Source organism: Macaca mulatta, chromosome 20, assembly GCF_049350105.2.
Source record: "Macaca mulatta isolate MMU2019108-1 chromosome 20, T2T-MMU8v2.0, whole genome shotgun sequence".
Lineage (NCBI taxonomy): Eukaryota > Metazoa > Chordata > Mammalia > Primates > Cercopithecidae > Macaca > Macaca mulatta.
The window spans coordinates 10883078-10944025 of NC_133425.1; the positions used below are offsets into that span (position 1 = coordinate 10883078).

Consider the following 60948-nt stretch of genomic DNA (forward strand, 5'->3'; position numbering starts at 1 on the left):
ATATGTTGTTCAATTCTCCGTGTGGTCACCTGTTGAAATGGTCCATCATAGCCACCAAAGCAGCAGTAGGCATGAGATCCTGGCTGGTCCCTGAATGGTGGCAATCTTACTGCAGTTGCAGCCTCCCACGTTGGCTCCACTCCCGTTGGCTGAGATTTGCTTCTGGATGAGTGTCTCCCATGATGAGACTGGAGATGTTGATGCTCAGTGTTCAGAAACCCAGTTATCTCTTTGCAGTGAGGGAAGGAAAAAGAGTAACTAATAAACACTGAGGAAACAGAAAAAAAAAAAAAAAAGCCATATTCACTGCCCTCAAAGAGCCTAAAGTTTACAAGGAGACAGGTATGGGAATGAATAAAATAACAATAAACAAACACTTATGGCGCATTCATGTGTCAGGCACTGCTCCAAGTGTGTTAGATAATTTAATACATTTAAACCTCACAACAATTCCAAGAGGAAGATACACTATTATTATTAATATCTCAAATTTTACAGATGAGAAAACTGAGGCTAATTTGTCCAAGATCACAGGGGTAATAAATGGTAGAATCGGAATGCTGAACTTCCAGAATTTGTGTTCTCAAAGCTTGTCTCAGATGATGACAGTGTAGTGTAGGCTTAATAGAGGAAGAGTTTTTAAAAGATTGTTCATGGACGAAAGTGTCCTACGCAACACAATTATAGGTGCAGAGGTGCCAAAGAAACAGTACCCACAGGGAACAAAAAAAAATAACTCACTACAGTTGAAGCATGACAAAGAATGGAAGAAACGAGGAGGTATAGAAACAAGGAAGCATCGTCATTAGAAAGGTGGGGAAGAGACATGTGGTGGCTCACGCCTGTAATTCCAACAGTTCAAGAGGCTGAAGTGAGATTGCTTGTGGTTAGAAATTCGAGACCAACCTGGACAACATAGTGAGACCCCATCTCAAAATAAATTAAAATTAATTATATTATTATTATTTTTTGAGACAGAGTCTCACTCAGTCACCAGGCTGGAGTGTAATCTCCGCCTCCCGGGTTCAAGTCATTCTCCTGCCTCAGCCCCCCGAGTAAGTGGGATTACAGGTGTGTGCCACCATGCCCAGCTAATTTTTATATTTTTAGTAGAGACAGGTTTTCCCCATGTTGGCCAGGATGGTCTCAATCTCCTGACCTCATGATCCGCCTACCTTGGCTTCCCCAAAACCCTGGGATTACAGGTGTGAGCCACCGTGCCCAGCCTTAAAAAATTTTTAAAACAACAGGTGGGTTCTGGATGGGCTGGAAGTAGCCCAGAAGCCAACTTGAAAACCTTGGACTCTGAACTATAAAATGAGGACCCACTGACATTTACAAAGAGTGACATCAGTAGCTTAAATTGAGAATACCCTAGCAGGAGCTGAGAAGGGGTATAAAAGGGACACTGGAGGCTGGGCATGGTAGATCACCTGAGGTCAGGAGTTCTAAACCAGCCTGGCCAACATGGAAAAACCCTGTCTCTACTAAAAATACAAAGATTAGCCGGGCATGGTGGCAGGCACCTGTAGTCTCAGCTACTTGGGAGGCTGAAGCAGGTGAATCACTCGAACTCGGGAGGTGGAGGTTGCAGTGAGCCAAGATTGTGCCACTGCATTCCAGCCTGGGCAACAAAGCGAGACTCCCCACCCCCCAAAAAAAGAGGGAGACTACAGGAGAAAGGAAGGATGAAGGAGGCTGTACTGGGTGGCAGGGGAGAGTCACCATCTCCTCTGTCTCCTGCTTTTGGAGGGAAATGGGCCATTAAGCATCCTCTCAATTGAATCCATTGACCTGTCCCTGTGTCTTGGCAGTAGCATGCTACTATGTCACCAACATCTGCTTATAACTTGCATTGTAAGTCTTCCAAGGAATATGATTTGGCCAATGACACCATCGACAGAGCCAGTGTGTCCTTCCAAGTCTGAAAAGTCTAATGACATAGTCCATTTTCTGGACACGTGAAAAAGATAGGGACCCATTCATAGTTGAAAAGAACCGTGCAGGGCATCTGCCTACCTTGTAGAAACTGTTCATCCTCCACAGACAGTGAACCTGATAGCACCTGCTGTCCCACCTCCCTGCAGCTGCAAGGGTGACCTGGATACAGCCAGTCGTAGAACTGCATTTTCCCAGCTGTAATTGGCCAAGGGGGTAGAGTGTGCAGGTGAGTGGGAGCAATGAAGAATTCTCTTATGAAATTTGACATATGGAGCCTAAGGCTGAGAAGGGCACTGCTTGTAGCCAGAATTCTTGAAATGTAGAGAATGTGTACAAAAAACCTGAAGCAACATAAAGGAAAACAGGACCAGAGACGGGGAATGACAGATTCTTGTTTATGCAATTGATCCTCTGGATATAGCTGAACCTAAGGTCAATCAGATCTATTCACAACTTAGACACTTCTCCAACATTTAGGAAAAAGTGGAACTGATTCTCACTGGCTTACTCCCGAGTCAATCACTGAGGTCATGAAGATAGAATATGGTAATTGGCCAGGTCTGAATTACAGGGTCCCTCTTGGTGCCTAGGGCTGGGGTGTAGGTTGGGGGACAACATCAGAATTACATGGACTTTAAGTTGGAGTGGGTGTCTTCCCAGGCAAAATCAATGTCCTATTACCAGAAGAAAGAAAAACGGTTGCCAGGCAGGCAGAAAATAATACATGTGCTCTACAACCTTTTGCAATACAAATGTTAATATTACTACATCAATCTTTTGAAACTCATTAGTCCTTGAGCTGGGTTATTTAGGGCATAATTCCAGCAAAGTGAGAGCTCTTGGGATAAAAGGTACATGGTAAGTGACTCTCTTCATTTCAATCTGTTTCTAACTCCATGTCCTGGTCTCTCTGCCCCTCCAGGAGCCATTGGGTCAGCTAAAACACAACGTTTGTCTCTATAAGCCTGAAGCCTCTGCTTCTAACTTCTCACAACTCTCCCCTCACATTAGCATTCCTGAACTCAAACTGTCAGAGAGTCTCAGATAATTAGAGGCGATAAACAAATGCTAATTAGCACTCTGGCTGTACCCAGAGGATGCCACAAGCATAGACCTAAGCCCAGTGTTTGTGTTTCCAGGATTCCTTGAATTCCCACATCTAAGAACCCTTTATGAAGCTTCTTTATGAAAGAAAGAGAACAGAGACAGTGTAGCATTTGGTTAAAGGCAAGGCCCTTTCACTTTCGCAGACTTGGGGGCTCAACCCCAGCTCTGCCACTTAGCAGTGCTGTGACTCTAGGGAAGTTACTTAACTTGTCTGAACCTCAGTTTTTTCATCCATAAAATGGGAACAATAATAACCTCTACCTTAATATGTTTTTACTATGTGAATCAAATGATGAATGCAATGTGTACAGCACTTGGGACATGATAAATGTTTAATAAATGAGTTTCCTATGAATTTGTGTTATAGGGAAGGGGGAATAATAGCAGGTCAAACATGAAAGACTGGAGTATAGGTTCCTTTCTGTTTTATTCATTCCCATCACTGCTACTGGGCATAATGGCCGGAGCAGGAGGAGGACAGAGGGGGAGAGAGAGAGTGGGGAGGGGCTACACACTTTTAAACAACCAGATCTTGGGTGAGCAATTACGCACTATCACTATCACGAGAGCAGCAGCCAGGAGGAAATCTGCCCCCATGATCCAATTGCTTCCCACAAGCCCCCAATATAGGGGATTACAATTCGACATGAGATTTGGGGGCGGGGGGACACAGATCCAAACCGTATCATCATCCTTATATCCGTAATAGCACTGATCATCTAGCAGATGGTTAGCATTTAAAAACAAAATATTAGAAAGCCTAAGTTGAAAAAAATATAACAGTTCCAATATGCCAAAAGAAGATACAGGCCGGGCACGGTGGCTCACACCTGTAGTCTCAGCACTTTGGGAGGCTGAAGTGGGGGGAATCAGTTGAGGTCAGGAGTTCGAGACCAGCCTAGCCAACATGGTGAAACCCCGTCTCTACTAAAAATACAAAAATCAGCTGGGCATGGTGGCGTGCACCTGTGGTCCCAACTACTCAGGAGGCTGAGGCAGGAGAGTCGCTTGAACCTGGGAAGCAGAGGTTGCAGTGAGCTGAAATCATGCCACTGCATTCCAGCCTAGGAGACAGAGGGAGACTCCATCTCAAAAAGTAAAATAAAATAAGATAAAAATTTTAAAAGAAGATATAATCCCTATAATGGAGGAGAAAAAAATTTCATCTACTCTTAACTATGTCCCGTCACCTGCTAGTACATCTCATATTTCTGCCATTAGCATGATCCATTAGGGTCATTAGGGCACTTACTGTGTGCCAAGCGTTTTCTATCAGGGATGATTTTGTCTCTCTTCCGGGAGATATTTGCCAATATCTGGAGACATTTTTGGTTGTCACAGCTGTAGTAGGAGAGGGAATGCTACTGGCATCTAGGGGTAAAGGTCAGGGATGCTTCTAAACATCCTACGGTGCACAGGACTGTTCCCCTCCCAGGGCCAGTGGTGCTGAGGCGGAGAAGCTGTGTTGTGTGTACACCTTGGGCCGATCACCTTATAAACTTGAAACTGTGCATTTGTAACAGCCTATGGCACTGGACTGCCTCGACTGGAAAGAGATTTGCCAATGTACCCTTTACTTGTTTAGCCTGCTACCACTATCACTGTTCAATTCAACCAGGCTTTGCTAGATTCATGGTGGACATTATGTTTGAAGCAACACATAGGATCAGAGGTGGACCCAATCCTTAAAGAACTCTTTTAGAAATATTTCATAGCGGGCAGGGCCTGGAGAATGGGATAGAAGACTGATAAGTTTGGAAGGAAGAAATAATAACAACAGACAATAATGATAAACTGTTTTCTGGGTACCCAGCTGCACAAACATCAATTTGTGGGGTTTAATCCTTAGAATAGCCCTTGGAAGGGCTGGAAATGAGAATTCCCTTCTATAATAGATCAGAAAGGATTTCCATTGCTCCTGCACTGGATGGGTCCTGGTAGGTGGTATTATCAGGGCTCAAATAATGGGGGAGCAAGAGGACAGAGAAAATGACAGCATTCAAGTTTTCTAGGAGCTGGTTCTGTTACTAATCCTGACTCTGTCACCACTAGCTGTGTGACTGTCAGAAACTTGCTTGACTTCCCTGTGCCCAAGAGTCCTTGGCTGTAAGAGTGGACTTATGAGTACTTCTCCCAAGGGGAGAGGAACACCGTAGGTCCTCAGCATCATTGTTTCCCCTTTTCCTTCCTTTTCTCAAAGTGAGAAGAGCAGCAGCAGAAGCACAGACAGTGAACAGGATCCCCGCTAAAACTTAAGAAAATTATGAATGAATGGAAAATGACTTTTAAAATTCACCTTTAAGCCAATGTTCAAGTAATGTTTAAGTCGTTTTCTGGGCCAACCAATAGCACTGATTAGAATTGGGAATGGAAGGCAGAAAGTTTTATGAAACACAAACTATTTAACTCTATTAAAAACTCCTATGTGCATTTTTTTAATGCAGAGAAATTAAGTCCAACAGTTGGACGTTAATATATGATCAAAGCTGGGCTCCAGCAACTTGGGGTATTGGAATCGAAAACTTTGCAAACTGCAGAAAGTTCACACCGCAGCAAAGGCATTCTTCTCGCCTCTAGCAACACACAAGTATGTGTGCATGATTGTTTGGGGACTTGGCAGCAAGAAGCAGTGGAAATAATTCTTTGGAAATGATGAGAATCAGCAAAACATGAGGGGAAAAAAAAACAGACAAAAGAAGAGAGCAAACAGAACAAGAGAAAGACGATCGGGGATGGGCCGATTTTCTCTGCCTCACGCGGTTTTGGTGGCTTGCAGTAAATGAGTTTCTAATGATGTTTTTAAAGAGCCGTTTTTATTTAGTGAGGCTGACGCAGCTCCTGCTGCTTCTTGGGCTGTGTCCTGGGGAACCAGATGAAAGCAGGAGGGAGAAGTCTTGAAGCTGAGGTTGCTGATCTCCTTGTCCTTTTGGGAAGGACCCCCGCCATTAACTCTTCCCTTTGCCACTCCCTGCATCGAGCATTCAATGAGTCCTACTACACGCCCACAACTCTGACCTTTGAGTATCACAGTATTATGTGGGAGAGAAACACAGAAAGTGATAACTCTGTGATAATATTGATATAGGAGCTAGAAAGAAATTATTTAGGCAATAGTGAGGGTAAAGGAGTCCTCAGTAAGGCTTCCCTTTTAACAAAATGCAGCCCCCAAATGATTTCTTTTTAACAAAGAGCAGCCTGAAAAATCAAGCTGCAAACATGCAAGCTAGAAGCCGGCACAGGTGAATGCTGGCAGCTGGACCAGTAGGAAAGGGCTACCTGGGAGCCAGGCATATTCAATATGGAGGATCCATCTTCCCTTTTCTTTGTCACTATGTGTACAGTAAAAAAGCAGGTGACATGGCACTGGCCAGGTAGAGAACTCATCTGCATAATAAAAGATAAGGGTGAGTGGCCAGCTTCTTCACACACTATGCAAATGGCACACCCAGTCTTAACCAGTTCTTCGCATGCTATGCAAATTGCACACCTGGTCCGACCAATCTTTTGTGCCCCATGTAAATCAGACACCGCCTTCTCAAGCTCATCTATAAAACCTCCTGCACTTCACCATGGGCCAGAGGACCCGCTCGGGACCCGTCTCTGCAGGAGAGAGCTTTTATCTTTCTTTCACCTATTAACCTCCATTCTTCACCTCACTCCTTGTGTGTCCGCATTCTTGATTTCCTTGGCATGGGAAATCTTTGTGCTTCTTTGAGTGTGAACTGTGTGCTGGGCATAATACATTTTGAGTGAATGAATGAATGAATTTATGAACCGCAGGCGCTCTGTGGTCTCAGAGACAGAACGTCCCCACCTTTGAGGGGAGAAGGGAAGAGAAGGCTTCTTGGAGGAGGTGATGCCTATACTGAGTCTTGAAGAATGAGCAGGAGAACTCAGGAAAAGGCACAACAGGGCTTTGAGGCTTTGGAGCCTCAAAAGGCCTTTGAAGGGAAGGTGTGAGCAGAGAACTGCCAGAAAGCACATTTTAGTCCAGAGACGTTCAAGTCATTGGATTTAAGCGGAGGATTTCAGAGGCAAGCGATGGAAGATGATAATGACAACCCTGTTGAGAGCACTTACTGTGTGCCAAGGGTTTTCTATCGGGGTGATTTTGTCTCTCTTCCAGGACATATTTGCCAATATCTGGAGACATTTTTGGTTGTCACAGCTGTGGTAGGAGAGGGAATGCTACTGGCATCTAGGGGTAAAGGTCAGGGATGCTTCTAAACATCCTATGGTGCACAGGACTGTTCCCCTCCCAGGGCCAGTGGTGCTGAGCTGGAGAAGCTCTGCTGTGTGTACCCCTTAGGCCGATCACCTTATAAACTTGAAACCGCTTTATCCTCATTATAACTCTGTGAGATAGTGGTTTCAGCCCTTGTCTCAGACAAGGAAAATGAGGCTCTGAGAGGCTAAGCCACTTAAGATCAAAGAGCTAGCAAGAGACAGGGTGGATTTGAACTCAGCCAGCCGATCTCCAGCTCTCTGACACTAATGACGGCAGGAGGCAAATCCATTGTCCACGTGATAAAGGTTTTTAGATGCTAAGTTACAAAGTTGGGTCTTATACATGTTGTGCAACAGCAACACCCGAATATCTTTAATCTGCAGATTTTTCATTTCTTCATTTGCTGGGCACATTCACCCAAAGAACCAAATATCGGAGTCAAATTAAATTTCTGTCTGTAAGCAGAAAGACTAAGTGAAGGATTTTCCAATGCACTCATCATATCATCCCCGTCTTTCCATGTCGGGCAAGCTCTGGCCTACTATTAAATACAATTGCAAGAACAACTGCCCTTTTTTATTCAGAAACTGCCTTATAATATAATGAAGTCCCCTCATATGGCTTCTGATTTTCTCTCCTCTGCAGTAGGAATGCTGAACCCTAGCGTGGCCTATTCTTACGTGACTTCCTTGAAACTCTAATCATGTGCACAGCAATTCCTCTGCAGTTCCGTATGGAGGTGCAGTATTCTCAAGGCATACTTGTCAGTTCAGTTTTCCTCCCAAAGAAGGCACAGAGGCCGGCTTCCCAGAACTTCATTGGCTGCTGCAGCGCAGAGAAGAGGAAGCTGGCCCCGGCCTCACAGCAGCAGAGTGGAGCTATGTGTTTGCAAGCAGACTTCAGAAAACCGGAGCTTAAGAAAGTGATCACCTCTGGCTGCAGCCCTTAACTGGGTGCAGACGACAGACTACAGAGCAGGACCAGCACACGCTGACACATCCCCAGGTTTCCCCACAGCCAGTGAGGCAGGAAATAACCAACCCATTGTACAGAGGAGAGGAGGAAAACAAAGCTCAAAGAACCGGAGTCGTAAACTGCAGAGCAGAAATTCAAACCCAGATACTTAGCACAATGTGTAATGAAATAATAAACTTGTTTGTTTGTTTGTTTTGAGATGGAGTTTCGCTCTGTCGCCCGGGCTGGAGTGTAGTGATACGATCTTGGCTCGCTGCAACCTCCGCCTCCCAGGTTCAAGCAATTCTTGTGCTGCAGCCTCCCAAGTAGCTGGGATTACTGGCTCCCGGCACCACGCCCAGCTAATTTTTGTATTTTCAGTAGAGACAGGGTTTCACCATGTTGGCCAGGCTGTTCTCAAACTCCTGACCGCAAGGGATCCTCCCACCTTGGCCTCCCAAAGTGCTGGGATTACAGGCATGAGCCACTGTGCCCGGCCCGTATATTTATTTCTTTAATGGCTTTAGGGAAGAAGCTCCTTCTGGTTTCGTTCATTGTTGTGCCCCATACTTCCCACGGTGCCCTTGCTCAATAAAGATTAACTCAGCCATGCAAAACACACATATTGCAGACAAATAATCCCCCCACAGGGAAGTTCTTGCTAGGATTTTGTTATTTTCTCTAAATTACTCTAATAGGGTGATAGCTTACAGTGGGGGCCCTCCATTTGCAACTCATTAAGAAGAACAGAAGCTCTAGAGAGGGTGAGATTTGGGTTTGAATCTCAGCTCTGCCTCTCATTGGCTGAGGAACCTAGGGCAAGTGGTGCACCTCTCTGAGTCTTTGTTCTGTCCCTAGTAATGTTGAGAAAGTAACACCCACTTCACAAAGTTGCTGTGAGATTGCATGAGTAAAGAGCAAAGGAAATTCTTGTATTGAACGCTTAGTACACTTAAGAGGTGATCACTGCATTCACTAATCATGTTTTTAAAATACTCTTCCTCATTTCAACACTAAAGTTAGATAAGTTAGGCTTAGAGAGGTTAAGCAACTTGCTTGGAGTCACACAGATAGAGAAGGCACATCTGGGATTTGACTGCAGAACAGTAAAACTCCAAGTTTGTCTCTTTCTGATATACCTCATTGCTTTTTAGCAGGGGATGAAAATCTGGAATGTTGCTTTACAATTTAGGGTTGTTTTTTTTGTTTTGTTTTTTTTGTTTTTTTTGGCTGGGGCGCAGGGGAGAAGGAGGAAGAGGAAAATGTTTAAAATGTATGGGAAGTAAAGAGGAGAAACCTTTCTTTTGAAAGTGAGCACTGATGGGTCTAGGGTTTTACTCTCTTGAGGCAGTCACTGTGTCACACTGATTTCCTTCTCTGATGGGAAAGGATTAGGCAACAACAACAAAAAAAAGGACAGACAAGGTGAAAAGGAGGGTATGAATCTACAGGAACGAAACACTGGTAAAGCAACCCAGAGGCAAAGTTGAGGCTGAGGGTTTAAATGGTCAGTCTATCGGAATGTGTACCCAGTATTTGAGGAATTCTTACAGATGAAGAAGAAGAAGACACATAACCTGATTTAGAAATTGGCAAAGGATTTAAAGAGGCATTTCTCCAAAGACAACATACCGATGACCAATAAGCACATGAAAAGATGCTTAACATCATTAGCTAGCAGGGAAATGCAAATCAAAACCACAGCGAGATACCACTTCATACCCATGAGGGTGGCCAGAATGAAAAAAACAGACAATAACAAGTGTTGGGGAGGATGTGGAGAAATTAGAACCCACACACATTGCTGGTGGGGGTATAAAATGACATAGCCACTTTGAGAAATAGTTTGGAAGTTTTTCAAGATATTAAACATGGCACCACCACAGGACCCAGAAACATCACTCCTAGATATATACCCAGGAGAACTGAAAACATATGTCCAAGCAAAAACTCATATAGGAATGTTCATAGCAGCATTATTCATAACAACCAAAAAGTGGAAATGACCTAAATGTTTATCAACTGATGATCAGATAAACAAAATGTGGTACATCAATATAATGGAATATTATTCAGCCATGAAAAAGAATGAAGTATTGATACATGCTACAACATGGATGAACCTCAAAATAATATGCAAAGAGAAAAAAGTTGGGCACAGAAAGACCACAATTGTATCATTCTACTTATATTAATTTTCCAGAAAAGACAAATTTATCGAAACAAAAAATAGATTAGTGATTGCTTAAGGGATGGTCTAGGGTGGGGAGATGGGAAGTGACTGCAAATGGGGATAAGGTTTCCTTTGGGGTTTGAGACAGGAATCATACAGGGTGATCTCAGGAGAAGAGGAAATTTCAGGCAGCAGCTTCACATGACTAGTAAAAGGAAACTATTGAAACAGTTGCAGAAGCTAGAGACTGTTAAGATCCTGAAAAACCAGGGTGTGAATCAAGCTGGCTAAGACTGACTGGACGCAACATGGCACAGGATTTGACCTAGGTTTTATGTAGGACCTCATTATATGCTCATTAACATACTAAATCAAACAATCACTGGAATGACAGTTCCAGGAACACCCATATTTCTTTTAAAAATGGGCAACACCACAGTTCTGGAAAATCTCCAGATTTTTCCAGGAATCTTCATGAATATTCCACCCCTTGGTTAAAGAGACCCATAAAGATAGAAACCCCAAATCCAAACCCACAGTGTGACTCTTTTTTCTTGAGTGTGTACTTCTTGGTTTACAATACATCTCTGTACTTTCACTGTTTTCTGGCTTATCTTTGAACTCTTTCTCATATACCGTCAAGAGCCTAGACACTGGCTGGGGTTGAGGTCCCAACAGTATCTGGGGAACTCCCCCAGACCCCAGAATCAGGGTGAGAAACATATTCTAAAATTAGGTTTGGTGATGTTTACACAATTCTGTAAACAGACTGAATGTCATTGAATAAATAGTGAATTGTATGGCATGTAAGTTGTATCTTCATAAAGCTTTAAAAGGTGAGTGGTCTCTTGTCCCATTTAGTGAATGATAACCACTGGACTCCAAGGAGTCTGACCCCAGACCCCACTTTTTTATCCACTACACAGCACAGCCATACTTTAGCATGAACATAAACCCCAAACTTCCTACTTTACTTTTATTTTCTCAAAGGCCCCAGGAACCCTCCTTGGGAAAAGCCAGGAATGACCAGTCCCCAGCTTTGGTGCTAGTAGAGGCAGCTCCTGCAATCGCTCTCAGAGCAGCTCCAGCCATCAGCCATCCCAGAGGCAAGGGCGGGGGGACTCAAATCCAGCAACGTCTCAAATGTGATTAAGTCAGCAGTATGTCCAACATGTTCACTAGATTTGCATCATGGCTCCAGAGCCTAGCCAGGCATTCATCTGGAACAAACTCTGCAGAACTCGGCAGCCAACTAATTAATTGTTGTATCAATAAAACCAGGGTTTGACTATCTCATGATGAATTACATTGTTTAAAAGAACTTAACAGCTACATTAAATAAAGAAAACAACGGAGATCGATACTAGAAAATTTCTTTAGCCAAAGAGTCAGCATTTCTCATTGACTAGAGATCAGTGGTGAGGAGAGAGCTTATTCGCAGAGCAGAGATGATGTTTCTCTCTGACAAGGCTATACTTAGTTAATATGCAGGATTTTAAAACAGGAAAAGCAGAATACTGGAACCCCGGAAACGGTTAGGATGTAGTTGGCACAAAACTCAAAACTTTGGAGTTGGTGAGGCTTGTGTTCAAACACCAGGTACTTCACTTTCTAGCCATGGGTCTGGGCAAGTCACATAACCTGGGGCCCAGTTTCCCTCATCTGTAAAAAAGGGGTGTAATAAACCAACAGTAAAATTCTAAACCCTCCAAATGACTAAATGGACCTCCTCTCAGCCAATGGTGCCTGAAAAACTAATTCTGGCCATGCCAGGAAGGAGAAGTCAGACATGCCTCATCATCTCCTCCTCCCTTTGGTGTTCAGGTACACAACTGATCAGCATTAACATTAAAATAGAAATCCTAAGACTGACAGAACAGATTCTTTGTAGCAATAAGATATCAAATTCCAACCCGACTCTAGTATAGCATCACATGACAGCAGGGCTTTGAAAGAAACCGAAGTATTTTACCCCATACTATATTTCTTTGACATATTTTGAAATGGCACTGCAAAGCTGTCTCTTGTGGGAGAAATCTGCATTCTACAGCAAATCCCCTTTGCTTTCTAGGTCTGTTTCTGATCCTGAAGATATTGGTTGAGAGTCTAGTGCCTTTTAAGGGTCTGAGTCAGAGACATTTGCCATATATCACCTCTAGGGATGATCACCTATGAGATTTCATCTACATAATAAAAACCATGGTCTCCTCAACTCTTTGTCTTAACCCAGATAGTCCTTTCTATTGATTCCAGGTCTTTTTTTTTTTTTTTTTTTTTTTTTTTTTTTTGTGATGGAGTTTTGCTCCTGTCACCCAAGCTGGAGTGCAATGGCACAATCTCAGCTCACTGCAACCCTCCTGGGTTCAGGCCATTCTCATGCCTCAGCCACAGGAGTAGCTGGGATTACAGGTGCCCGCCACCGTGCCCAGCTAATTTTTGTATTTTTAGTAGAGATAGGGTTTCACCATGTTACCCAGGCTGGTCTCAAGCTCTTGGCCTCAGGTGATCCACCTGCCTTGGCCTCTCAAAGTGCTGAGATTACAAGTCTGAGCCACTACATATGGCCTCATTCCAGGTCTTTAGATAATAACTCTTTCAACCATTTGCCAATCATAAAATCTTTGAAACCACCCATGACCTCCAAGCCTCACCACCCCTTCAAGCTGTCCCACCTTTCTGGACCAAACCAATGTATGCCTGACATGTATTGATTGATGTTTCGTCTCTCCCTAAAACATAGAAAACCAAGCTATAGCCCAACTACCCTGAGCACATGTTCTCAGGACTTCCTGAGGCTGTGTCACAGGTCAAGACCCAACACTTTAGCCAAAAAAAAAAAAAAAAAAATCTAAATTGATTAAAAATTTTAGAAAAATTAGAAACAGGAAGTATCTGTCTCAGATACTTTTTGGCTTACAGGGGATAATAACAAAATGACTCTCCTAGTGTTGTTAGGAGGATTAAATTGGATAAAATGGAGTAATATTGCAGAGCTTACTAAATCAGTGCCCAATAAATATTTGCTCTTAATCACATAACATTTTTCTCTTGTTAAGACGTTTTCAGAATCAGGAGCATCATTTCCATCCTCCTCCATAGAAGGTGACATCATCAGGGTTAAAAAAAATTTTAAATTAACATATGCTAAAATGGACTTTTTTGATACACAGTTCTATGAATTTTAACACATGTATAAATTTGTATAACTAACACTATAATCAGTATACAGAACAATTCCATCACTTGCCCAAAATTCTCTCATGCTACCCATTTACAGTCACAGCCCACCCTCTCTCTACCTCTAACTCCTGGCAGCCACAGAACTGTTCTCATCCCTATAGCTTTGTAGTTTAGAGAATGTCATATAAATGGAATCATAGAGTATGTATTAATAACATTGTGAAACTGGCTTATTGCATGTACTGGTGGTTTGCTTCTTTTCACTGCTGAGTAGTATCCCAGTGTGTGGATGTACCACACATTTTATCTGTTCACTCACTGAAGGACATTTGTGGTTGTTCAGCTTTTGGAGATTATTAAACTACTATAAATGTACATGTACAGGTTTTCATGTGAGCATAATTTTTCATTTTCCCAGGGTAACTACCCAGGAGTGGGAATGCTTGGTTATGTACTAAGCATATGTTTAATTCATTAAAAACTGCCAAATTGTTTTCCAGAATGGCTGTATCATTCTCATTTGCAACAGCAAAGTATGACAGTTCTAATTAGTCTGTCTGCATCCCTTACTTACTTAGGTATTGGCAGTATTTTCTACTTTAGCCATCTGAATAGATGTTTAGTAGTACCTCATCATGGTTTTAAGTTGAATTTCCCTAATAGCTAATGGCATTAAACATCTTTTAATGTTCTTATTTGCCTTCCATCTACCCTCCATGGCAAAGTGTCTATTGAAGTTTGTTTTTGGCCCATTTTGTAACTTCATTGTCTTCTGACAGTTGAGTTTGAGAGTTTCTTTATATGTACTCTGGATACAAGTCCTTGGTTGGATATGTGATTTGCAAACATTTTCACCCAGTCTACTGTTTGTCTTTTCACTTTTTTAAACAGCATTTTTCTTTTTTTCTTTTTTCTTCTTCTTTTTTTTTGAGACGGAGTCTCACTCTTATTGCCCAGGCTGGAGTACAGTGGCACGATCTCGGCTCACCGCAACCTCCACCTCCTGGGTTGAAGCAATTCTCCTGCCTCAGCCTCCCGAGTGGCTGGGATTACAGGCATGCACCACCATGCCCTGCTAATTTTGTATTTTTAGTAGAGATGGGGTTTCTCCATGTTGGTCAGGCTGGTCTCGAACCCCCGACCTCAAGTGATCCGCCTGCTTCCGCCTCCCAAAGTGCGGGGATTACAGGCATGAGCCACCGCGCCTGGCCCAACAGTATCTTTCATAGAAAAAAAAGTTTTATGTTTTGGTAAAGTTCAATTTATCCATTTGTTTCTTGTAGAGTATGCTTTTAGTGTCACATCACATAACTCTTTGCCCTACCCAAGTCACACACATTTTCTCTTATATTTTCCTCTAAAAGTTTTGTAGTTTTGCTTTTTACATCTAGATCTATAGTCTACGTTGACTTCATTTTTGCATTAAGTGTGAGGTGTTGATCAAGGACCTATTTGTTTTTGTTTTTTGCATGTGAATGTCCAATTCTTTCAACATTATTTGTTGAAAAGAATATCTTTCTCCCGTGAATTGCCTTTGCACCTTTCCAAAAATCAATTGAACACATTTATCTGGGTCTTATGTCTGGACTCTCTATTCTCCTTCATTTATCTACTTCTATCAATTCCTTCGGCAACCCCATACTGTACTGATTATTGTGATTTTTATAGTTAAATTTTAAAACTAATTGGTATGACTCCTCTAATTTTATTGTTTTCATATTATTTTGGCCATTCTATGTCTCTTGACTTTCCACACAAAGTTTGGTTGAGAATTTTGGTTGAGAGATTATTTCTGGACGGCTTTAAAGTATTAATTCAATGTATTTTATAAATCTAAGTCTACTGGGGCTATCTATTTCATCTTGATGAATTTGGTACTTTCAATGAATTGGTTTGTTTCATCTAAGTATATTTATAGAATTGTTTGTAGAGTTTCTTCATTAGTCCATTAATATCTGCAGGGTCTGTAGTATTATCTTTTATTCATTCCTAACATTGGTGATTTATTTCTTCTCAGTTTTCTTTACCAGTTTTGCCAGAGGCTGATCAAATGCATTGGTCTTTTCAAAGAACCAGTATATTTTGGTTTCATTGATTTTTTTCATATTGCTTTTCTGGCCTCAAGTCAATTTACTAGTACTCTTCTCTTAATCATTTCCTTGTTAAAAACAAATATAATAACATTGTTCTATTTTGGGGGGATTTTTGCTCATTATTTTTAGATTTCTTAAGGGAGAAGCTTAAAGTGTTGACTTAAAGCTTTCTTCTTTTTGAATGGAAGTAATTAATTCTAATGTAAGTAAATTAATTATAAATTTACCACTAAGCACTACTTTATTTCTATTTCACCAATTTTGATATGCTGTATTTTATTTTCATTCAGTTTATTTTCTAATTTTCCTCAAAATTTCCTTTTTGATTAATGGATTATTAAAGAATGTGCTGTTTAATTGCCAAGTTGTAAAATATTTTTCTGTTGTCTTTCTGCTATTCATTTATAATCAAATTATATTGTGATTAGATGCATAGTTTGTCTAGGTTCAATTTTTTAAAACTGGTGAAGGTTTGTTTTATAACCCAAGATATAGTTTATCTTGGTAAATATGTCATGTGCACTTGGGTAAGTGTGCTATTCTTGGGTGGACTATTCTATAAAGATCCATTTGATTCGGGTTTTTTAAATGATATTGTTCATTTCTTCCATGTCCTTGTCGATCGATCAGCAAGTTCTATCTATGGTTGAGAGAAGCGTTGAAATATTTAACTACGATTATGGATTTGTCTATTTCCCCTTTCAGTTCTGTCAGCATGTGTTTGATATATTTTGAAGCTCTGTTGGATGCATACGCATTTAGTATTGTTATATCACCTTGGTGAATTTACTTTTTATCATTAAATAATATTTGTCTTTATTCATGACAATTTTCTTTGCTATGTAGTCTACTTTGCTTGATATTAATATAGCCACCCAGCTTTTCTTTTTTTGTTTACAAGTTAAAGCTTTTTTGTTCCTTTTAACCTACCTATATCATTATATTTGAAGTTAGTTTCTTGTAGACAACATATAAGATCATGACGTTTAATGCATTTTCACAATCACTGCTTTTAATTGGCGTGTTAGAGCATTTACACTAGTTGCAATTATTGGCATATTTGGAAACAGATGATGTACCACTTTATTATTTGTTTGTTCCTGCTGTTTTTTGACCCTTTGTGTCCTTTTGTCTGCCTTCTTTTCTGTGATGTGAACCTTTTTCTAATATCCCATTTTAACTCATATATAGGGATTTCACTATATCTCTTTGTACAGCTTTTTTTTGTAGTGGTTGCTCTAAAAATACTTAGTTTTTCAGTCTATAATATACCACTTCAAGTAGAATATGAAACTATTGCCCTCATAGGTCTTTTTTCCCTCCCTCTTTGTGTTAGTGTTGTCTTATAATTCTATATAAATGTATTTAAAATTTCATTGGACAATTGTATTATATTTGCTATTGCTATTATATTTGTTGAAGCTATTCTAAAATCTCAAGAGAAGAAGAATAGTCTATGATACTTACCCAGATATTTATAATTTCTGTTGCTCTCCCTTCATCATCAATGTTCCAAATTACTTTCTGGCACTGTTTTGCTTTTGTCTAAAGAATTTCCTTTAGCAATTCCTTTTTTTTTTTTTTTTGAGACGGAGTTTCACTCCTGTTGCCCAAGCTGGAGTGCAACAGTGCAATCTCAGCTCACCGCAACCTCCGCCTTCCAGGTTCAAGCGATTCTCCTGCCTTAGCCTCCTGAATAGCTGGGATTAACGGCATGCGCCACCACACCCAGCTAATTTTTTGTAGTTTTACTAGAGGTGGGGCTTCTCCATGTTGGCCAGGCTGGTCTCGAACTCCCGACCTCAGGTGATCCACCTGCCTCAGCCTCCCAAAGTGCTAGGATTACAGGCACGAGCCATGGCACCGGCCTAGCAATTCTTTTAGAGTACATGCTAGCAACAAATTCTCTTGCTTTTTCTTCGTGTGAGAATGTTTATACCTTACCTTAATTCCTGAAGAATATTTTCTTTGTATATCAAATTGTGAGCTGACAATTATTTTTTTTCACATCAAAAATATTGTTGCACTTCATTTTGGCTTCCAGAGTTTCTGATGAGAAATGCGTAGTCTCTAAAATTGTTGTTCCCTTATAAATAATACACTTTCCTCCTCTGCCCCTTTGGGTGCGTTCAGTATCTTCCTTGGTCTTTAATTTTCTGGAGTTTGATTATGATATATCTTAGCATAAAGTTTTGAGGTTTATCCCATTTGGGGCTCACTAAGCTTCTAGGCTTATGAAGTTTTTGGCCAAACTTGGGAAGTTAGCAATTATTAATAAAAGCATTTTTTCTGCCTCACGTTCTTCTGTTTTTCATAACATAAACAGGTCTTTTACTATTATCTCTGAGACTGTGTTCCGTTTTTGAAAGTTTTTTCTCTCTCTGTTGTTCAACTTGGATACTTTCTACTGACCTAAAAGTTTACTGTTTTCCTCTGTTATTTCATTATGCTATTGCATCATTCTAGTCGGTTTTTATTTGTGTTGCATTTTTCTGCCCTAAATTTTATATTCGAATCTTTGTTTTATTTTCTATTTCTTTGCAAAATGTTTAATATGTTTATCATCCCAAAAATATTTGTCCTTTGGAACATTTTTGTCATCAGTGTTTTAATCTTTTTTTCATATAATTTCCACATCTGTGCCATCTTGGTGTTGACATTTGTTGGATTGCCTTTTTCTGTGCAAATTGAATTTTCCGATTCTTCATATGCTGGATGATACTGGATTTTATCCTAATATAACAAGACTTTGGATGTTGTTTAAATCCTGTTGAAAATGTAGGTATTCTTGTTTTAGTGGGGACTTGATCCACTGAGTTTGGTTCACAGTTTCTACCATCTTTTTCTAGGTCGTAGTTTCAGTGTTACCTCTACTCTTAAAGGCTTTTCAGTGCTATTTGGATTTGACTCTTTCAGGAGACACTCATTAGTCAGTTGGGAACTTGCTGGTGTCTATTTCTTAGTTCAGTTCTTAAAGTCTTTGGTACTATATTAGTCCATTTTCACACTGCTGTAAAGAATTACCTGAGACTGCGTAATTTATGAAGAAAATGTTTAATTGACTCTCAGGTCCACGTGGCTGGGGAGGCCTCAGGAAACTTACAATCATGGCAGAAAGTGAAAGGGAAGCAAGCGCCTACTTCACAAGGCAGCAGGAGAGAGAGAAAGAGCACAGAGGGGAAGTGTCACACTTTTAAACCATCAGATCTCATGAGCACTCACTCTCACGAGAACAGCATGGGGGAAACCCCCATAATCCATTCACCTCCCATCAGGTCCCTCCCTCGACACACGGGGATTACAATTCGAGATGCGATTTGGGTGGGGACACAGAGCCAAACCACATCAGATACTTTGAAAAGGACCATACCCACACAAGTTCACCTCAGGGGTGAGCGCCGTAGATTATGAACAGCATTATGGAGGCATTTTCTTGAGCTCCTACCTGTCCATGACCTTCCTTATACCTTTTAAAATTTCCTGGTTCACCTCTTTTTAGTCCTCTAGCCAGGGAGCTGGGCTTATTTCCCTCACTTGGCTGTGCACTACCATGAATGTGCCCATGTATGGGGCCAAGTCATATGAGGACAGAGGCAATAAGAGGAAATTTTGCGTATCCTCTTGGAAACGTAGCTTCTTCAGTTAGAAAGTTTCCTTCCCTTAGATCTTTAGGTCCCTTGTCGCTGCTGCTGTCACTACCAGAATATTCCTTTCCTGCTCCTTGAGCCTGAACTAAAAGGACTTTTGGATCTCTGACTCCACTGATGCCCACTTCTTGTGTTTTCTACTACGTCGAGTCCAGGTTGCGGATACCAGACGGAAAAAATGCTAAACTTACTCATGAGTCTGTGACACTTTAGCATCTTTCCCCTCATTCTGCCTGTTACTTTTTACTTTCCAGAGTTTTCTAATAGCTGATCCATACATTATGCTTAGGTTTTACATCTCTACTCAGTGGGAGAGGAAAGATGTGAACTCATTTCATATCATCCAGAATTGAAATAATCTGGCTAGTTTTAAGGCATGACATTATCCTTATAATGAATATAATGAATTCTAGAGTAGGAATAATTAAAGATTAATTTATTAAAGACAGAGTAGCTTAAGGGTCTCACCTTATAGATTTTCCCCCAACTTGCAAAATAAGTATTATCCCCTTTTATGAGGGCTTATAAATTCCTTCAACAGCACACAACTGGTAACATAAGCAGGATTTGAACTCAGTTTTGCTAGCTCTAAGGCCCATTATTCTTCCAGTATCATGTGCTGATTTCAGATAATAATCTTATTACCTGCAAGCATAAAGCTTATGTTTTCCTTTCTTGGATAATGGTGATTGATGGCAGCCCTTAAATGCTGGAATTGGATCATCAAGTCCCAATACAATTTTGTTTAATAAAACAATAACAACCTAAGACAATTCATTGCTTTCTAAGCCTTTGTTCTTTCCCAGTGATTTGTGAAGGGGATGGCCACCTTCTATGACTTGCAGCCCTGTCCTTTGGCAACACATCTGCCTTAGAAACCTGACCCCTCACTCCAATTTTGCACGTGATTATGTTGGAAAAGAGACGGAGTTGAGGCTACTCATGTTAAATGCAGTAACATAGTTAAGGAAAAACAATCCATTCTGTACTCGTGAGAATGAAGGACACACAGCTAGCAGCTGAGATCCACAGAGGAATATAGTGATGACTGTCACGCTACTCCTGAAAGAAACCTGCCCAATAACTGGTTGGAGCCAAAGGACCTGATATACGTAGGTCATTTTTAGAATAAAAAATGTTAACTCACCGAAGCATCTTTGTGTCCCATTTGGTGATACCTTTGCATCTGTTTGTTTTTTGAGATGGAGTCTCATTCACTCTGTCTTCTGGGCTGGAGTGCAGTGGTGCAATCTCAGCTCACTACAACCTTCATCTCCTAGGTTCAAGAGAGTCTCCTGCCTCAGTTTCCCAAGTAGTGGAATTACAGGTGTGTGCCATCACGCCCAACTAATTTTTGTATTTTTACTAGAGATGGGGTTTCACCATGTTGGACAGACTGGTCTCGAGCTCTTGACCTCAAGTGATCCACCTGCCTTGGCCTCCCAAAGTGCTGGGATTATAGGCGTGAGCCAATGCGCCCATACTTCTTTGCATCTGATGTCAAGAAAGACCTAATGTATTCAGACTATAGAGAAAGGGATGAATAAGACGAAGAGTATAAGATGGAAGGTTTTAACATTCTTGCAGAAGATACTAGGGCTCTGAAATCTCTGTCAATAATTTAAAAAATCAAAGTGCAACATATGGAGCACTACAACAGAAGCCAGGAGACCATATCAATTAGAATTCGCTCACTGAGTGGTGTCAGAAACCATCTCAAATTGGGTTAAAGAGAGGAACAAAAATGTACTGACTTAACAAAATATATTGGCTATGTTTCCTCAAATTCTAGGAAGTAACTAGCTTCAGGTGTGGCTTGATCAAGCACACAGTAACATTAGGAATCTCTTCCTCTACATACTTTCCTCTGTATTAGCTTTTTCCTCAACATGGTTCCCTATGCTTGATGGCAATGATGGTTACCAGCAGCTCCTGGTTTCCATCCTAACTAAGTAGTGCCCCTACCAAGAAGATGACACCTCTTTCTCAATAATCCCAGAATAAGCTTTAAGTCTGATTCTCATTGACTATTACTGACCCTACTTTAATTATATGCCTATTTCAACCATCTCTGCGGTCATGAAGATTCATTTCTCTCTCTGGACATGCCTGGATCATTCGACTATTTCTGTACCTCCCTGGGAGAGACCAGCTTACCCTAAATTATAAGGACTGAGAGGAAAGAGGAGGTGTCATCCAAAGGAAAATTAAGGTCTTATTGCCAACTAAATGGAGAGGGGAAGGGATTCTAGTTATGAACTAGTTAGGAAAAGAAAACAAGGGAAAAAATAGAAAGAAAGAAAAAATAAAAATGTCTGCTGCATCTGCTGTCCAATACCAGCTCTGCTACTTACTAGTTCTGTGACCTTAAACAAATCCTTTCCTTTCTCTGATCTTTTGTTTCTTCATGTACCAAAGAGAAAGATGTGAACAGTAGGTTTAAGACCCTTTCCAGCTCTAAATATTCTTTGACTATGGATCATGTACACACAGATGCTCCTCAAATCCTGTATCACAAACACTATCTTTACACCTAGAACCTAAAGGAGGTAGTTTTAGAAAAAATGTGAGGAAAGGCTTCTTCCTAGAATTTATTGTTTGAAGAACATGGACTCTGAAGCTGACAGCTCAGGCTTTAGTGCCAGATTTCCAACATGTACTGCACTGTCTCATACAAATTGTGGTGCTTGATATGAACAACAGGGATCATAACAATACCTCCCTTCGAGAGTTGTGATGGAGAGTATGGCAGACAGAATTGCAAGATGGTCCCATGATTCCCACTGCCAGGCATCCTTGCCCTGTCTGATCCTTCCAAGTTTCTTTAGGTGACTTAGTAGAATTCCTTGAGTGAGGAGAAACCTGTGACTTGCTTCTAGCCAATGGAAAATGGCAAAGATGATGGGATAATCACTCCTGTGTTTGTATTACATTATCTAAGGCTCCATCTTAGCCCACTGGAGCAAAAGATCCTTGCTATCATCTTGAAGAATGAAGCTGTCATGTTATGAGAGGCGGGGACAAATCACAGGGACTTGAGCCTGCAAATAAACAGGAATCCTAGTCCTTCAACTATAAGGACATGAATTCTGCCAAGTCACTGAAAGGAATTTGAAGGTGGATGTTTCCCCAGTGTCTTAGCCTGTTTTCTGTTGCTTATAACAGAATACCTGACACTGGGAAATCTATGAGAAATAAACTTCATTTCTTATGGTTCTGGAGGCTGAGAAGTCCAAGGTCAAATGGGGGCATCTGATGAGAGCCTTCTTGCTGGTGGAACTCTAAGCCAAGTCATGGTGGCACAGAGCATCATCACGAGGTGGCACAGGGCATTGCAAAGTGGCACAGGGTGTTATGAGGTGGCACATGGTGTCCCACGATGAGTAACTGAGCATGCTAGCTCAGGTCTGTCTTCCTCTTCTTATAAAGCCACCAGTCTCACTCCCATGATAACCCATTAATCCAACAACCCGCTAATCCATTAATTCATGAATGGATCAATCCATTCTTGGAGGTAGAGGCTCTCATGACCCAATCACCTTTTAAGGGCACCACCTTTTAATCCTGCCACATTGGGCATCAAGTTTCAACACGAGTTTTGGAGGGGACACACATTTAAACCATAGCACCCCATCAATCCTCCAAATCGGAATGCAGCCTGGCTAATACCTTGAGTGTGGCCTTATGAAACCTTGAAGAGGAAAACCAGCTAAGCTCTGCCTGGAACTCTAACCCATGGAAAATGAGAGGTAGTACATGTTTGCTATTTTAAGATGCTAAGTTTGTGGTGATTTGTTATGCATTAGTAGAAAATTAATACAAAGGGTTAATAAGATAATGCATGTAAAGTGAATACCTTAGCAAAGTGCCTGGCTAAATGTTCAATATTAGCTATTCTTCTTATTATAATGACAGAGTTCGGCATTACAGGTACAAGACAACACAAGACTATAAATCTCTCTACGCCCTTCAGAGACAGCTTTCTGGGCTGGATGGACCACTCTTGCAGACATCTATACAGCCAAATGATGATCAAGCTGATGAGCCATTTACTTGAAATACAATTTGCTATCATCTAGTTTCAGTGGAAACTAGTTTATAGTATAATGGAAACTGATCCAGAGTATTAGTATTGGAAAGGCACTAAACTTATACAACAAGAAAGGAGATTGGGTGAGAAAGAACAGGTGTTTCTAACAACTTGTTTTTTAAAAAATCTAAAATTGGGTTCATCTAGGCTCTGAAAGTTAAGAGAAAAGAAAATAACATTTATTGAGCACCTGCCAGATGGTCTTGACTGCATTACTGTCTTTAATGTGAATAGTTTACAGGGAAGAAATTATCCTCTTTATTTCACAAGTGAAGAGGGTGAGCTCAAAGGTAGGTGACACACTCAGGGTCACCCAGGTCTAATCCACACCTCTTACTGACTTTGATAACTGGGAGAGTCCTAGGAATCTACCATAATGGGACTACAATATTTGTATTGAAAGGAATCTAGCCCATGAAAGAGGAAAATGAGAATGAATTAATAGGAATAAGAGCTAAAAAACCTTGATGTGAAAACTTTGACATTTGTCTCAACTCAGACCAATAATAGGTTTTCAAGAAAATAAACTTTAAAGGAGACAACAGCAAGATATATCCACTTCTGAAGCCCCTAGTGGAAGCAGATCTTTCATTTTTAAAGAGTGAACATTCATCATTTTCTTGGGAGCCCCTATATTGATTTTTTTTCTTCCAAATTTTTTACATTGACCACTGAAAATTGAAATGACAGAGGGTTTCTTTCTTTCTTTCTTTCTTTTTCTTTCTTTCTTTCTCTAATCTTGTATTAGAATGTTTTTACTCTAGCTTGTTCCAAACAGGACTTGAAGCAGTTATCAAAGATATATGGAATATTTCAGGAATTATAATTAATTCATTAAGAAGATGCAAATAAAAAATCCAAACTACAAACAATAGAGTGAGAGAAGCAAGACTTGTTACACATAATCTGTGCCACAGGGTCCTGGACACTTGCTGGTGGTCAGCTGCAGATTTTCCTCTGTACTTCCTGGTATCCAATGGGAAGAGACAAAGACAGTAAATTGTAGGGAAAGAAAGATTTTTTTTTTCAATCTTTATAAATTCTTAATTGGAATGAATTCCTATAATGAAAGACAAATTAACAAGAGAAAAACAAATGGAAGTGTATTAACATATATATTTCACATAGACATGGGAAATACCCAGGGAATGAGGAGTATTTAGAGAGGTATCTTTGAATTCCAGCTTAAATAGCATCTTCAACAAAAAAAAAGCCAGTTTTTTTTTTCCATCTGAAAAAAAAACTCATGTATTAAAATATTAAACTTGTTTAGAATATTGGAAAAAGGTGCCTAGTTCATATGTTCTCATTTGTTTATCTTGTGTCCAAAGTGTCTTATCATCCCAGGCCACTCTAATTCTTGTGTATTAATAAACAGTTTGAGGTATAGTAAGTCCTCCAGATCAGATAAGTAAAATGAAGATAGTCACAGTTCCCAAAAGGCAGGCACAGCATAGTTAGACAGGGCCACGGCGGAGCCAGCAGGGTTGGTCAGCAGGCAGAGGGAGGGGTACTCCGAGTGAGAACCTTTCCTGTGCTGCCTGACATGCACTGGTGTCCTCCAATATCTGCTCGTTCAGCACACATTCACTGCATGCTGGGCCTGTTCCAGAAACCAAAGCACACCAAGGGGAGGAGCAGGCAGAGATCTCCATTTCAACGGGCTGACAGCCCGCCAAGATGCCGGCAGCCCCACCCCTCAGAGAACAGTAAGTTTTTAGAGAAGTGGCAAGACAAAGAAAAAGAATATTGAGTCTCTACAGGAAGGTAAGTAGATGGCACATACAGGCTAGTTCGCAAAGCTTGTTAATGTAGATTCCTCTGGTACCATCTCCAGGCCAATAAGGGTCATAGGTATCTTCAGTGATTTACCTTTGTTCTCCCTGGTTGAGAGGGGGAGTGGGACAATTTGTCTTCATAACTCTATGCCATGCTTTTGGTCAAATAGAAGGACGGCAGAGAGCTTTTCTGCATTTGCCTTTTCTTAGTTGCTTTCACCTCAACAATCTTTCCTGTTTGGAGATGGTGTATGTTGATCTCTGACATATCCATGAGTTACATAGCCATTTACAAAAACAAACAACACTGGCAACTACCATTCACTGATCACAAACTAAATACCAGGCCTCTACATAGATTATCTCATCTCATCTTCACAACAGCCCTGGAAGCTAGGTATTATCTTACAAGTTTGCAGATGAAAGAGAGGCCCACGTTTGCAGAGCTATCACATGGTAAAAATGGAATTCATTCCCAGGTCCGATTCTTCCAAGACCTGCCCCCTTTCCCATTGCACTTTGTGGCAGTCATCATCTGTCAGCTGCTCTGGAGAAGCACTGCTTTTTCTCATACTAAAATCCAAAATTTTCTCCAAGGGCTCCTCAGAGGGAGGGCCCTGTGTAAGATAATGAGCATTCCAACAGCCTTAGAGCAAACACAAAAACAAATTAAAGGGTAATTTCTCGGCCAGGTGCGGTGGCTCACGCCTGTAATCCCAGCACTTTGGGAGGCCGAGGCGGGTGGATCACGAGGTCAGGAGTTCAAGACCAGCCTGACCAAGATGGTGAAACCCCGTCTCTACTAAAAATCCAAAAAGAATTAGCCAGGCGTAGTGGCAGGCACCTGTAAACCCAGCTACTTGGGAGGTTGAGGCAGAGAATTGCTTGAACCTGGGAGGCGGAGATTACAGTGAGCCGAGATTGCTTTATTGCACTCCAGCCTGGGTGACAGAGTGAGACTCCATCTCAAATTAAAAAAAAAAGGGTTGGGGGGGGGGCGGTGGTTTCTCACTTGGCTCCTACATACAGGTGGGTAGCATCATGCCAAGGTGAAGTTTGGCAAGAAGGCATCCTACAGGGATGGGTAGTTATGACCTGATGGGTCGTTACTATTTTTCTTTTAAACATGCCAGTATAAAACTATTCAGAGAGACTTCTAGTCTATAGCGCTCGGAGGCCTTAGCAACTGGAGTCCAGGTTCTACCTCTGGCATCTGACTAATGAACTCCTAAGAGGTCAGGTCTGCTTTGGTTAACACCTGCAGGGAGCTAATGAGCTGCAGCTTGGACTGAAGTAATTACCCAGGTTAGAGACAGAGGGAGGCTGAGCGGGACCCATGTCAGCCAGACAAGGGGCTGTCGAGAACAAGGACTAACAAAACGGGTGGTGACAGGGCGGTGGTAGTGAGATGTGTTTGGGAGGCTGTGAATTTCTATCAAGCACATTTTTAATTAGGACTAAAACAGCTAAAAAATAACCAACACAAAACCCAAAACTTCATGTACAGTACTCCCATAAATATGAGGCACGTACAGTGAAGTATATTCACAATCTTGCCTTGATCCTAGATTCTGGTACTTTTTAATCATGTATTTATGAAATGCCTACTATGCAAGCAGGACTAGGTTCTGGGACATAGTGTGAGTCCTGCCATCATGGACTCTTCCCTTTCTGGGTTGTCTGGGCTCTGCCTCTCATCTGAGCTGTGGAAAATGAATCTCAGGAAGGGAGAGGGGAACCTCACTTTGCCCCAGTGGATGAAGATTACAGTGCCAAGCTTTCTTGCGTGCTGTGTAATTGACATCCATAAGCCTATTCCCTTGAAATTCTGAGGATGAGAGACTATCACCCCAGTGATGCTGGTGGGTAACTAAGGCTGGAACTAAAATTCAGTTCTCTCTGACTGTAAACCCAATTTATTCCACAGTAGCTCTCAGCTTCTTGACTTCCTGAAAGTCAAGAGGCCCAAGTCATTGGTCCATTAAGCGCATTAAAATGTTTATCTTGAGTTGTTTGTAACCTTCTCCTTTTTGGGGGCACATCTCAAATGAAATTGTAAACTAAAAATAAAATCCTAAGCCCCGCATCCAACTGAACAGACCTCGCTCTTGGTCAAGGGGTCCCCAGAAAAACCTTAAAAACTGAATTACCAGTCATGACCAGAAGGTTGGTTGGATATGCCTCATTAAACCCCCTTTTTGTGGAGTTTAAGCACAACTGACCAGCATTGATGTTAAAATAGAGATCATAAGACCGACAGAATAGACTCTTTGTGGTAATAAGATACCAGATTATAAAGAAGACCTAAGACCATGAGAGGAAAGGGTTAAGTCATGCCCTACAAACCATAAAATCTTGTTAAATGTTTTGTTTTTTCTTAAGTCTAGTATAATGTGGCTTACTTTTTAACCTGACGCTGTTATACCATCACATGATAGATAGCAGGCCTCCTTATCTTAATTCAAGCATTCCTTTGTACTGACTTCAAGTCTTTAGACAAAGCTGAACTCTTTCAAACAACTGCAAATTAAAGAATCTCTGAATCCACCTATAACTGTAAGCCTCTGCTTCAAGATATCCTGTCTTTCAGGCCAAACCAACGTATGCTTTCTCTATTGATGTATGTCTTTGTCTGCAACTCCTGCCTCCTTAAAATGCATAAAACTAAACTGTAATCTGACCATCTCGGGCACAGTTTTTCAAGGCTTCTTAGGTTGTGTTTTCTCATATTGACTCAAAATAAACCTCTTTAAAATATTTTTGAGTTTGGTTTTTCTGTTAACAAAATAAAGCACCTGATCTTTGTTATACATATGCAATGTATCGCTGGTATACCAGTGGTTACTTTTGCAGCTACCTTGTCTCTCTTAATCCCCAGTGAGAAGTAGGAGATTGAGATAGCAACCTTGATGTCAAAATACAACAGAAGCTCCAGAAGCAATGTTGCCGCATTGCTCAAAGCAAATGCAAGCCTCTGAAGTCTGTATTGGAGGCAAATTTTCTTGCGTTGTTTGCACAACTAAAAGACGACACCGAGGAGAAGCACAAGGCAACAGATGGGTGAAGGGGCAGCCTACGGCCCCACTGTGGAGAGCTCAGGAAACAAAAGAGCAGACAGAGCTCAAAAAGATTATTATCCCTGAAAGACAGCCCCACTTAGCCCTAGATATTTCAAAACCTCCTAGTACCATTGAACTTGGTGAGGTTCCCAGAGGTGCCATTGCTGAGGAATATTAATAAGTCAGCATTACCTGGGCATAGCATTAATCATATCAAGGTTCAATATTACTAAAACAGGATTCGTATAGGGAAAAATTTTATTTTTCCTGCAACGTTTCCCCCTACTCACCAACATTCTTAGATATTTGACATTATCTCAAGGAAAATGGCAGAGAATGGGCATGCATTGACATATCTTTATTTTACTTTCACTCCTTTGGGCATTTCTATTGCTCCAACTAATTGCTTAAAAATACCTGTGCTATTTCCATTCATTTTTCAGATGAGCACGTAGCCCACTGATACAAAACAACAGAGCTTAACAAGACGTCTTCAAAGCTGAGTGCTGAAGATAGTGGTGGTGCTTCAAACTTTTGGAGCATCAAAGGAGAGCTTACCTGTGATCTCTTTTTTACATGGGTTGCCATAGTGATGAGAGGGCTTGGCTTGAGAGGAAACTGGATAATAATAAGGATACCATTTTCAAAGAATTTACTGTATGCTAGACACTGTGCTTTTGCCCTGAATCCTCAGAGATTTCACCGTCTGCCTTTTACAGATGAGGAAGCTGAGGCATAGGGGGTTAAGTATCTTGAAAAGGCTTCCATCTAGAGAATGGCACAAACCAGGATTCAAATCCAGGCAGTCTGACTCCAGAGCTGTCTCTAAAGCATCAATATTAACTGCCTGGAAAAGGTGGTGAAATATGGAGATGCTTAAATATACATATTTTTTGAGATGGCATCTCCCTCTGTTGCCCATGCTAGAGTGCAGTGGCATGATTTTGGCTCACTGGAACCTCCACCTACTGGGTTCAAGCGATTCTCCTGCCTCAACCTCCCGAGTGGCTGTGGCTACAGGCATGCACCACCACACCCAGCTAATTTTTGTATTTTTTGTAGACACAGGGTTTCACTATGTTGATCAGGCTGGTCTCGAACTCCTGACCTTGTAATCCACCTGCCTCAGCCACCCAAAGTGCTAGGATTATAGGCGTGAGCCACCACGCCTGGCTGATGGTTATAATATTAATGCATATTTGTTTTTCTGACTTCCATCACAGGATAAATATTCAATGAGCTTGTCCCTACCTTTGGAGGCAAAGGCAGTCTCTTATAAAGTTACCTTGGAATCATGAAGGGGCAGCTGTGACTGAGGATGGCTCCAAGTACATACAACATACTGCATCATGAAGAAAAGCTGGATTCTTCTTTGTTTCTGAAGGCAGAAAATCAGCAGGGCAGAAACTGGTTGGGCACAGAGGACAGTTGATGGAAGGATGAAGAAAAAGAGAATAAATGTTTTAGTTCCATGATAAACACATGTAAACATCCAACAACTATACGTAGAGGTTCACATGCATCATCTTTTTCTACAACTCAATGTCTGATTATTCAGGATCTATTCAAAAGTAATACTGTACCATATAACACAACCATTCTACTTCTAGGTATTTACCTAAGAAAAATAAAGCTTGAGGAATAAAAATAAAATTCTAAGCCCCCCCCAACCAACTGAATGGACTCCCTCTTGGCCAAAGAGACTCCTGAGAAACCTTAAAAACTGAATACCTGGTTGTGATGGGATAGAAGGTTGAACATGCATTGTTACACTTTCTCCCTTGCTAACCACCATTAGGCTTTCTTTCCCAAGGGCTAAGCAGACACCAGCTCTTTCAAAAGACTTACTGGACTCTACTCGCTTTTTGTGGTTTTGACACAACCACCGAGCAGCATTCCTTCCTGATAAGAGACCACAGACCACGGACTCGTTCTGGCTGGTTTACAGGATGACTCTGTGTCCTCCATTTTACCTTTTGATATTTAAAGCCTAATTTTAATGCATATAAATGTTAAGTCTCCACCCCAGTGTGAAAATGGGACATATGTAGCACGCATATTTCCTTACTACGCATGTGCACCCCCCCTTTGTAAATATTCATAGCTCCTCCTATGACCTTTTGAATATGTGTAACCAGCCAACTTGTTCAGCATAAATTCCTATCCCATCTTTCCTTCCTCAACATGCCTGCTTTTGGTTTCTATCAAAGGCTACATTTCCCAGCCTATGAAACAGCCATGAGGTCAGGATATCAAGATCATCCTGGCCAACATGGTGAAAACCCGTCTCTACTAAAAATACAAAAATTAGCTGGGTGTGGTGGTGCATGCCTGTAATCCCAGCTACACAGGAGACTGAGGCAGGAGAATTGCTTGAACCCAGGAGGTGGAGGTTGCAGTGAGCTGAGATCGTGCCACTGCACTCCAGCCTGGTGACAGAGAGAAACTGCATCTCAAAAAAACAAACAACAAACAAAAGAAATAAAGTTCTCTTCTCCAAAGTTATAAACCTTGTGATTCTTCAGTTGACAAGATCTATGTCTATATAAAGACTTTACATGAATTTCTATAGCAGCTTTATTTATAATAGCCTCAGACTGAAAATAACCCAAATGTCCATCAACAAGTGACTGGATTAACACATTGTGTATCTATTATCCATCCAATGGAATGCTGTACAGCAATAAAAGGAATGAATTGTTGATACCCATAACAACATGGATAAATCTCAAAATAATCATGCAAAGTGAAAGAAGCCAGAAAGAAAAGAGCACATGCCTTAGGACTCTATTGATATAAAATTCTACAAAATGCAAACTGACCTGTAATGATAGAAAGGCAACCCACAATTTGTTCAGGGATGGGAGACAGGGAAGGTGGGGAGAATTATAAAGGGGCAAGAGGAAACTTTTTGAACTGATGCCTATGTTCATTACCTGGATTATGGTGATGGATTCACAAGTATGTATGCATGTCAAAACTTTTTATATTGTGCACTTGAAACAATGTAGTGTATTGTGTGTCCATTACACCTCAATAAGCTGTTTAAAAAAGAAAGAGCAAATGAACCTTTTGTTAGAGGAAAGCTGCTTGTCAAGGCAAGGAGTTATGAAACCCCACATTACAATGGCAGAGCTTTAATTCAGAATGATAAGGCGAGAGGAAATAGTCCCACCAAGATGGGTGCATGATCATCAAATCACAAAGGGTCTTGCAAACTCACCTACAGTATTCTGATTTTATCCTGCAGCTTCGAGGAGCTACTAAAGAGAGTGATGTTCTCAGATTTGTCATTGCTATGGGATGCATTGTGCCTCCCTGGAATTCATACGTTGAAGTCCTGATCTTTAATTTACCTCAGAATGTCAATGTATTTGGAGATAGGGTTACTAAAGAGGTTAAGTATGGTGAAGTAGTTATATGGGTGGACCTAAATACAATATGACTGGTGTTCTTAGAAGAAGAGATTAGGACATAGACATGCACAGAAAAATGACCACATGGAGATCTAGGGAGAAGACAGCCATCAACAAGCCAAGGAGAGGGGCCTCGGAAAAAAACAACTCTGGTCGACACTTTATCTCGGGCTTCCAGAACTGTGAGAAAACACATTTCTGTTGTTTAACCCACCCAGTCTGTGGTACTTTGTTATGGCAGCCCTAGCAAACTAATACAGTCATCTAGGGAGGTCATGATGGCTGTGATGGGTAAAACAATGGGTCATGATGGCTGTCTCAGTAATCCTGCTGAGCTAGGGAGACCCAACCTGGACTGAGGGGTTAGAGAGTTTTTCCTTTTAGGGACTTAATCTAGGAAATGATGGCAAGGGAGGTACTGATAATGACTCCCAAATTTCTGGCTTGATTGACTAAGAAGAACTCCATGCCAGAATCATGACTGCATGAGGAAGAGTAGGTTTTGAATGAAATAGACCATGATCGATTTTTGCCACATTCAGTTTGAGGCAGCCACAGAATTTTCCCACTGGAGAGGCACAGTCAGTACTTGGAGACATGAACCTGGAGCCTGGCAGTCTAATCCAGCCTCAAGAGATAGACAAGGAATCTTCCAGCTAAGAGCTTAGGATTGTAATCTATAGGCAGCAGGGAACACTCCAGGGAGGTGGTCAGATTTGTGCTTTGGGGAGTTCATTTTTAATGATGTAGAGAAAAAATCACAACAAAGGAAAAAGGTCAGACAGAGGGCCATAGCAGTAATCTAGTTGAAAGATGCTAAACACTGAACTAAGCCAGTGGCCATGGGGAAGCAAAAGGAGATAAAAGTCAAGAGGCAGAGTTCAGATGTGAGCAGTAAGGAGAAGTCAGATGAGAGGCAAAGAGTACACTGCCATGGGGTTGGGGCGGGGGGCAGTGTGAAAATGCCCTCTGGGTTCAAAAGTTTCCACTGAAAACTCTTCACAGCCAATGAGAGCTAGGTCAGAAGGCCAGAAGGTCTGGCTGCTGGGACAAAAGGCATGCTGGAAGTTTTGCAGCAAAACTCAAGAGTTCTTTTTCTTCTTTTCTCATAGTGGAATTTCTGTGTCCTTTAGCTGGGTAGTGTAGGCTGCCAAGGGTCACCTGAGCAGCGAGAATACACATGCACTCACCAATAATTCAGTCAGCATGCTACTCTTCAGATGATGTAATTCCACAGTCTCTTTAAGATCCTGCATTTACAACTCAGAGATCGTTTCAAAGTCTCTTGCCACCCTCCTGCCTTCTGGGTTCTCAGTTTAATATACGCTGCTTTCTTCCCTTGGAAAGTCTCCTTTATAAAGCAATCAGGAAACTGTCAGTTACTCACCAGACATGAAGGAGACCAAGAGAGCAGGCTGAGAGTGTTCGGTACTCCTGGGTAAGTGCCCCTTCTCCTTCTCCTGGAAGGAAACAGAAGCTCAGCATACCTGCTACACACATTGCCACACGAAAGAAACTCTGCGGGAAGCTTCCTAAAGCCACCATTTTAAGGATGTGTCTCCCTAACTAGAGGCAAATGGATCTAATGAATGTGAAATGGACATACAGCTCACATAGGACTCTTCATTGAGCAATGGCCAAGCAGGATTACAGAACGCTGGTTTGCTCAAAAGGAGAAAAATGTAACCCTGTCTTGTCTGTTATCAAAACAGAGAGTTTGCATTTCTTTCTTGGGTTTTTAGAGCAAGGACAGATTTTTAAATTTTATCTTCAAAGGCACTGCATTTTATTTATTTTTTATTGATGCAAGTGTATGGGGTACATGAGAAAATTCATTACGTGTATATGATGTGCAGTGATCGAGTCAGGGTATTCAGGGCATTCATCACCTAAGTACAATACTTTTCGGCTAAGCATAGTCATCCTATTCTGCTACCAAACCTTGAATTTATTCCTTTTACCTCACTGTATGCTTCTGCCCTTTTTTAAACATTTATTTTAAGTTCAAGGGTACAGAGGCTGGTTTGTTACACAGGTAAATGTGTGCCATGGGGGTTTGTATTATGGATTATTTCATTACTCAGGTATTAAGTCTTATACTTGTTAGTTATTTTTCCTGATCCTCTCCCTCTTCCCATCTTCCACCATCTACACAGGCCCCAAAGGGTGTTGTTCCTCTCTACGTGTCCATGTGTTCTCATCATTTAGCTCCCACTTATAAGCGAGAACATGCAGTATTTTGTTTTCTGTGCCTGCGTTAGTTTGCTAAGGAAAATGGCCTCCAGCTCCATCCATGTCCCTGCAGAGGACATGATCTTGTACGTTTTTATGGCTGCATAGTATTCCATGGTGTTAAAAACTCTCTCAATAAACTAGGTATTAAAGGAACACACCTCAAAATAGTAAGAGCCATATATGACAAACCCACAGCCAACATCATATTGAATGGGCAAAAGCTGGAAGCATTCCCCTTGAAAACTGGCATAAGACAAGGATGCCCTCTCTTACCACTCCTATTGTAGTATTGGAAGTTCTGGCCAGGGCAATCAGGCAAGAGAAAGAAATAAATGGCATTCAAATAAGAAGAGAGGAAGTAAAACTATCCCTGTTTGCCGACAACATGATTATGTATCTAGAAAACCCCCATAGTCTCAGCCCAAAAGCTTCTTAAGCTGAGGAAGGATTTTTGACATAATCTGTCAAATCATCAACCAGTACAAGGCAAGGGGTTACAGGATCTCATGGTGGCACTTCAATTCTGTGGGATAGAGAAGATGGAGAGAGTCAGAGAGGTGGGCAGACCCCAAACCACAAAAAGGGTAATGTGCTCACCTGAAGACATCTTAATTTTATCCTGAAAGCTTTAAAGAGAAGGTTGTGGTAGCTGACATGGGTCAGATGAAGTCAGCCGAAAGGCAGGGAGACTTTAAAGTTCCAGGGGCTGAATCAAGGTGACAGGGAGGATTAGGGGTGAAGAAAGGGCTAGTATGGGTATGGAAGGGTTGTCTCTCTGAGGTCAGTCTCTCTAACCCACTCACCTTCATGGCTTGGTTCTGAGCCTGCAGCTCATATTGCCTGCTAGTGGTCCTTGGCTGAACCCCAAGAAGTTCACCTTGCTAATGTTTTTTGGTTCTTGTTTTGTTTGTTTGTTTGAGACGGGGTCTTGCTCTGTCACCAGCTGAGGTGCAGTGGCATGATCATGGCTTACTGAAACCTCTTGGGCTCAAGCAATCTTCCCACCTCAGCCTCCCCAGTAGCTGGGACTACAGGTGCACGTCACCATGGCCAGCTAATTTGTGTATTTTTTGTAAAGAAAGGATCTCACTATGTTGCCCAGGCTGGTCTCAAACTCTCGGGTTCAAGCAACGCACCTGCTTCAGTCTCTCAAAGTGCTGGGATTATAGGCATGAGCCACCTTGCCCTGCCAACACCTCTCTAATATTATCCTGTGACCTAGGCCCTATCAGTACTAATACAGCTCTACTAACTATTTCATTCCTCAAAGCACCAAGTTTGTTTCTGCCTCAGGGCCTTTGCACATGCTGCTATCTCTGCCTAGAATGCACTTCTACTTCAATCTTCCTCTGCAAATGCTGCCTCATCCTTCAAGGCTCAGCGTATATTGCATGTTTAAAGCAGGTATTCCTGCCCCTACTCCCCCAGCCAAATTAGAGCCTCCCTCTTTTTTTTTTTTTTTTTTTTTTTTTTTTTTTTTGAGACGGAGTCTCGCTCTGCTGCCCACGCTGGAGTGCAGTGGCCGGATCTTAGCTCACTGCAAGCTCCGCCTCCTGGGTTTATGCCATTCTCCTGCCTCAGCCTCCCGAGTAGCTGGGACTACAGGCACCCACCACCTTGCCCAGCTAGTTTTTTTGTATTTTTTAGTTGAGACGGGGGTTTCACTGTGTTAGCCAGGATGGTCTCGATCTCCTGACCTCGTGATCCGCCCATCTAGGCCTCCCAAAGTGCTGGGATTACAGGCTTGAGCCACCGTGCCCAGCCTCTTGTTTTTCTTAATAGCACATTTGGCAATTTAAAATGAAATAATTCACCCTATGTTTAACAACAGTCCTTGCGCTGGACTCCACAGGGCAGGGGCTGTGTCTGTTTTGGTCCACACTGAATTGCTAGCATTTATCTCAGTGCTTGGCATGGAGTCCGTGCCCAATAAATATTTGTATGAACACTTGAGACCACGTATAAGAAATGTCCTCAAAGGATCTCTGGAGTATTAGAACAACTCTATTAGAAAGAAACCCTATTTAGTGAACTTTTGGGTTCCGCAAGACCTTGGTTCAAATTCCAGCCCTACCCCTGAGTGGCTGTGGGCTCCAGGAATGTTACCCAAGCTATGAACTTTGGGTTTCTCATGCAAATATTTGCTTTATTTATACAGCTTTTCGGAGATTCAAATAAAAACACAGTATATATCCATGTCTAGTATAGTCCCTGACAACGGTTAAGAACTTGGTAAAGGTAAGTCCTCTTCCCAGCCACAAAGCAAAAGCTGTAGTTGCATGGGAGATGGCTTCAACCTATGTAATTGTATTACTCTGTTCTCGCATTGCTATAAGAAACTATCTGAAACTGGGTAATTTATGAAGACAAGAGGTTTAACTGACTTACAGTTCTTCAGGCTGCACAGGAAACATGGCTGGGGAGGCCTCAAGAAACTTACAATCACAGTGAAAGGTGAAGGGGAAGCAGACATATCTTCACACGGTGGAGCAGGAGAGAGAGCAAAGGGGAACGTGCTACACACTTTTAGACAACTAGATCTCGTGAGAACTCACTATCACAAGAAGAGCAAGGGGAAGTTCCCCCATGATTCAATCACCTCCCACCCTTCTCCAACATTGAGGATTACAATTTGACATGAGATTTGTGTGGGGACACAGAGCCAAACTATATGAGCAATATTGTCCTCGAAGCTTGGAGCCTGACTGTCTTGGTTTGAAACCCAAATCTACCACTCTGAAGGGTGTCAAGAAATTTACTCAGCTTCTCTGAGCCTCAGTTTCCTCAAACGCAAAATGTAGATGTTCATGGACCCTCATAAGGCTACTATAGAATGCAGTACATGTATTTATATACCAAGCACTTGAAGCAGCATCTGACACATGACAAATGCTATGTAAGTTTCAGTGATGATTATTAATATGCTTAGAACAATGCCTGGTATATTATAAGTATGTACTCATGTTATCTATGATTGATCAAATTTGCTTGAGTCTATTCAATGGGATTTACGTGAGAAGTAAATGAGAAGTGTCAGGATGAGGGGGGTCTCTGGCAGCTGGTGTTTGGAACCCTGACAATTCAGCACCCCAGCAGGTGCTGGCAGGGTGCTGTTGCATTAAGAAGATATCAAAGATGCTTTTCCTTTAAAACCGAAAAATTAGTGAGAACTGGGGTTTGGGATTCAGATTTATACCTTTTACTTGATGTGAGATGTTCTAATCTTGCAAATTGTAAGCACATCTCCCCTTTGGAACATAATTTCACAGATATATTAAGAGTGCCTATCTGGGAGGGTTTTTGTTTGTGAGTCTGTTTTAAGCATTTGAAAATATTTAAGAGTTTGAGGCAGGGTAGCAAAGAACCCTTATTCTCCTTCTGGTATCTTACAGCACAGTCTCCCTCTGAGAAATAAAATGTCAACAGTTTGGTGGCTGATAACAGGGGCAGGGCACCTCCATCTGGCTGGAATTGTTTTCCAGCTTCTAACTAGTAAATTAGCACATGCTCAGACTGCCTGGGACATAATTCTCTTTAATGACTGGTTTCCTTTGCACCTCAGAGCAGCTTAAAGAGAAAAATTGAAGGTGCCAAAGACCACCGACTGCAGTTTGCTGGGTTCTGACTTCTCAGACATGAGAGATTGTACAGGGATAAAGAGAACTAGGGCCGGGAAAGCCCCTTATCCATGTTACAGAGTGGAAGCTGCAGCCTGGGGACGCCACCAGGCCACATAGTGGGTAAAGCAGCCCGGGCTGGGATTTGCACCCAGAACACTGTGGCCTCTGGGTCCAGGGGTCTTTTCTCTGGGTCTGGGAGTCTTTGTTTATCGAAGAACCACTGTCCAACAGCTCAGGCTTACCTTGGCACACATATGTCAACTGCATGTTCCTCCTTAGACACATTTTTCCTACCCAGAAATAATACAGAAGCAGGGAAGACTTAAGATGAGAAAGCCAAGGTTCTTCCCCAATCACTGAAGGATGTAGAAACTACAGATAGAGGGTTAGGTAATTGACATGAAACCAAATAATTAATGACTAAGGAAAAAAGTCATACACATAAACACATACGTATTCCCAATAGCCAGGGCCTTACACGGCCCATACCCCTGACCATCTCCTTTCTAACCTCATTCCCTTGCCTCTACCCCCTTGCTCAGTATGGCCTTCTTGCGGTTCCTCAGTCACCCCAGCATGCTCCAGTCTCTGGGTCTTTGCCCTGCCTGTTCCCTCTACCCAGAAAGCTCTCCCTCCAAATATTCCCATGGTTCACTCCCTCACGTTCTTCCTGTCTTTATTCTGTTGTCTTCTTGGCAAGGTCTTCCGTGACTATCCAACTTAAAACTGACACCCACTGTCAGTCCCAAACACACCCACCCCAGACCTTCCAATCCCCCTCTCCCCACTCTGCTTTTTCTTCTTCATTTCACTTACTGCCTTTCATGTAAATACTACATAATTTACTTACTATGCTTATTACATATTATCTGCCTTCTCCCACTAGAATGTAAACTGCACCAGGGCAGGAGTCTTTTTGTTCATTGACGTACCCTGAGAACTCAGGCCATATCCAGTACAAGTAAGATCTCAATAAATAATGGAATGAATGAATGCGGTGGTTTGCTTTACTTCCCCTTTGCCAGATAATGGGACATCTATCTTTACATATGCTAGTGAGGGCAGGAGTCATGTCTGTTTGTGTTCACTGTGGTACCTCCAGTACCCTGGAGCATTGTGTAGCAAATGATTGTTAACTGACCTAGTTGGTTGAGAATCACTGGCCTAAGCCAGTCACGGAAATTCCATTTCTTTTGTTAAAGTGATTAATGTGATAACTTAAGCATGTACATAAATCTGGCCAATGGGTCCTGGAGCTAAGTCAGCTGGGAGTGGACTCTGAGAAAGCTTTTCTTCCATTGAGAAAAAGAACATAAGACATTTGTATTCTCTTCTCTTCTCTGACCCTGAGTGTTATGGCCTCTGTGTGATGCCTGGAACTTTAGCAGCAACCTTGAGGCCATGGGGCAAGAAGGAACCCTGTCTGAGGATGGCAGATCGGAAATAGAGAAAGATAACACCCTTCTCATCGTTCTTCTTAAGTTTTCAGCCCTGACCTGGAACCATCCTATCTTTGAATATCATATTATGTGAGATAACAAAAGCTTTTGCTTTTTTAAAATTCACTGTTTTTCTATTACCTACACAGAAATACAAGTAACACAGCAATCTCATATATGGCAAGTAATAACATGACAAATAACTAATTACAGCAAATTTTTAAAATTGTATTGTCCAGATGATGCCATATCCTTGGATGATAAAATACTGGCCAGGCTTCTTCTGCAGGACTTCCAGTAAGACATGGATAGAAAGTTGCAGAAGAAGTGATATATGCAGTGTAGTCTCTCTGCAGTCACCCAGGGAAGGTCTGGTCCATAGTCTACAAGGACAGTGCCATCCTTGGGGTGGCAACAGCGTCTGTCTGTGTCCTCTTTCTAACTGGAAGAAAAACTTTCCAAGAGTATTTCCAGCTTACTTAGCCTCCTGGCTTATTAGTCAGGTTTATGTCACATGCCCAAATCATGGCATCAATCATTTGACCAAAAAAATAGAGTTTTCATGACTGGATTAGATCAATGGTTCTCAATCCTGGCAGCACAACAGAATTACAAGGTGAGGCTTATAAACCACGGTAGTGCCTGACGCCGCCCATCACAAACCAGTTGAATCCAGACATTTGGAGGTGGGGCCTGGCCATTGGTATGTTTTCCAAAGTTCTATGGGAGGTCCACAAACGGGTAAGTTAGTCAAGATTCATATGCCTTCATAACCAGAACGGAGGATCTTAAATTACATGGCCTCTCAAAAGAGGCTGATCAAAATTGGGATTCCTCTGGAAAGCAGGAAGACGTGGCTACTTGTTAGATAGGCAACTGATACAGTCGATTTTATAGATAAGGAAATTAAGGTTCAAGTAGTCAAAGGAACTTGCAGAAGGTCACATTGATTATTTCTGAGCAGGAATGGATGCTATCCTGGGCTGTTTGACTCTGGAGACTATGGTCTTTATACCTCTTCTATATCGTGTTTTCCCTGTTGTCAGGAGAACTTTCCTTGTCCCATATCTTGTGGTCTTGATTCTGAAAACTTCTCATTTTGGAAGGTCAAGCAATTTCTCAAGTTATGAACCTGACTTTGTGATGCCCTAGATGGCACTTTATAGTCAATCACTTATTTAACAACTCTTCATTGAATATTGAACATCTACAATAGGGAAGAAAGTGCTCAGGTCATTGGGGATCTTATTATTTTGGTCGTTAAGACAGGGACAGCCTTGAGCTCATGGAGCTTTATAGTTTATCAAAAAGACACCAAAAAATGAACAGATATCTGAAATAATTTCGGATGGTGATAAATGCCGTGGATAAAATAGAACAGAATAATGTGATGGAGATAAACTGAAGCTGAGATGCCAATATATAGAGACTAATCTAGGAAGTTCGCTTTGGGGCAGGGACACTGCAACTGAGACTTGAATGGCTAGATGGCAGCAAAACTTTCCAGGACATGGGAGCAGACTTCCTGATTCAAGATGAACTTGGTGTGTTTGAGGAACAGGCAGGAGGCCTGGTGCCTGGAGTTAAAAAGTGATGGGTAAGAAATGGCATCAGAGGTGGGAACTTATTGTCCTAGAATTTGTAGTGAGCTGAGTGATGTTCCCACCAAGATATATGTTCACTCAGAACCTGTGAATGTGACCTTATTTGGAAAAGGGTCTCTGCAGAGGATCTCAGGATGAGCTCATTCTGGGGTAGACTCCAAATCCAATCGCACGCGTCTTATTATAGGAGAAGAAAAACAGACAAGACACACAGAGGAGAAGATGATATGAAGATGGAGGTGGGGATTGAAATGATGCATCTACAAAACAAGGAACACCAAGAATTGACAGCAGGCAGCAGAAGCCAGGAGAGATGCATGAAACAGATTCTTCTTTGAATCCTCCAGAAGGAATCAACCCTGGTGACATCTTGATTTTGGATTTCTGGTTTTCCAGGAGTATTAGGAAATAAATTTGCATTGTTTTAGGTCATTATATTTGCTGTAATTTATTACAGCAGCCTCAGGAAAAATACAGATGTCATGACTCAGAGTCCTCCATGGTTCTGCTCCAAACTGGTGTTACATGTCAGCACCCCATCCCACTCCTGAGGAACGAGGGCAGGCTCTTACAAACTTGTTCCCTCCTGAGAACATCTGCTTCTCCATTCTGAATGTTCTAGGAAATGTACAAGAGACCATCATTTTGTTGTAAGTCAATTCATTTGAATTTGTACCACTTGAAAAAATTATATCTGTATGTTTGAAAATTCAGTTCAATTGTTGAGCAAGCCTTGGCAGCCATCCTTGCACCAAGCTTAAATTATCTTTCTGGTATTATCAAGACTCAACATTAGCACTAATTGTGCTGGGTCCAACTCTAATGGTTTCAAATAATTATTAGCAATTGCTTATTATCTCTTTTGAAAACCCTAAATACACACCTATTTTTTAAGACGTTGGCTCACTGAGACTGGAAAGAATGCAGACTTCCATTCTTGGGACTGATGTGAGTCACATCAGACATGACTCCCACCCTTACTAGCATATGTAAAGATAGATGTCCCATTGCTTGGCAAAGGGGAAGGACATTGTGCAGGAAAATAAAAGTGTGTGGGTTGGTGGGTACCAGTTTGAAATATTGACTGTGTTTCTTGATTGATTGGCTAAGCCCCGTTGGAATATCAAGCCTCAGTTTTCAGATGTGAGGCCCAAAATAAAATGTTTCACTTTGTTCTCTAAGCCACTTACTTGTCCCTCAGGGTTGTTTTTCCCCCATTTCTCAGACCCCTATTATCCTTACCTTAAAACATTTCTCCTCTGTTGCATTCAGAAGAACCAGAAGCCTCTCCTCTTGCAGAGAGCCCTTGCCTCTCCAGAGTAAGTTTCTCCTTTCCTTCCTAAATAGCTAGGCTATACTAGAAGTCATCATTCATATTTTGCATAATTTCCACCCATTATTCATCAATGCATCTATTCATGCTTCCATGAATCCATGCATTCATCCATCTATGCATCCATGCATGTGGGCATGCTTCCAAGAATCCATGCATCCACCCACACATCCATGCATGTAGCCATGCATTTATCTATTCATCCATGCATGTGGCAATGCATCACCGAATCCATGAATCGTCTACACATACATGCATGTAGCCATGCATCTATAAATCCATGAATCCATCTATACACCCACGCATGTAGCCATGCATGCATCCATCAATTCTTTCTTCTGTTATTTCTTTTTCAAATAATCCTCCTTTACATTTCCATTTTATTTCCTTCCAAGACTCCTACTACATCTAGCTTCCAAAGCTCTTAACTTGGTGACCATCATTCCATTTATTTATCATCCCCTGATGATGTCAGAGAAACCTCTTTGAGCCAATATTCTGTGTATCTTTACTTTTATTTTTAGCCATCACAGTGATCAACCCATCCACTGAGTTTTTATTTTGGAGTTTGACCAGAAGTTATGATTATAGTTTCCTTGTAAGCTTTAGTTGTTTCTCAAGATCCCCACCATAGGAACTATTTTTGGATGAGGTGACGGTAGCTGTTCTCTGTAGGTTACCAGTCCAGATGACGAGCCCACAGGGGTGAACCTGTGTTGGGTGATGCTAACATGCTCAGGTGCTAGCCAATACACTCATACTCATTACAACTGGCCATGTCCCCTCATGGATAGTTCTACCCTGAAGATACCCTACAGCTTCCAGAAGGTATTCCTGCTTCTTTGCCCTGCAATAGCAACTAGGATGGGTAACTGCCTCTATAGCATGCCAGGAGGAGGAAAGAGCTTAATGAGGACTCTCTCCACCAGCACCATCCGTGTCCATGAGCACTAGCACACTTCTCTTCCAGGCCACCCTTTACCCTACACCAATACTTAACTACATTTTGTTTTTCTATAAGTCTTTTGCATATTTGAGTTTGGGATCTAGAGGTGCTCTGACATCTTTTGTCTTACTCATGTCTCCCCTGGCACCTGCAATAGTGCAAGAAAGCCATCAGCTGTTGTAAGTTCACCACTTACCCATCTGTTCACCATTTACCCAAGGAAGACCATTCATTTAGGCATCAGTCGGAAACTCACAACCTAAGGGCCTCATCCACTCACTCATCCTCTTTAATACTAAGCTAGTTCACCATTTACTCATCTCCTTTCATCATTGACTTCTTCTGAAACACAAAAACAACACACCTCAAATTTACAGCCTTTCAGCAGGTAACATTTCTTAGCTAAATTTTTAACTGCATTGCTTTATTTTTATTGTTATTTTGATGGGGAATATCTTCTACCTATGACATCTGCTACTATAAAAAGTGGTAACAATTTTCCTTTTATAGCAGTATATGAAGCTTAATTTTGAAATGAAAAAATAAGAAAGACAGTAAGTAACAATGACAGAGGAAACACATGCAAAAATCACGAACTGTTATGTGAATGACTGAATTTAAGAAACATGACTTTAGCTCTTTAAATCCTCATAACACCCCTTTCAGATGGAGACTAATATTCTTGTTTATAAGATGAACCAGTTGTAGTGAGGCTGAGAAACTGGCCCAAGCTACACACCTGCTTTTCAGTGTCAGGCCTTAAAGCAAAGTCAGAATGACCCCAGATTACGAACTCAACTTCCTCTCCAAGTGTTCTGCCTCTTGAGCTTCCATATGCATAAATGTGTAGATGGATGGATGCATGGATGCATGTCTACCTGCATGGATGGACAGATGGAAGAATTTGGGAGTTAGCCAATTTTTGTACTAAGTGATCAATCATAAATCTAAACTCTTAAATATAAGCAGGAAGAGAACTAGTGTTTAGGGCGTTTTTGTGTGTCATATGCTATTATTATCTCTGCCATGGTCACATTTGTAGCCCCATTTAATCCTCTCAATAATCCTAGGGAGGCACTGACCTGTGTGTTCCATTTCACAGAAAAGGAAACTAAAGTCAGAGAAGACAAGTAACTTTCCCACGGCCACATAGTAAATGAGTGACCAGAAATGAACTCGGGTCTGTCCCCAAAGCTTAAGGTAGTTCAGCCTCATCATACTGCTCTCCAATAAAAGATAACTGATCGGCCGGGCGCGGTGGTTCAAGCCTGTAATCCCAGCACTTTGGGAGGCCGAGACGGGCGGATCACGAGGTCAGGAGATCGAGACCATCCTGGCTAACACGGTGAAACCCCGTCTCTACTAAAAAGTACAAAAAACTAGCCAGGCGAGGTAGCGGGCGCCTATAGTCCCAGCTACTCGGGAGGCTGAGGCAGGAGAATGGCCTAAACTCGGGAGGCAAAGCTTGCAGTGAGCCGAGATCCGGCCACTGCACTCCAGCCTGGGCAACAGAGCAAGACTCTGTCTCAAAAAAAAAAAAGATAACTGATCATCCAACAAGTTTTATCATATCTGGCTTTGTCCCATCTTTATAAGACAGGGCAGTGTCAAAAAATATGTTTTATAAAAAGTTTCCATCAAAACATACTTAAAAATTTACAAGGTGCTTAAAGGCTTCAGCTACAGTTTCCAGAAAAGTGAGCTTCCAGCTGCAGTGACTAGAGATAAGTGACGAACTCTCAGTCTCCTCATGTGTCAATGGGATGGGACTATGGACTGAACTGTGTTTCTCCAAAATGTGTAGGTTGAGGCCCTAGCCCCCAGTGTGGCTATACTTGGACACAGGATAGTAGGAAGTAATTAAGATTAAATGAGGCCATATGAGTGGGGCCCTGATCTGATAGGGTTAGTGTCTTTATAAGAAGAGACAACACAGAGCTTTCTCTCCCTCTCTTTCTCTCCTCTCCCTCCCTAAAGGAAAGGCCATGTGAGGATAAAGCAGCTGTGTGCAAACCAGAAACAGAGATGCCCAGAAGCCAAATCCTGCTGGACCTTGATCTTGGACTTGCCAGCTTTCAGAGCAGTGACAAAATAAATTTCCATTGTTTATATGCTACTCAGTTGATGACATTTTGTTATGGCAGCCCAAGCGGACTAATACAGAAGGTCAGATGTGATCAGATTAAAGCTCTATGTAAATGGGCAATAGCATAGGAGTATTATTTCTCTGAGGGGCCCACTGTGGGTCCAGGTGAAGCTGGGGATGTAAAATATGTGACTCTATAGGCAGTAAAAAATGAGAACCCAGAACAATCCCAGCAGGACACCCGTGGGTGTAAAGTGGGCTCCTCAGCATTGGAGATCATTTCTAGACAAGGCTCATGGTTGCCTCCTGCTTTGCTTTTTCTCTTCCTAAAGTGGAAATCGCCTTATTTGCTTTTTTTCCTGATTATAAAAATAACACATACTCTCTATAAAAATAAGCCAGCAATTTTAAAAGGTAGAAAGAAGGACGTAAAAGCTGACATAGCCCCTCTGCTCGGCATGACTATCTGTACTGTGAAAATGTCACAGCCCACCCTTCCAGACCTAAATTTTTTGTTCATTTCCGTACATACATATATACATAGAGATTGCATATGTGCTTTAAAATAAAAATCAGATTATATTATATCTGCAATTTCAAAACTTGCAATTTACAGTTGGGAAAAACCACCAGTATAACAAAAATTATCTCTAAATCCAACCTGCCAGGTTTAAATCCTAGTTCTGCCACTTATTAACCGGATGGCCTTGAGTTCTCTAGACTCAAATTCCTTTTCCAAAATAATTGATAATAGTAACTCTTATTTCCCATGGTTGTTTTAAAAATTAAATAACCTGATAGGTGAAAAATGTTTAGGACTATGCCTGGCATACAGTACATGCCATTGTAAGAATCTACAGCCATGCACATTGGCTCACGACTGTAATCCCAGCACTTTGGGATGCTGAGGCGGGTGGATCATAAGACCAGGAGTTCGAGACCAGCCTGGTCAATATGGTGAAACCCTGTCTCTACTAAAAATACAAAAATTAGCCGGGTGTGGTATCGGGCGCCTGCAGTCCCAGCTACACGGGAGGCTGAGGTAGGAGAATTGCTTGAATCCAGGAGGCAGAAATTGCAGCGAGCCAAAATCATGCCACTGCATTCTAGCCTGGGGGACAGAGTGAGTCTCTGTCTCAAAAAAATAAAAAAAAGAAAAAATACACACACACACACCACACACAGTCAATCCATTGCTTCAGATAGTAAGTGTTCATTTGGTTCCCACGTCTGCAGCTTGACTGGGCAATTCTGCTCATGTGGGACAGACTTGACTGATCCCGATTAGACATGGACACGCATCTGTGGTCAACTGGCTGGTTGGCCAAGGATGGCTGACATAGGATGCCTCCCTCACATGCCTGGTGGTGGCTGATTGTTGGCTCGATGGTGGGCGGTGGTGATGATGAGTCCCAAGTCACTCATCATTCAGCAAGCTATCCTGGATTTGTCCAAGAACAACAGTAGAAGCACATAAGACTTCTTGAGACCTTAGCTCAGAACAGGCACATGCTGCTAACCCCGCTCCATGTTACTGACTACATAAAGCAAATCATAAGGCCAGCCCACATTCAAGGGGTGAGACCCAGAATCCGCCTCTTGATTAGAGAAGCTTCACGGTCACATTGGAAAGGTGTGGATATAGGAAGTGATAAATACTTGGGGACATTTTAAAAATCAATGAAGCATACACATGTTACAGATAAGGAAACTGAGGCTCAAAGAGGCCCAAGGCTCTGGAATTCTAATCCAGGATGGCTGAGCCCAGAGTTCAAGCTCTAGAACGCCACATCAGACCAACAAGGGTAACAACTTTCCCTTTACCAGACCCCGGGGGCTAGGATCATCTCTTTGCATCACTGGTAGAAAGCACAAAGAGAAAGCTACTAACTTTTTCTGCCTCTGAATCACTCAGTCTGCAAAATATCCTAGGAGCTTCTCTCTTTCTCCTCCTCCTTTTCTTCTTCCCTGGGTTCAATTAGCCACAGCCAGAGCTTCCAGAGTAGAGACATCAGCAGCCTCCAAGCAAAGAGCAAAGCATCCATTTATCATTCCTTCCTTTCCAGGTATTTTCTTCTGACTAAGGAGAGGAGTACCTCCCCATGCAATGTGAATCTCATATCCCCTCTCATCCTCTTTCTCCAATTCTAAGAGGTTGAAGTCCCATTCTTGTGAGAGATGTACTTCCTGGTCACACTCAGAGTCAGTCCACAGGGAGACAGGGTGATGGCTGATAGGGTGTGGAACTGAACATACACTCCCTGTTGCTGCTGATTGAGAGTTGTTTCTCTTTGCATCTATGTGAAAGTGAATCAGGAAAGAGGCTTAGGTTTGGAGGAGGAGGAAGAGCAGGAGGAGAAAGAGGAAGAGGAGGAGGAGAAGGAGAAAGAGGAAGAGAAAGAGGAGGAGGAAGAAGAGGAGGAGAAGGAGGAAGAGGAGGAGGGGAAAGAGGAAGAGGAGGAGAAGGAAGAAGAGGAGGAGGAAAAGATGGAGAAAGAGGAAGAGAACGAGGAGGAAAAGGAGGAGGAGGAGGAAGAGGAGGAGGACAAGGAGAAAGAAACTCTCCATTGGTTAGGACACTGGTAAGGAAACTCTCCACTGGGTGAGGACACTGATCTCTTTCACATGAGCAGAGCCTTATGTTAAGAGTTCCAGCTGGGAGTCAGGCAGAACATGTAATGAAACATCTCTGGGCCTCAGTTTCCCCATTTTTTTGTAGGTGTGTGCTCCACCACTGTTGTTTAATGGCTTAGAGTGGGGACTGGCATTAAACTGTCTGTGTTCAACCCTGAATCCACCACTTTCTAGGTGTGTGCCTATTGGAAAGTTTTCATTTTCCTTCGTGCCTCAGTTCCTCATCTGTGAAATGGGGATAATGATAGTATTTACCTTTGAAGGTGGGTTGCAAGGGCTGAAAGTTAATGTATATAAAGCACTTGGAACACATGGCAAATGTCTGGCTTACTGGCTTGATGAGAAGATCCAATGAGATACTGAGTTTTCATAATGCAAAAAGTGCTGAAAGAAACTCAGCAGAGGTGGGGTTTGGATCAAGGTATCTCCGTGGAAGGTATCAAATTAGGTGAAAGGCTTAGAGGTGGGTAGACCCACTTTCTTTTTTTATTGTACTTTAAGTTCTAGGGTACATGTGCACAATATGCAGGTTTGTTACATATGTGTACATGTGCCATATTGGTGTGCTGCACCCCTTAACTCGTCATTTACATTAGGTATATCTCCTAATGCTATCCCTCCCCACTCCCCTGACCCCATGACAGGCCCTGGTGTATGATGTTCCTCACCCTGTGTCCAAGTGTTCTCATTGTTCAATTCCCACCTATGAGTAAGAACATGCAATGTTTGGTTTTCTGTCCTCGCGATAGTCTGCTCAGAATGAGGGTTTCCAGCTTCATCCATGTCCTTACAAAGGACATGAACTCATCCTTTTTTATGGCTGTATAGTATTCCCTGGTGTATATATGCCACATTTTCTTAATCCAGTCTATCACTGATGGTCATTTGGGTTGGTTCAAAGTCTTTACTATTGTGAATGGTGCTGCAATAAACACACGTTTGCAAGTGTCTTTATAGCAGCATGATTTATAATCCTTTGGGTATATACCCAGTAATGGGATGGCCGGGTCAAATGGTATTTCTAGTTCTAGATCCTTGAGGAATTGCCACACTCTCTTCACACAATGGTTGAACTAGTTTACAGTTCCACCAACAGTGTAAAAGTGTTTCTATTTCTCCACATCCTCTCCAGAACCTGTTGTCTCCAGACTTTTTAATGATACCATTCTAACTGGTGTGAGACGGTATCTCATTGTGGTTTTGATTTGTTAAAACCATAAAAACCCTACAAGAAAACCTAGGCAATACCATTCAGGACATAGGCATGGGCAAGGACCTCATGACTAAAACACCAAAAGCAATGGCAACAAAAGCCAAAACTGACAAATGGGATATAATTAAGCTAAAGAGCTTCTGCACAGCAAAAGAAACTACCATCAGAGTGAACAGGCATCCTACAGAATGGGAGAAAATTTTTACAATCTATCCATCTGACAAAGGGCTAATATCCAGAATCTACAAAGAACTTAAAAAAATTTACAAGAAAAAATCAAACAACCCCATCAAAAAGTGGGCAAAGGATATGAACAGACACTTCTCAAAAGAAGACATTTATGCAACCAACAGACACGTGAAAAAATGCTCATCATCACTGGTCATCAGAGAAATGCCAATCAGAACTCCTTTCTTCCCCAGCTACTAAATAAAATTTCCATGCATATCAGTGAATGCAGAATCTAGTGGTAAGATTGGGGGCATGGCATAAGGAAATAACTACCTGCTCTCGCTGTATGTCTGAGCAACTGACAGCATCCTACTTCACACACACACACACACACACACGCACACACACGCACACACCCCACACACACACGCACCTACACATCCTTGAAGTCAAGGTTAAGATGAGCTTGGGTGAGCAGTTTCATGTTCCATGGAAGTCTAGAGCCCTTCCCAAGTTTTCGGGTTATTAGCTGGGGGACAGGTGGAAAGGAAGTGGCTGTGATTTCAAAGTCACCACTGACTTCAGGATCATGATTTTCTCAGGCTGCCCCTGTTTCAGCTTACACTGCAGCAGTGGGAAATTCAGGCCCTTCTCACATACAAAGTCACACACACACATACACACACACACACACACACGCATACAGAGAGAGAGAGAAAGATAGAAAGCACTTATGAATGTAATAAAATTGAATAATACAAAGACAACTTAAAACGACTTAAAAAGGACTTTAAGTAACACGCATCCTTTTTTTCCCAATGTATTAATAATCTCCCAAGAAAATTTCCACTGGCCATAGCCTCACATGAACTTGGCAACTCCTCACTTCCCTCCTTTTCATCTCTTTATCCCTCCCTCCCAGGGGCTCTGTACTCATTTCTCTCATTCTACTCAAGGAGTGACTTTCCTCCTCTCTCCCCCCACCTCCATCTCTCTCTGAATCACACCAATTTCCCCAGCCTCACCTGCTACAACAAGTGCCTCTCCAATGTATTATTTAAGACGCTAAAAGAAAATTAAGTCCAGATTTTAAAATAATATTTTTACCTTAGTATGTCTGTGTAGAAAAATATCAGGTAGGAAATGCCCCCAATGTATTAGCAGTGGCTGGTCGGATTACAGGTAATTTTTCTGTTTTTCTTCAAATAACGATATTTCTAACTAACCTCCAGTAGAAGATATATTACATCTTTCTATAAGAACCCCACAAAGGGAAATGAAGGAGAGTAAAACTTTTGTTAGTAAACCCACACAATGAGACTCACTGGTTATTCTTAGATTTGCAGAATTTGAGCTTTTTCTGATAACATATGGGCCCCGGAAGTGACATCTAAGCCATATGATTCTAGCCTCTTCTTCCGGCAGGACTGAAAGGACACTTTTTTCTACTAAACTAATACTCAGTGATCAGAGAGGCTTAGCAACTTCTCCAAGGTCACCCAGCTGGAAAGAGGTAAAGCCAAGATTCAGAGTCCGCAATGTCTGACTCTAAACACAATAGTCTTTTTTTTTTTTTTTTTTTTTTTAAATCATTGCTGGAGATTCAGGCATCCCAGGTTGTGGAGGGGAAACCTATGGAGGCTGAAAAACACTTGGCTGGGTATCACTTGTGGTTGTTCACAATGCTCCCTAACCTCAGTGGTAACCTTTCAGGTACTGAAATATGTTGCTTCACAATTCACATGCTAGGCATCAAGCGTGCCTGAGAAAACAGGACTGGAATTCCCGACCACCTCCAGGAATATTTCACCTGTGTGAAATGACGCTGTGAGTGTCCTCAGAACAATTATTTCTATAAAATGACGTAACTGAAACACGGCCTTTTAAAAAGGAATGTGATCAGGCTCAATTTGGATACAGTTATTTGAGACACTGAATCATCCAACTTTTATTAGACCCAGGAGATGGTCGCCATGGTTTTCTGTCTGGGAGTTTATGATCAAGTTTGGGTTTTTTTCCTCATTCTGAAGCAAAAAAAAAAAAAAAAAAGGGGGTGGGGGTAATCTATAAACAATGTGTCTCCATCCGTGTGAATTATGTGTTAGATCTAGAAGAGGGAAATCAATCATGTGCACAGCGGACCCCACACCGGGGAAGGCAGATTCCCCCTCCTCAACTTCCCCTGCAGGTGTTTGACTCCATTTTATCTTGGAAGGCAATTAACTAAGCATCAAAGCCCAAAGCGACAAGACCCTAATAATAACCATTGGAAAGATAAGGTATTGTGCAGTGGCTAAGAACTTGAATCAGAATGTCTGCATTTATATTTATGCTCATTTTATCATTAATTTAGCAGACACTTCGTATACACCTACTGTGTACCAGGCACGGTTTTGGATGATGCTGGGAGTATAGCAGTCACTAAGGTGGGGTCCTTGCTTTTTTTTTTTTGAGACGGGGTTTTGCTCTTGTTGTCCAGGCTGGAGTGCAATGGCGCCGTCCCGGCTCACTGCAACCTCCACCTCCCGGGTTCAAGCGATTCTCTTGCCTCAGCCTCCCGAGTAGCTGGGATTACAGGCATGCACCACCACACCCAGTTAATTTTGTATTTTTAGTAGAAACGGGGTTTCTCCATGTTGGTCAGGCTGGTCTGGAACTCCCAACCTCAGGTGGTCTGCCCGCCTTGGCCTCCCAAAGTTGTTGGGATTACAGGCGTGAGCCACCGTGTCCGACCGGGTCCCTGCTTTTATAATGTTTCTGGTCGAGTTGACAAAGAAATGCAAAAAGAAGCAAGGACGTAATAGATGGCAGTGAGTGCTGTAGGGGTAACAGAGGGGCTGGGGGCTGCTTTTGTTGGGGTGGGGGGAGGGTCAGGGAAGTTCCCTCTTTGGAGGTGACTTTGAAGCTAAAACCTGAATGTAGAGAATGAACCCGTCATGGAAATTCCTAGGATGTGAATTTCTGGCAGACACTGTCGTTTACTAGTTGTGCTCTTTGGAAATGTCTGAATCTCTCTCGGTTCAGACTCTTGGAAACTGATGCTTCCTTCCTATCCGTGGGATGAGCAACGATGTTTTCAATAACCCCAAAGACTTCCTCAGCCACCCCTTGCACTCAATTCCAATTTGGTATTTTTTTAAAAAAAGGCTAAGGAACTTTCTGCAGGTGATGCGGTCACACCTGAGATGGGATTTGTCAGAAGGTCAAGGCAGAAAACTCTAAGTCGGTGTTAATCCTCAATGCACATTGAAATCACCCAGGCAGCCTTAAAAACCTGTGGCACCTGGGTCCCGCTTCCAAGGACCCAGATGTGATTGGGCCAAGCATAGGTATTCTTTTAAGTTCCTCAGAAGATTCTATCGTGCAGCAAGATTTGAGAACCAGTGTCCTAAACAATTTGTACCCAGGAAGCATTCAGCTAAGGCCACAGGGATCAAGGCACAGACAATAAATTGGGAGATAAGGAGTTACTCTCTTTGGTAAACAGGTCAAATACTTTAAAGCTGAACCAGATCAGGACCAACACCCCAGAGCATTAGTTATCATTTTCTCCTCTGAACTTTACCTTAAGAGGTAGCAAAGGACAAAACAGTGTACCCCTTGGTCAGAATGCAGAGAGAAAACCTGTAACCCTGCTCTGTTTTTTACTTGCCTTGTGGCCTTGGGCACATTGCAGAACCTCTCGGGGCCTCAGTATACGCAAAAGACAGATGGTGAAACCTGTTGCATGAAGGTATCAGTCTCTCTCTTGCTCTGTCTCTCTCTCATATATATATATACACACACACACACACACACATACATACACACATATATTATTGTTATATAAAATATATTTATATATTTGTATTCATATGTTTTATAATGACTATATATTTATTGTATTTATTACACATGTTATATCATATTCAGTATATATTTTATCTGCGTATTACCTACCTTTAGTAAAGTGCCTGTCTTACACATGGTAAGTACTCAAATAATGATTAGTATTTTTTTAAAAGATATAGCACTAATTATGAAGTACCCGCCTGTCCAGTCGCTATTGCGGGTGCTCTTGGATATCATTTCACTTCACGCTCCCCACTGTCCTGGAGCTGGGTGTGATCTCCATTTTACAGATGAAACAACTGAGGCTTTGGGAGGTTAACTGACTGCCACGACCACATAACTGGTAAAAGATGAAGGTGGAGATTGGACTTGGGTATGACTTTCTACTCCACCATGGAGCCTCTCAAAGATTCAACTTGAAATACGAAAACGGCAACGTCTTCCAGAGACTGACCAGGGCTCTATGGATGAGGCAGTGCCCACAGTTAAAGATACTTCTGTTGCCTTGCTGGATGTAGTTTCTTGTGCTTTTTAAGGTTTCCAATGAAAAAGGGCAAAGCCAGAGGATGTTCCTCATTAAACCCTGTCCCCATCCCCACCAGTGCAGTCCGTCTGCTGTAAATTGATTTAAATACAGAACCTAGTCCTGGCGAGTGAAAGAGGAAAAGCACAGGATGAGGGAAAATGTCTGTATTCGTTCGTTCTCACACTGCTATAAGGAACTACCTGAGACTAGGTCATTCATGAAGATAAGAGATTTACTTGACTCACAGTTCCACAAGCTTAAAAGGAATTATGACTCGGAGGCCTCAGAAAACTTACAATCATGACAGAAGGCGAAGGAGAAGCAGTCACGTCTTATCATGGTGGAACGGGAGAGACAGCCCGAAGGAGAAAGCGCTATGCGCTTTCAAACAACCAGATCTCGTGAGAACTCACTCGCTAGCACCAGAACTGTCAGGGGAAAGTCCGCCCACGTGATCCAATCACCTCCTACCGGGCCGTCCCCTGAGACGTGGGGAGGTAACATTTGGGTGGGGACAAAAGCCAAACTATATCAACGTCTATATTTCATGTTCCTCAGAATCATTTGTGAGAGCCTTCAATACGCTTTTTTTTTTCTTTTGAGACAGACTCTCGCTCTGTCGCCCAGGCTGGAGTGCAGTGGCGCCATCTCCGCTCGCTGCAAGCTCCGCCTCCCGGGTTCACGCCATTTTCCTACCTCAGCCTCCCGAGTAGCTGGGACTACAGGCGCCAGCCACCGCGCCCGGCTAATTTTTTTGTATTTTTAGTAGAGACGGGGTTTTACCGTGTTAGCCAGGATGGTCTCGATCTCCTGACCTCGTGATCCGCCTGTCTCGGCCTCCCAAAGTGCTGGGATTACAGGCGTGAGCCACCGCGCCCGGCCTCAATAAGCTTTTTAACTCTTCCTTTAAGAAGTTTTTAATAGGAGATTCCATTCAGTATATATAGAAGGGGCCCGGAAATCTTCATTTTAACAGGCACCCCAGATGCTTTGATGCCTATGTTGACGAACACAGCCCTAAGGGAAATACCAAGCCCCACTCTAAAGTGTATGCATCTTTCACTGCTTCTATAAACGTGTACTGGACACCTATTCTATGCCAGGAGCTATATCAAGAGAGGAGATTAAGTGAGTAATAGAATGCATCCCATACCCTTGCCAGCCAGGATTCTGTTTGTTTTGTTTGTCTTTAGTGCATGGGTATGAGGCCACAGTGGACTAATTTACCTTGGGTAAGTTACTTAATTTGTTGAGAAATCCTATTGCTTGTCCTCCACTTGCTTGGCACTGCACCGCACAGCACGCTGGTTATGCAGGGGTGGAGATGAGCGACATGGCTTTGCCCTTGAGCAGCATGCATTGAAGTGGAAGAGAGACAGAGCAAGTGCACACAGAATCCACGTGATAACTTAAGAAAGTAAATTGCAGTCCTGAAGCGGAGAGTGAACGGGAGTGGGGGTGGCCGGACAGGCTTCATTGGCTTGTCTGCACAGTGAGTCATAACAAACAGTACCTTCATCGTCGCTTATAGTGAGAATTACACTAAGCAATGGACCAAGGGCTGAATTCTGTGCTTGGCCCCTAATAGATGCTCAATGACAGTTAGTGCCCCAGGCTCTGTCTGGTGAGAGCTTATTTTGACAGCACTCAGTAAGTTTGGGGCCAAATGAAATTTTTGCCCTGGCTGTGTAGCACATCTTGTTTACATTGCCATATCTCATCTGAAAGTGGACACAGTTCAAAAAACCCCAATTCAGCTGACTTCTTCCAATATATTAATTTTCCTTTCCCTATAGGATGTCTTAGCTGTGTTCGAAGGGCAGGGATAGAAATTCCATATTATTTTCAGGTGATAGAAGTTGACAGGGCTATTTATTCACCATTTTGCATTCAAAGAGGCAATCATTGCCATTGTTATATAATCAGCATCACCCTGAGTGTTTTCCAGCATGTTCACCAGAGCAGAAATCTTTTGCACAGCTGTGTACCTGCACTATGAACCAGGGTATACATTGAACACTGTTGTGTTTTCCCATTACACTTTCTTCTTTTCCTTCCTTGAGCTTATCATGTTCCATCTGCCCCAGGGCCTTTGCACAGGCTTTTTGCTCCATCCAACATGATCTGCCCGGAGCCTCTTCACCTGGTTAACTCCTGCTTAGCCTTTGTTTCATCATAGATGACTCTCTTAATCTCCTAGTCTGCATCAGACTGTTACTATTCTGTCCCATAACTGTGTTCTTTCCTTCAGAAGCCTTACCATCTTTTGCAATCATATGCTGATTAGTGCAATTGTTTGGCTCTTCTCTGTTAGACTGGGAGCTCCATGTGGGCAGGGACAGTGGCTGCTGTCACTCACTATCACTTCCCAAACTTTGGGTGGTGTTTGACTAATAGAAGATGCGTAATAAATATCAATGAAGGGAAGGAAGGAAGGGAGGGAAAGAGGAAGAGGGGAAGGAAGGAGGGATAAACAAAAGGAAGGAGGAAAGAAGAGAGGGAGCAGGCTCATGATTAACTAAAATGAAAGCCCTGGGCATTTAAAAATAAGATTCCTCCCTCTTGTTCTTTCACCAGGAATTGTCCTTCAGGTCTTTGCGTCCTGAGATCATTAAACCCGGGATGATGCAAAAAGACATAATTCATCTTTAACTGGCTCTACTGGCATCCAGGATTTGGGCACCAGATGAACAGAGAACAGTTTTGTTGTTGTTAGTCAGACATTTTTGGTTGACTGTGCCTCAGGGTCAAGCAGTTTGCTGGTGGGATGCTCTGACCCAAACTGCTTGACCCTCTGTCTCTAGGCAGTTAACCTGTTATTAGAGCACTTACCATATCGTGTAGTAGTTGTCTATTTGTTTGTAAGTCTCCCCAACTAGATTTGAAGCACTCTGAGCACAAAGACGTTCATTCAGGGGAAATTCAGCTCCATATTCATCATTTCTGTGCAGTAAAGGAATGGGAACTAGATGGCTCTTTCTAAGGCTTGTCAGGGAGCACATTTGTAAAGATAGCAACAATCTCAGAGAAAGAGCTTCAGATAAAGAGGTCAAAATTGTTTAGTAAATAGAAGAGTGGCACTCCCTGGAAGTTCCCATTATCAAAAAGCTGAGATTATTTGAAACATTCTATTTGTTTTCACTAGCACAGGAGAGATGAACAGAGCAGAGAACGCTGGTAATGTGCACATTCACTTAAGCTGCAACTTACTCAATGAAGGGTAGGAGGAAAAGAGTAAGAACTATATTAGATCGAGCATCTATTGTGCACCCAGCATCACGCAGGCAGCATGGTGGGAATGCAACATGGCGCCATGAATAGGGGCGTTGGTTCTGAAGTTAGGATGACTTGGGTTCAAGTTCTGGTCCTGTAACTTCTTAGCTCTGTGACGCTAGAAAAGTTACTCTACTAGTCTATTTTTTAGTTTTCGTATAAACAGAGGAAAATATGCTTACTTCACTAAGTCGTAAGGAAGAGTAATTAATGACTACTCAATGAGCAAAAAGGAATCAATGATTAAAACAGATAACATACAGAAAATTCTTTCCATTCTATATAGCTCAGTTGGCTTGAGAGGGTCTCTTTGAGAAGGTGACATTTACTTTGACATTTGGAGAATGAATAGGAGTCAGTGGAGAAAGCAGAAGATGAATCTTAGAAGATTAAATACAGGTTGTATGACTATCACGACATAGAGAAGATTGATATATTCAGAGAGCTGAAGAATGGCCAGAGTGCCTGGCGTGCAGTGAAGAAGAGGGGTACAATTAAATCACATCGTACCTTAAAGGTCATTTGAGGAAGTCAAAGAGGAAGGCAATCACTGCAGTGGTGATGGTAGAAATGGAATGCAGTGGGTTGAGAGAGATAGGCAGGATGGAGCCATGGGTTGGGAATGTGTGAGGCCAAGGGAGGAGAAGGTGATCAGAATAACTCCCTGCTTTCCTAGCTCTGGGCTAGGAAGATGGTAGTACCAACCTCTGCAATGGGGAAGGCTGCAAGATGAATAAATGGATGTTGGGACGAGATCAGGATTTTAGTTTTAGGAGTGTTAAGTCTAGGATTGCTGTTAGATATCCAAGTGGAAATGTCAAGTAGGCAAATGAAAATTACAAGTCTGAATCTCACAAGGGAGGTCTAGATCAGAGATATATATTTTCGAGTTGTCAGCCTACAGATTGTATTGAATGCCATGAGACTGAGTGGGGATCTAGACAGAATAAAGGGAGAAATAATACATTAAGAAAAAGAGATTGAGTCTTATGTTCTCTGTAATTCAATACCTCTCCCCCAACACACATACACACACGGATACACAATATGGACAATGAGCTGGAGAATACAGCTATTTGAATTCTGCCTCAGCCCTTGACAACCTTTGTAACTTTGACAAGTTACCCCACCTCTCCAAGCCCTGCTTCTATTATCATAAAATAAAAGAATGTTATAGCCCAAGGTTTTATGAGGATTAAAAATGATACGTGTTAATGTCCCAGTCACATCATAAGGTCACTGCAAGTGAGAGCAGGCTTCAGGGCTATTTTCCCTCCTAGGCCCCTCCCTGGTCCCTCAGCCCGTGTCCTGACTCTACAGTTCCTTGATTCTTACCACATTATTTCCTAATCTCATTCCAAACTCCCAGCAGCAAAAGGAAGATCATTGATAACTCTCTGTGGAGTTTCTTTGATTTCAGATATTCCTCCCCTTTCCTGCCTCCAAGTAATATCTGGCTCATCTAAGCAATCTCCAAACTTCTCATGTGGAAAGAAAAAATAGACTATTTGGGATGAGCCACTTTCTAAGCTGCATGCTAATAAGTGGTGCTCTTATTGTTATTATATTTGCTTTCAAATCAGCAAGAATTCTGATTAGATCGTGTAGATGGGGACAATATTAGCCAGTGGCGTGGAGAAAATAAAAGCTATTCTTAGAAAATCTCTCTCTTGATTAGTCCCTGGTGCCTATTGGATAGTTGTTGATGTCAGTAGATAATCTTGAGATGGGCCGGGCGCGGTGGCTCAAGCCTGTAATCCCAGCACTTTGGGAGGCCGAGACGGGCGGATCACGACGTCAGGAGATCGAGACCATCCTGGCTAACACGGTGAAACCCCGTCTCTACTAAAAAATACAAAAAACTAGCCGGGCGAAGTGGCGGGCGCCTGTAGTCCCAGCTACTTGGGAGGCTGAGGCAGGAGAATGGCGTGAACCCAGGAGGCGGAGCTTGCAGTGAGCTGAGATCCGGCCACTGCACTCCAGCCTGGGCGACAGAGCGAGAATCCGTCTCAAAAAAAAAAAAAAAAAAAAAAAAAAAAAAAAAAAAAAAAAAAAAATCTTGAGATGATGTCAGTGGGTGTTTTGGGGAAGCTGTAGGAGAGAGAATGAGAATGAATGTGTTTGCGAAGAGTAGAGTATTATGCAAGCATCTCTCATGTGGGCCATTCTCAAAGTCAGCATCTTTCAACCAGTACTTCCAACGCGTGACCTGCACCAGACACATCTTAAATACTGTGCGTGAGGCAGAGTGGAAGATGAGTTGAAAGCTCAGGTTCTGGGTCTGAGGTAGGTTGGACAGGATGGTCACAGGCTCCCTTAAAGGAGAACGCACTTGCTAAAAAAAGGGAGAGAACAAACCACCCCACAGTGTACAAACCACATCCCAGGCTCATGGTTAGGACACCCTGCAGCAAGGAGGTAGAAGAGCAGAAGAGAGAATCTCCAAATTTGTGCAAGTGCAGAAACCCATGATTAGTGTCCTTGGGCTGATTTATGGACATGAAAATATTTAAAAGCACACCCCTGGGTAGAGATTTAAGATGCTAATGAGACATGTGTTGTATGTACTAGCATGTACAACTACAGAGCATGCACCGACAGAAAACTGCCCATAACATGCTTCCTGACAACAACCCTTCCCATCCCTTTATGAGTAATCATGAAAGCCTCCCATAAAGACAGTTACCTTAGTGTGAGTCAGTGCTGGCTTGCCTTTGAGCAGCCCGCTCTGATCAGCTGTCAGAGTGTACTTTCACTTTGCAATTAACTTTCTTGCATACTTTGACTTTGGACTCACTCTCAAATTATTTTGTGCAGCAAAGTCAAGAACCTGGTGTGGTCCAGGAGCAACAGGTCTACACAGCTTGGGTTCAAACATGGTCTCTCCCTTTCCTGCATGGACATACTTAATCACTCTAGGCTTACATGTCTTTTTCTATCGCATGGAGGAAATAATACTACCTGCCTCAGAGCTTTGTTGTGAGGATTAAATGCAATGACCCATGTAAAAGATTGAGGAGTTTAGTTGAAACGTGGTGATTGTCTCATAAATGTCAGTAGCCTTTATCTTATTTAATTCACGCGACAGCCCTCTAAGGCAGGTGCTAATATCACCTCTTCCTCTCTCTCCTCTTTTCCAGCATACTCAAACTGAGGCTCAAAGAGCTTAAAGGACTAATCTGAAGACCCAAACATAGCAAGTGGCTGACCTGGGATTTGAGACTAAGCCTTCCCTACTTGAAGCCAGTGTTTTATCTGCTACATCCATAACCTTGAACAAGTGCCAGAAAATTAATGACTGAGCCATCATGAAGACTTGGAACTGACTGAATGACAGTATTGTAGATATAGGCGTATGGATGAATGGGTATGCCAAAGAACCATGATTAACCCGAAGTTGTGCCTGCTGCATTCAGCAACTTGCATTTACACCTTTAGTGAATACTCCTGGAAGTGCCATGACGTGGCCCAGACACTGAAGGGAGCAAAAGTGGTAAGACACAACACAAGTCTTTGCCCTCATGAAGCTTACAATTTAGTGGAAGGGACTGAGATAATCCAAATAATGAACAAATAAATGTACAATGAAAAAATCTAAGGTCCTTGTTATAAATATATATTAATTTTATTTTTCATTTTTAATTAATTAATTAATTTTTAGAGACAGGGTCTCACTCTGTCACCCAGGCTGAAGTGCAGTGGTGTGATCACAGCTCACTGCAGCCTCAACCTCCCCAGCTCAAGTAATCCTGTTGCCTCAGTCTACTGAGAAGCTGGGACTACAGAGATACACTACCGTGCCCGGCTAATTTTTTATTTTTAGAGATGGGGTTATGCTGTGTTTCCCAGGCTGGTCTCAAACTCCTGGCCTCAAATAAACCTTCTGCCTCAGCCTCCCCAAATGCTGGGATTACAGGTGTGAGCCACCATGCCCAGCCTAAATTTTATTTTATATACATACCACATATATATAATAGGGACACACACAAACACACCCCTTGAGTCACTAATCTAGTATGAGGGTTCAGGGAAGGCTCTCCTAAGTAATTATAATTATTATTATGGAATAATAATTATTAATACTTTTACAACACTTACTATATGTCAGACACTGAGGTTTTTTTATGCTTTACATATTATCCTCATAGCAGGTCTATTATTGCTGCTATTACGCCCATTTTAGAGACAAAGAAACTGAGACGCCCAAAGGTTAAGTGTTTTATTTGCCCACGGTCACACAGTTAGCAAATGGTAGAGCTGGGCCAGGAGGTTGGCTGCCGAGCCGACACTCCTAATCAAGCTGAGGTCTGAAGGATGTACAGGTGTTCACGAGGCAAAGGGCAGGGGTAGCATTGCGGCAGGCAGAAGGGC

General features: G+C 42.1%; 1 long non-coding RNA gene across 1 annotated transcript; it reads right to left on the bottom strand.

Annotated features, from left to right (window-relative positions):
- Nucleotides 1–29532: 29532 nt before the first annotated feature.
- On the bottom strand, nucleotides 29533–53710 carry LOC106994941 (uncharacterized). Its single transcript, XR_001441642.3, has 3 exons — nucleotides 53601–53710; nucleotides 33054–33126; nucleotides 29533–29657 (listed from the first exon to the last, which is right to left on the bottom strand). It is a non-coding gene; the product is annotated as an uncharacterized LOC106994941 (long non-coding RNA).
- Between the last annotated feature and the right edge of the window lie 7238 nt (nucleotides 53711–60948).